Here is a 72,089-nt window from a genome sequence, read left to right on the forward strand (position 1 = left end):
TTCAGAAGACAAGACTGCCCCAAGCAACAGCTGAAATCCATAAGTGCGTAATATCCGAGGATGCATTCTTTTCTACAGTTTTCCTGCCCATACAATGTCGAAGGAAAGATATGCCATTTAAAGACATGTACTTGGAAACTAGTCAATAATAATAACAAGTAAACAGGCTATGGCCATTTCAGAAGTGACCATAACAATTCAATCCCAGCTTTTACCTTCTGCATTCTTATTCTTTGGTCTCATTGGTTCCATTTTCCTTCTTTCAGCTGTGAAGACTTGAAAGGTTCAAACCAACAATTATGGAAGCCAGAAATACATTTTAAAGGACTGAATAATATCCTGATAAAAACACATGCACATGCAGACAGAGGAAAGGTTTAACGTAAATAATAGTAAACTTATTTGTTGTAACTACAAATAAGCACTTTATTCCAAGTAGAATAATAGCAATTGAGTGCCCTTTAATACCTTAAGTGAATGGAAATAATTTTTCATATCTGAATTGTGCATTTCAATAACTTTTTACATGTTCTACGCTTTTACTTTTCAAAATGAAACATTCTGTTATAAGAAGATAATTAAGTGCAAAGCTTGCTTGTGGAAGTACATAACAGAAGGAGTATGATGGAATTATTGTGTTTCTTCTTCTTAAATAGATACTTGAGAAGTTTCTCCAAATTTAGAGGCAATTAGTTTTCCATAGATGGATTGAACTGTGGAACAAAAAAATGTAAGGATGCTCAAAAAAATCTGTAGAAATTATTCATGTATGTTAAATCCTATCGGAGTAACCCATAAGGGTTCAATAAGTCAAGATCATTATTTAGAGCCTGGATTTGCATATGCAAATGGGTTAATTGTGCATGTATCTGACAGTATCATCTCTTTGAGCAACAAGTAATTTAGATGGCCTAAGGGTATAATCCTCAGATTAATGTTCCTGGTAAAGATATAAATAGAGATATGCCTTTAGAAGACTGTTTGTCCCCAGGGATGAGAGAAGGGCTACAGAACACATCAGGTTTCTACATCTAGGTCACAGATAAGCCCATTTAGATATCATGTCAAAGCTATTAGCATTCAAGCACTGCTCAATCATTTATTTGTTTATAACTCATCTGTGACTTTAAATTTATGCTGAAAATGTAATTCATAAAATTAATAGAGATTAGAACCAGAAGTCCAATGTTCAAGCTTCCCAAAGGAAGGCTCATGTCTGCACAGATTCATCTTTGTGAGTCCTCAATCCTCACACAGCCTTGCAGCTACTTTTTTAAGTGCTCTGTGACTTACTGGCCCATCTGTAAGTTAGCTCTCAGAGTAATAGTACTGAGGGGTAGGATGAGTTTCCTTTTTTGTGAGGAAAAATGAAAGTGCAAGGCTACATGAAAGAAAAGTTTCTCTTTAAAAGCAACAAAAAAAACATAGATGCAGAAAGAAGGAGCATGCAAAGGTCTTCATTATGCTGCTTTGTAATCTGAGCTTTAGTATGTACTTTGGTTTCTCAAAAGATAAATTTTGCTGACTTTCCTCCTTCTGCAAAGCCAACATGCATGCATATCACTACCAAGCCTTCCCCCTTCTCTGAATTTCTGGGCAAATTTGGACAACTCTCATAATCTTTCTCTGCCTCAGTATTCATATATACACAAGGCAATAGTGGTACCACTTTATAAAACTCTTTATTAAAGAGCTTGAGCTCTCTGTGTAAATGGTCCTTTAGTACGGAAGCATTAAGTATTATTAATGAACAGAGATTGTTTTCAATCATTTAAAAAAGAAAACAAAAACAAAACCAACAGCAACAAAAAAAATTATCCACTTTCTATTGGAAGACCTTACTGCACTGTGACAACTTTTCTTGATGTTGTTGTTGAAATTGGAGGGCTAATTCAATCATATTGCCATCTTCCATAAACCACAGGCTCTACATCTCCCTGTGGACACAGACTTAAAGAAATAGAACAAAGCAGCAAAGTTTAAAAAGAATTTAGTATAGATTTTTTTCTTGTCTAAACATAAAAGGTCCTCTGTAACCAGCTCCTTAAAAAAGAAAATAAAAAAGGAAAAGCTGTTGCTATTATTTTTGGCAGTCTGTTAGCACACAGCACCATGCTGGCAGCACTGTCTTTCAGTCACACGTGCTTCTCTCCCCTTTCCAAACTCTGCCTGGGGAACTTATTTTTATTTGGGAGCAAGATCCTGTTTTGCCTGGATTACCTGCTGAAAGCTGAATAACAAATGTCTGGGGCAACAGAGGTATTATTTATTTCATATGACAAAGACAGATATACCTAACAAATACTTCTCAAAACTTTTCTGAAATTTATTATGAAGACAACAAAAAGAAATAGTGCAGTTTCTCTTCAGCTAAAAATTAGCTTAGACAGGAGCTAGTACTTACCAAAAAGACCACAAATGAGGTTGACCACTTAAAAAATAAGTTAATAAAGATTAAGGATAAATATCTAAAATAAGCATTATTTTATACTACTTGGGACACATAAAAATTGCTGTCTAATTTTTCTCTTAGTACTTCTTGACTGGATATTATATCAGTATCCATGACAAAAAATTCTCGTTCATTATTCTGGATATTTGTAACAGATGTCTTACCTCTCACTGTTGAAATCAAGCCTTTATCCTTTTTTTACAGGTAACGTTAACCTGAAATCAATGTTCGGGGAATTTAGCTTTCATAATCATAGCAATGGGGATGATTTTCCTTAATTTTCACTGTCTGAATGCTGAATTCTGGGCAGGGATCATTGTCTACCTTGTCTCTGTAGTTAGTGGAGAGAGGTGGAAATGGGTCACCTCTCTGAAGTACCGTATCAGGACGAATCACCCTCTGGAGGTATCTAACTCCCTTCATCGATTGCAGAAAGCCTTGACATGTAGTTTAGACAGGAGACTAAAATTTTAGGCAACCAGTGTTATGGGAGATGACTCCAACATTAAGCTCTAAGTGAAATATTAAGAATCAGGTTTTAATGCCTAGATTTTTAAAGCTATTTCAGCCTAAGCATCATAAGACCCAATTCATTTAAATAGCTAAGATCCATTTTCAGAAGTAGCTTAAACACTTATATAGCTATTAACATGCATAAAGAGGCAAATAGACATCAAATGAGTATTCCAACTGTTCACATATGCCTAATTCCCATCAAAATCAATGCATAGATGGTTTTGAAAATCTCACTAGGCACATATCTATCTAAATACCTGAATACTCTGAAGAATCTAAACCTTGGTCTTTCACCACGGAAAGAGAAACTAAAGTGAGGCTTACTAACACCTTTTCATCTGGGTAAAAATTTGTATTTTACTTGCACAGCTCAAAACCTTTTATCTTTACAGTGCAACAGAAAGGTAATTTGCTACATCTTTGTCCCTGAAATAATCTCTCTGTGTATGCAAACAGAAGTGAATCTGTTGTTTTTCTGTCTGCTCTGAGTATTGCATCCCATTGCAAACTGGCATCCATTCTGCTAAACAATGTTACTTCTATTATTTTATTTTCCTTTTACAGCCCTACTTTCCAAGTGTTTCTCTCTTTCTCCTCCAGTGCATACCTATTCTCCAGGTGCTTTTCAACCTACACTACAGCTTTGACTTGTGGATTGTTCTTTTAACACCATGCCTCATATATCCTTTCACATTACTCTTCTCACTTCACTCGGCTTTGCAACACCTCCCAATTTAGTTGCATCCATTAATTTAATAACTGTGCTATTGACTCTCATTTACAGATCATTAGTGAAGATAAAGCTGGACCCAGTACTAGTCCTTAAGGCACGTCATTAGACTCTTTCCCACAACTCAATACACCACTATTTATCATCACCTTTAATTTAAAGTCCTGTAGCGACTTCTTTGTGTGAATCCATAGGCATCTGAATTCAAATGAATCACAATGCTCAGACTTTGTGAAACATATCCATTGTGCAAAGTCCAGCTGCAGGATACCATAAAACCAACAGAATCGGTTGTGATGGACAAGCACTACACTGCTGGTAAGCATCCTCCAGCCTATGGGTGTGCAGACTTATAGCCAGAAGCAATGAGGTTTGATCCATGCTAATATATATGATTTGATAGGTAGGAACCTGCCAAGTCTATGAAGATCAAGTTTTACATATAACATGACACGTCAGTTAATGCATTACGCAGAATTTCTCTGTTGATGTTAGACTGGCTACTCCCTCCCACTTTTTATTCATAAAGGCTTCATTTTCCTGGTTCTTATTCCCCTTCTCTGATAAAAGAACAGAAGGAAATACTGAGATGCTGATCAGAAATGTCAAATTCCAATCATTTTTCTACCCAGAACTGCAATATTTTTAATGTTACCACATTATCACCAGTGTAGCCTTTCAGTGCTGCTTCCTCTATAGGTTTCAGAGTGCAAGCAAAATGCTGTATGCTCTTTTTATTGCTCATCACCCCAGGAAATTTTTTTCTCCTTTGCACAAAATTTCCTTACAAGAAAAATGATGGGGGACTAAAATGTTACCCCACTCAACACACCAAATAATAATGAAAAAAGTAAATGTGGATTGAAAGCTCACCCCTCTTTGTCATACGTAAACCTGGGAAAGACCTGTCTGTTTCATGGATTCAGCTGAGAATGTGGAAGCATACCATAAGACTGATGAAAATAAGACATTTTTCCCTTTATACTCACTTGTCTTGCTTATTTTATTGTGCTGGTTTTGGAGGGATAGAGTTAATTTTCTCCATAATAGCTGATGGGACTATGTTTTGGATTAGTGCTGAAAACAGTGTTGATAATACAGGGGTGTTATAGTCATTGCTGGGCAGTGCACCCCACCAGCGAGCAAGCAGGGGGAACACAGTAAGCTGGGAGGGGACACAACCTGACCCCCACTGACCAAAGGGATGTCCCTTACCACTGAATGTCACGCTCTGCATGTAAAGCTGGGGGAAGAAGGAGCTGGGGGAAACATTCAGAGTGACAGCATTTGTCTTCCCAAATAACCATTACGTGTGATGGAGCCCAGCTTTCCTGGAGGTGGCTGAGCACCTGCCTACCCATGGGGAGCGGTGAATGAATTCCTTGGTTTGCTTTGCTTGTGTGCACAGTTTTTTACTTTACCTGGTTTTATCTCAGACTATGAGCTATTTCACTTTTACTCTTCTCTATCCCACACCCCAAAGCAGAAGGGAGTGAGTGGGCAGCTGTGTGGGGCTAAATTGATGGCTAAGACAAGCCACAAGACATCCTTTTGTCTGACTTCCATTACCAGAGAATCTGAACTTATTAAAAAAAAAAAAAAAAAAGAGAGAGGGAGAGAGAAAAAAAGAGAGAAAACCAGAATACTTATGCTATACTTATACTCTCAGCAGGGGGGGGGGTGGGGGGGTGGGGGGTGTTGAGATATAATTAAGATTACTCCCATTTTACAGTTGGAATATTGAAGAACTAAGAGATTACATAACTTGGAAAATGCTGAAGAAGTTAGTGGTATCAATTAAACAAAGAAACTGGATTTTTTGAGTTTCAGCATAGTTTCTCAAGACCTGGGTCAGTTGTCCTGTTATAGTTGATGGATGATTACTAAAGCTGTTAAATGTGGCTTTGAAGCTTAATTCCCTCAAGATTCTGGTGAGAACTGAGTTTTCATATCTCAGTAGATAACATGGTAATCCTTCCCCCTGTGTTCTTGGGTGGAACTTGAGACTTGTTTCAGTATCACCTGTAGCATAGTACCAGATAAATTATTTTTTCATTTTATACTGTAGTCAGGTGATTCAGTTTTCTTTTGATACTGTGAAAATGATTACGGTCACATTTATCCTTCCTCCTTTCTGAAATAAGAGGGGGGAAATGGTAGTAAAATTCAACCACCACTCAGTGGATGAGAAAATGTTACAGTATTCTACTGAATGGTTTCCTTACTAGACTCTTGCTACCCAAAGGCATTAGTGCAAGATACCCTGACTGAATTAGCATTAAGTTCCTATACTTCCCACAGAGTATTACAATGCCAAGCAGAGGGGAAGAAGTAAGAATAAATTAGGCAGGCATGTCCTGAGTGTTTTCAAACTGAAAAGCAAGACAGTCCACTCAAAGGAAGCCAAGTGGTCCATCAGTGCCATTCTTTACCCACGGAAGAAATTAAACTGTGAAATTCTATCAGTTTATGTGTTTAGATCTTTAGCAAAACTTACAGTGTCTTATTTTGTTTTGTTTTTCTCCACGTGGAAGACCATAGTACTGACAAATCTGAGAGTGTCTCTGTTCTTACCAGCAACAAGAAGGATTCTTCTTTAAAAAACAGACCCTTTTTTTCCTTTGCATGACATTCTTGTGAGTAGTAACTAAATTATTGTATAAATAAGCAGAAAAATAATGTAAAAACAATTGGTCTGTGGTTAAAAATCTGTACCAGTATTTTGATTTGCCCAACTTACCCCCTAGTTTTTAAATAATCATTTAAAAAATAGAGCTTACATACATTGAAATGGCAACACAACACCTCAGAGATATTTTGGCTGGTGACTTATATTGCCATTCCTCATCACAGCTGTGGTTCTATGAATGGTTTACAGCTCCCACAATGTAAAAAAGTAACATATCCATTTAATTAACAAAGTGAGGAGAAACAAAATGCTGTTACTTGAGTTCCATTTGTGATGAAAAGGGAAGACGAACCTCCAGGATCATTCCCAGGCTACCCTGATGACAAATTCTAAGAAGAGCTCCTACAGCTTCCTTTCACTCTTGAAATCCAGCTCACAACAGTTTGCCCCTCTTCCTGCTGAAGAACTACTTTGTCCTGACAGATGCCAACCACATGGGAGGTTTCAATTAAAATTCAGGTATCAGTGTCAATGAATGACAAATGAGAGAATCCAACCCATGTTTAAATTCTTTTAATGGTACAGTTTCACTCCACCTCCCATTTTCTTTAACATAATCACTGATATAGTCTTTTCAGCTTTTACTCATTTTAATTGTGCATGATTTATTTCCTTGTTACATCAGCTCCATCTATCAGAGAAAAATGAGAGCTATGAAAAGGAATCTGAAGGCTGCCAAATACTGACTTTTTTATTAATTTTTTTTCTGTGTATATGATTAATTTCTTCCTAGAACACTGGAGTGACAGCTACATGCACTCTGACTTATATTATAAATATTGAAATGATGGCAGTATTTAAAACAATATATACATTTATTATAAACCTCCCTTTCTTCATAAAGTTTATATACTGAGCAGTGAAATGGTTAGACCTATAGACCCATTTTACTCGGCAAACCTTAATCATTATGTTCTTTTACAAAGATACTGGTTTTTAAAGAATATTACTTTAGAATAAAGGTTTCACTTTTCCTAAGCATTAAGACTTTTTTTTTTTTTTTTTTTTTAAGTCAAAGAAAAGAAGAAAAACATTTAACTTTCACATTTCACTTATAGCCATTTTAATTATCTGGATGGTTTCCTTTAAATGCTAGATGTAGGCAGTGAAAATTTGTACTTACAGAAGGAGAAACTACTTCCAGGAGTTCCTAATTTTCATGTATTGTGAATTTTAATACCTGATGTGGGTCAAGTTTTCACAGGCTTAGAAAAGGGAATGCATTGACCTTAAACTATTTTACAGTTGTGACAGTGTATTTAGTCTCTATTGGTTATTTGCAGGCAGGAGATCTAGTTTGTTTGTGCTTCTTTTTCCCTCTGCTTTCTTTCCACAGCAGCAGAAAGAAAAATAAAAACCAAACCAGAGAACAAAATATTCCTTTTCTTTTTCTTTCCCCCACCTCCTAACTTTTAAAAAAGACAAATACAAAGAACTATGAATCCACTAGTCCACAGGGTCAGGAAGTTTTCACCCACTCCTGTCAGTTTGGACTGCTATTTTTGAGATAATGAATCCCTGAACTCCCCTCTTGCAGTATCTCCCATTAATGAACCTGATTTTTTATAAAGCCTTCTTTCCTCCCATCTCACATCCCTTCCTCTCGCCCCCCCCCCCCCCCCCCCCATCCCACCACCCCACCCCACCCCACCCCCCGCCAATTTCTTTCTGCTTCTTACATTTTTAGGGATGTATGCTACTACTGACCTGTGGGGAGGATTTGGAAATAATTTGATTTACTCTTAATCTGGTGTTATTTTTATTTCTATTTCTTTCTCACACTTGCCCACCATTTCCTACTTTTGTGTTTGGTTGACAAGTATAAACAGCAGGAGCAACTCTAGGAAATATAACCAGAACACTGCAATATCTGAAATCTCATCACCCCAAAACATGGAAACATGATTCTTCTGTAAGTTATAACGATGTCCTTCCTTGAGGCTCAGACAGGAAAAAAACCCCCAATGTTCGGAGTGTGATCCTGGTTTGAATTACATCACTGACAATATGGTACTTTTCCCTTGAATAAGGAGCTATAGCCACTCTGGCAAACTGTTGTACCTAAAGTTAATTATCACACGTAACTACAGACAAGTAGGGGTTTATTCTTATCTTTTTATACCACTAAGTCAAAGGGAATGGGACCTAATGCATTTATTTTTGGAAAAGGCTGGGCAGAAAAGGTTGTTTTTGTAATGAAAGCGTAAGAGCTGGGGGCTGGTGGGTAGCTGCTTTGTCTGAAATGCAAGTTTCCATCTTAGAACTCTGAAATGGAGACTCCACATGGGAGTCTGCTGAGACAGAGAAATTTGTCCTTCCTATGATTTGCCTAACTGACTTTTTATATTTTCAGCTTTTCAGAGCAGTAAGCCCTGTAACAAATCTGGCATGGTGGGACATTGATCTCATCTGCTGCTCAGAAACTCATGAAATATAAATAATAATACATTTCAGTCTGTCTGGTGAAGATCCACAAGTACAAGGTAGCTTTCCAGGCCACAAGTTGCCAGAAATTTATGATGTTTTTGGTGCTTGTGATCCTAGTTCAACAAATTAAGTTTAGCATTTTTTTGGACAGCTTATGATTTTCCTTTCAATTTTAAGTTTTCTGCAGCATACTCTGCTTCACTTTTGGCGCATGACTAATCCTTTTGACTGCAGTGACTATACTCACATTTTTAATGTTATAAGCAAGAGCTGAAGTTCTTTTACAAATCAGAAACACACATTCCCCAAACTGAACAAGCATCAGTCCTTCACACACCAGCCAATTTGCAGTTTTAAAGATTTAGGAAAATATGGTTTCAAGATTGATGAAAAAACCCACAAAGATTAAATTTGGAAACAAATCTGTTCTGCCATATTTTTTTTTCCAAGTACATTAAAGGCTGATGACTGTTTTTTTGTTATTTCTTTATTGTTCTCATCATGTAAATTCTATACAATACCGATTAAAAAAAAAAAAAAAAAATTGGGATGGGGGCAAGTTTTACAGTTACAAAACTTGGAGCTTCACTGCTTTATACTGACTCTGAATCACATATGGTGCATGGAGCATACAATAGGTGAGAGTTGAACACAAAGATGAGCAATGAACTAAATGGAGCTAAGTACTTAATGAGTTTGTGAGTTAGCAATCTAATGAGCTGAGCTTCTCTGCTGCAAGCAGGTACCATGTGGTTTCCAGGTTGTGGCTTACCTTTTGCTACATGTTTCTAACTGTAGCTATACTTTTCCCAAAATGTGCTACTTCAGAGTAACTTCTTGTCACCCATGTGAAAACTAGTATAAGAACCCTTCCCATATCCATCCACCGTAACAGAGACCATGGGGAAATATTTTGGTAGAGAAGAGGTTAGCCAAAAAGTGAAGCAAATTTTGTTTAACCTGGACTATTTTTCTTATCCTGCAATTCTCATGACATGGTAGGAATACAATAAGTAGAGCTAGAACTTAAACAGCACCCTTACACAAACTGCAATGAGGCATAAGAAAACATCAGTAGACCCACCTGTGAAGTAAATTATTTCCCATGCTGTGCAGTTTCATAACAGCCTTTTACTTTCCTCATCCCCATAAAACCTCATACTATGAAACAGAATATAACCACGCCATTTAAAAAAGTTTTAAAGCAAAATGTCCATTTGGTTATTTCCATGACACTGTTTAACATGTCTGCAATTAGGTCTGACAAAAAAAAAAAAAAAAAAAAAAGAAAAAAAAAAAAAAGAAACAAATAATGGACAAATAGCTTCCTAATTTTTTTTTAATTATCCACAGTCTTTTCCAGTGTCAGGTCATACGCATTTCACATGTTCTTTATCCTCATATTCATGAAGCTGTCCTTTCAGGTAAGCTAGGTTCCTTCATATTTTATTTTATGTTGGTTTGTTTTATTTATTTTGTTATTTATTTCTTTATGCTTTGAAAGAGGTTTTCAACATTACAAGACTGAGTGAAAAATACTACGTGAACAAGTTTGTTCCTGTTTTTCCCCAGCTGCCCTGATGTCCCATCCCTTAATATCTCCTTAGCTATTTCTGATCAGGTGTGCCAAAGGGCTAGGAGATCTGAGGGGCTCATGTGAAAAGTATGTATATATAAAAAACAAAAAAAAAAAAAACAAAAAAAAAAAACCAAAAACCCCAAACCAACATATTAAAGATAACCACGGTGTGAGCTCAATTTTTATCACAAGGGTGATGAATTCCTTAGCAGAGGGGAACAAAACCTGTGGATTTCTCATCTTATAAGAAATAAAAAAAATTAGATGTGACATGCAGAGCTGTAAGAAAAAAATACATTATTCATTTCCTCTGCTAATAGAAGAATTGATCTTGATAGTCCAGTAAAAGTTGGGCCTCTGGTCAGAGCTTGTCCCCACTGTAGTCAACAGAGAAAGTCTATTATCTCAAAAGGCATCTCAAAACTTCTGAAGATAAATCTCTAAGCCTGGTGAGATTATTAGCACTCTGGAGCTATCCATCTTTGCCATTTGAAGGATGTCTAGGCTCCTAGAAAGAGCCAAAGTGATGTTTAAAAAGTGAAGGCTTAACTTTCAGACAGCTGAAGCTGGATGAAATGTTAAAGCACAACACGACTCCAGCTCAGGAAGCTGAGCAGCCTGCCTGACACGGGAGGTGCATCTGGCGTGCAAGTGTCTCTGTGTCACGTAATAGTCCACAAAGGGACCTGAGCATGAAAGGAACAGTGGAGATCAGCAGAGGTCTAGAAAACATGACTTATGAGGAAAAAGTAAAAGAACAGGAGATATTTGTGCTCAAGCAAGGAGGGGCCTGTGGGACACTGCCTCTTGTAGGATAATCAACTCATTTCTGTGTTCAGAGTGGAATCTGCAAGTTGTGGAGGACCTGAGATAATAGGAAAAACCTTTGAAGAGTTGGGATTTAAAGAACTAAAGAGATGGTCAGAGGATGCCACAAAGTTGACTGAGACCAGAGGATCCTGGAGATGTGACTGATCCCATTTTGCAGCAGGGAAATTTGCTATTTTCTCAGGATAATTTATTGCCTTGCTTTCCGTGATTCTGGTAGGACAGCATCAGCACACATACTTCAAGTGTGAACAGTGGCAAACTGGAATTGATTTCAAAGGCAGAATCAGACCCTTGGTTTCCTAGCTTCTTAAACATGATACAATGGAACCCAAATACTTTTTAAATTGCCATGTTTTTTATCATAATTTTAAGTGGAACAACACAGGTCTTGTTAGCAAAAAAAAAAAAAAAAAAAAGGCAAAAAGCAAAAAGAGAAAAAAATATGATATGTTATCCAGGATATGAGAGATTCACTGAGATGTCCCTGTCCTTAATGAGAAATCACAAGGAAGATTACTGCCACTGCTTGCCTATACGCTCTGACATATCAGTTGGTCTGGGAGTTTAGGCTCCTGCGATATTGAATGAAGATTATAAGCCAGATGGGCCACAAATTCTGTCAAGCCTTCTTGGCAGCTGCTCTCATTACAAAAGCCAGCCAGCCTTTTCCAAAAATAAGAATGTGAAGCAAATTGGGCTTATAGACCCTTATAATGCAATTGCACGCAGAGATGGGGACCTGAGCGGGCAGGCAGAAATATTATTGATGGCTGCTGAAAACAGGGAATAAGATGTTATTAAGCCAAGTCAGAGATAGATATCGATAGCTAATATAAAGCCTTTATTGGTTTACAGGCTCCAGGAAAGAGAGTTCAGAGCTTCGACCCTTTGCTTTGCTTTTAATTTCACTGGAGATGCAGGGTTTATGAATAAAACATCTTCACGCATGATTCTGATATTAGTCACTACTTTCTGTGTTCCTCATTCTCTCAGAGCAAGCACATGCACTAACTACAGAAACTTTGAAAGCTCTATTTTACAGAGGTGGGGATGGATACAAACTGACAGAGAGTGGTTTGGGAGGAAAGAAAGAAAAGGAAAATAAGGCAAAAAGCAAGAAAGTGAATGATACGTCAGAAACAGGAGAAATAACATGGAAAAGAGAGGAATAAAAAGGAACTTATGGGAGACATAACAAGATGAAAAGGGATCAAAGAAAATGGCTGGAAGAGTTCACATTGCCTTCCTCCTCTGTCAAGGTGCAATGGCAGAGTTTTTCTGCTCCTGATCTCCATCTGGTACTCTCTGTCTGGATTAAGAGTAAACAAAAGATTCCCTGTGAGAAACATGTGGGATTCCTAAAGCCATGTAGTATATACCCTGGCTCTACATCTATTTACCTCAGTGTATCCATAAGCATACATACAATTATGAACAATGACGGTTAAAGGGGTTTTTATCCTTTCATAGACTTCTCAGACATTGTCCTGAAAAATCTACAAAATGTCCCTGGAGCAAAGAATATTTCAGAATGCTAGAAAGGACTGGGAGAGAAGATATGTGCAAGAGAACTAATAAAAATAATTTATGATAACTTTTTCAATTAATTAACAGCCCAGGTCAGTGGGTATGTCTCAACTGGCCTGGGGTGTGCAGCAGAACAAGATCCTGTGCTCTAAAGTAGACTAGCATAAGATTTGGTTGTAAATACTGTCAGTGTTGTTAGATTTGTTCATACAGGGTTTGGGGTTTGTTTTTTAAATTTGTTTATTTGGAAACAAATACACATGATAAAGGCATAGTTTCTCCTGATAAAGCTTTAGACCATGGCTGGATTTATACGTTAGACTCAAAAAGTCAAAATGCTCCAAGATCCCCCAATTTAGATACAATGTAGCTTCAGTTCCTGTGTCTCATTTAGTCTCATCCAGGACAGGCCTACTTAGATGTATGAAAAAAAAAATTAAGCTCTTTTTCTCACAATTTAAACTGTCCAGACACCTGTGTGGTTTCCATAGAGTCATACTAACATAGCAATATATTTGTCCTCTAAATGTGATGGGTGAAGAAGGGTATGGCGTTGACCTATTGTTCAAAACAAACAGAAGCCCCACCCACCCCCCCAAAAAAATAATAATAATTAAAAAAATGTTGAGATTAGATTTGGATAAAATACTGACAGTGGATATAAATAAAGAGCTTATCAGAAGAGAAGCAGAACTTCTGAAATACAGATTTTTTTGGCCACAGAAAATCTCTATGAAGTAATTATTTAATACAAAATTAATAATTTAAGCTAATCTGCATACTCTCCAGTACCATGTCAGCCATGAATTTCACCCCTGTGAAGCTAATGATGTTCTTTTGGGTGTGGGAAAATATTTCAGAGAGCACCCAGCTCGAACTGCAGGACTGCACCAGGAACTTGAGAGGAGTAGAGATGATGGAAATGTCTAACTGTTTGACAAATGGCACAGAGAATAACTACATGATGGTATTAATGATCTTAAGAGATATTCCAATGATCTAGCAAGGGAAGAAATAGCTTGGAACACTTATAGGAGAGAATTTATGTTGGGGTTCTGCCCTCTTTTGAGTGGATGGGTGCAAAATAAGACATCCATAATTCCCTTCAAACCTGAAGTATTGAATATTTTTTTGACTCTGTGATCTTCTAGCCCTGTTGTGACAGTTATGTCCCACATTGTAGAGAAGTAAGAAAGAACCACTTCAGACTTCAGGCTGCTCATTTGCAAAGTGCACAGGGTAAAAGCAACTGTGTCATTCAGCCTCTGCTTCACAAATGAAAATAATAGCTGCAATGTATGCCAAATTGACTAAACTAATCAACCACCCTTTTGATGGGGCTATTATGCAATCACTAGACTTTCTTCCAGAACATTTATGAAATCACAGATGATGCCATCCAGTTTTATAAGTATTAGTTCAGAAAATAGACTTTAATTCCACCATCCCTCTCCCTCCCTTTCTAGTGTGTTTTAATTAATAATAAGCCTCAATGCTGTTTTGCTTTTCACAGCTTTAAAGTCAGAACTGAGTCTGCTCGTCTGTCTTCAGTTCGCTTCATCAATTTTATGGAAAGACAACTCAGGTATTAAGATAATCACTTGGATTTCAGGTCTACTTCCTTGTTCTTTAGCCTTTCCATTTCTGTGAAATAGGGATGATAACACCTTACCTTTTTCATTTTTGAGGCATTTTATTGTATGCATCCTTCAGAGCAAGCTATGACTAGTTATCCAAATAGAATAACTGATCCTGTGAGTTGCATCTGTTTTTGTCCTACTATGAAACAACAGGTGGTGAGACAATGGGACAGGCTGCCCAGAGAAGTTGTGAATGCCCCATCATTGGAATCATTCAAGTTAAGGCTGGAAGTGTCTGAGCAATCCAATCTAGTGAAAGATGTCCCTGCCCATGGCAGGGGAGTTGGACCACACAATCCTTAAAGGTCCCTTCCAATCATTCTATGAATGTATGGTTCTATGACAGTAACATTGCAATGCAAGCAATAGTAATAATGAACATCACAGAAGGTCCCAGTGAATGTTAGAAAGCTTTAGCTGAAACAAGAGATTTTACCTGTTTTAACCTTATGCTGTGTATAACGCACCCTCTCTGTTCTGGCTGTTATAATTGTTAAAATATGTTTAAAGGCTGCTTGTATGTATTTCTATGGAAAATGCTGTCTTTTTTTTTATAGTCTATAATAGAGATTTTGTACACATTATCATTTACCTGTGGCCATTCATCACACATTTCCAAGTGTATCATTAGAAACAGCCTACATGGAAAAGTACTGGTTTGACCACTACAATATATAGAGCAGAATTTGCTTGAAAAACGAAAATTAGTCATATGAGTGAACCATACCGCTCCAAGATCTAACACTAACTCTGAACATAAGGTGATCCAGATATGAGGCTTTACAGCACTATTGCAAAGTAACCCAGTAGCACAACTGGTAAGACAAGAATTTAGCCTAAGAACAAATTGTGGCATCTGCCCTTTAGTATAAACAAGCAATAAAGGCAGCTGGCAAGACTTGGCCAATAGCATGACCTGGGTTGTGTTTTGTGCTTGTATTCAATTATTTTAAATGAAATGCAAATGAATTAGGGGGAAAAAAATATTAAGAAATGAGTACCTTCCAGTCCCACAGAAACCCATCTGCTGCAAAGCTTCCCAGCATGTGGCACTGTATGCCCTCAATGCCGATAGCTCTTCTTTTTCCAGCAGCAGTGACTAAATGTTTCACTACCACAGCTGTTTTTTGGCTCAGCTGCTGCTCGCTGGTTGTACTTCAATTTCTCTTTTCATTTTAGATTTCAGTGGCCCCTTTTCCCATTATACTGAGTAATATATGAGTCTGAATGATGTGTGTAATGGGAAACTGATGTTATGTGTGTACTTTATTGACACAACTGACAAGAAAAGCCTTAGCCTACATCTCTAAGTAGTGAAATTTATTGTTCACTATCCCCTACTCACCCACATATAATAGTAAATGAGAGAAAAAGAAAGAAGTATTGTAATATTACTCTTTCCCCAAATACTTACAAACAAACAAAAAATAATTAAACCTGAAAGAAGTGTTTCCTGCCTCTTACACTGCATGACTAGAGAATAATGCCTGAATTTTTTCCCGTATTCAGAGAGGTGAATGAAGCCCCACTTTTTTCATTACTTGATCTAAGTCTTGAAATGATTATCTGTTCAGAGATGAATGTCAGCTGTTTCACTGGAGTTTTTCTCTCCTCCACAGATACCGTACTTACCCAAAGAATATAGTTTTAAAACAGAATGAAATTCCATTAAATCCAATAAATGGAATTAAATGCAGTGGCAAATTCACTGACAGCATTGGCAGATGATCATTAACATGGTTTTAACAAGTCAGTCAAGCTGTAATAATCAACAATACAGTTCATCCTAGTTCTTTATATCTCCCTAAGATACCTTTCTATATAAGATCATTAATGATAAATTTATTATATTTAAAACAAAATATCTTCTGTAGGCAGAATATTGATGACATGAAAAAAAACTAGTGACACAGTCTGGACTCCCTGCGTTCTAGACACCCCCACAATGAGTAACTATAATGGTTCAAGTAAGCCATTTTACTTTTCATTTGTAGCAGGCTAGAAACATGTATAGGTTCCATTAGTGCAGCTCAGTTGATGAGTGGTGACTTTTGAGATATGGTAAATTATTTGTACATTATTTTTTCTTCCCTTATAACCCACTGGGATGAGAAATCTTGCTTTAACAAACATAAGGCAACATCAGGCTGTGGATTTGTATCTTGTGAGTTGTATTCTGTGTCCTGCAATGGTTCATTAACCACTTCCCAAGTGCAGTGTCCAGGATGGCAGCAGTCATTGTTGGCCTCTGGTTACAGTACATCTTCAATGATTTTGCATAGTGAAACAAGTTTTCGGTAGGGTTAAATCAGATCATCAATTGCTGTGGCAGGTAAGATATAAACTACATTAATGCAGCGACTTCTTACAAAAATAATCTACACAGCTCTGAGGTTCCAAATTAAGATCATCTCCAAGGTGTGATATGTGTGTATGCATATACATAAGAAAATCAGAATATGTTTTGCATTTTTCCTTTCCAAGCCATTTTTATTATTTCATATTTCCTTTGGGAATTCAGAAAACTGCTGGATTACGTCTCTTCTGCTTTACCTCCCTTCTCACCTATGTGCTTTTCCACCTTTATATATGATTATTAGATTCATTGGGTTTACAACCACAAAAGGACCTTGTGGATAAGTAATCTGACCTGCATGAGTCACAGCATAGGCTTTCACTGTTCCTATACCTAATCCTAAAACCTGTCATTGAACTAGAACACATATTGGTGAAAGGCACTTAGTTTTGATAAAGATTTCAAGATTTCAGCAGTGAAGAATCCATTCATTATAAGGGGTGAGTAGAGACACTGTGCAAAGATGTCTGGGGATTTGCATTTAAAATAGGAGTAAAATCTCTTTTTTACAGCTGAAAGATTGAATTTGCTCTCCTGCTTTGGCATAATAACATTCAAACTGAATTTTCTATGTTCTTTGATTAGTAAAAGAATCCGTAGCTTCTGCATAGAAAACAGAAAGAATGTTTCCTTTGTGAAATTATTCTGCTTTCCTCAGGTTTCTTTGGGCTTCTTTTAAAATACAGCTAGTTAGAAGACTGGAATATTTCCCATGTTTCCCCATTTCAAGATGCTCTTTTCAAGTTATTCTACTTTTCCAGAATGAAACTAGGAAAAGGTGGTGCTTTTCCTTCCTCCTCAGTTTCTTCACACTTACAAACTTTCTCACATGTCTGGAAAGCCATTAGAAAAGATAAGAACAAATGTGAAGTATTGAAACTGTTGCTTTATGAAGTTTTTTATACTCCAAATGCTTTAAGACTGAGTACTAAAAAGCATAAAACCACTTAAAAATAAAATTTTAATGAGAAAGTAAGTTGCCAGTGTTGGATTAAAAAAACTTACAGAAATATAATACCCGTATTATTTACAATATATGTTGCTCAAAATTCAGCTGGACAATCCTTCCAAAGGAAAGTAAGTTCGGGGAACTGAAATACTGGAGTTCTTTCCTTAATTTTTATAAATCAATAGGGAATGTCAACAGAGAAATGTAGTTAATATCCACAGTGATGCAGTCTCTCCTTGACCAGTCTTTACTGGCCTGTTTTCCCAGGACTTCACAGTATTAGTACCCACTCTTGTGACATGAAAAGATCAGTGCCATGACAGACAAAACAGGCCCTCATAAATCTCATGGATTCAAAATTCCACCATTTAATAATTTCAAGCCAAAAAAAAGAGAGGAACTTTCCTTATCATAGAGGGCTTACATTGTCCTGAAGAACCACAGGCATTTGTTCCGTCCTGGCGATGAAAAAAGGCATCTTAAAGCCCCTCAGGCATGTCATGCTCAAATCCGTTCAAAGGAAAACACAGCTCTGCCATTCTGATCTCTAAGATAGATACCTTTATTTAAAAATCACATACCCTAACTCATTCGTTGAGCTTAACAATAAGTGTTCTGAGTTTAGCAAAACAATTGTACAAACTGTTACGTGCCTTCCACTGGCACTGGTGCATTCCCGCAGCATGGCACAGAACATCTGTCAGGAGGAACGATCAGAAGGGAAGGGAGGATCTGGGGCAGGGATTTGGAAAGGACAGTTGGGAAATGTTTTGCTGTAGCTCGGCCCCACATCTACAGATGGAAAGGACAATGCACCATACATGATGCAGGCAGGTTAAGGTCAGGGTTTAGGAAAAGAACAGGAAAGAACTGGAACCGCAACTGCTGAGACACTGTGGTGACTCACACAGCTTTAGTTAGGGTGGAAATGAAATAACTTGTGACCATGTATTTCCATATGCAGACATAAAGCACGTATAATCATGTTGCTTACATAACCTTGATTCTGACATTTCTAAATTCTGAGCTTATTTTTGAGCAAATTTTCTATTTCACAATTATTATTTTTTTTCATACAGATAGAGATGCATAAACATGCAATTTTGGGATAAAGAATCATTCATGGCATATAAGGAGTTAAAGATATGTAGAAAGATATTGAGCATACAGTGGTTTCCATATAAATAGTTTTAAGGGAATATATGATTATAATGAGGCTAAAGTAGATATAGGTGAAATAAAACACACCACAAGGACACTCTAGTGATCACAAATCAGTTCCGCTAGAAACTAAATAAGGTAAAAAGAAGGGTTTTTTCTTATAATTTTCATTTCATTCTTGACACTCGTAGTTTTCCAATTTCAGATTCTCTCACTATAAGTTTTTCACTCTGCCTACTTATAAGAATTCTTTTAGATATTGTTATTCTTACTATTAAAGGAGAAGCACTTCTTAGTATTGAATTATTTGATGTTATTTCATTTTATTTCTCTCAGATGCCACAAAAAATAAAATATATAGGTGTGAAATGAGGTTGAAAACACTGGGTATGGTATAGGGAAGAATTTAACCTTGTGACAATGTAACGTGAACCATTTCACTTACATGTAAATGTTTCCTAAAAATCTTGCTGCACTGTCTTAATTTAGAAATTACAAATTACTGAACATAAAGCTTTCATATGTATTTTAATTAATAAGTCCTTGCAAAATGAGAAAGCATCTCTGCCTGAAAACTCCATGGTCCACTGCAGTCTGACCCAAGTAAACCAACATTTTCCAGACCAAAAACTAGTGGTTTGTTTGGGTTTAAACCCCTTGACAAGGGAATATCTTAAAATGAATCATTTAAATAATTTTCTATGAAATTAGAACCAAAATAACTACAAAGCAAGCTAACTCATACACATAAAATTTGTGATTTCCATAAAATAAAATATTGAATGTTTGGGATCAAGAAATGTTTTACTAAAATCAAAATATATCATTCTGACTTCATTTTTCTGTTATTTTAATGCCATTTTTATATGAAATCATTCTGATATGGAAATTCAAATTCTGAAACTTTTAACAATTAAAAAAATCTGGAAATATTGATTTTATTTACCTTTTTTTGTTTCCTCTTCTAATAATTTTTCTGGAAAAAAACCAGATCTTTTTGTTTCACTTTTTAAAACTACTTCGCAAAACTGTTCTGCCAGGTTTTGCACTCCAGAAGGTATCAGAGCAGCTCAAAGTCATGATAAATCTGGATGTCTCGTGATAAGCAGAACAGGGAGTATATGTGGGACTAAGAGCTATAGCTCCTGCAGGGTGCAATGCTAGATCAAGAAACAGGAAAAATCAAGTTGGCCCACACCAAGAAACATGCCTGCTCATGTCCTGAATGGGTGTGCTCTTCACTGGGTAAAAGCTGGCTGGCTGGTCGAGCCCAAAGAGTGGTGGGGAATGGAGTTACATCCAGCTGGTGGCTGGTCACAGGTGGTGTTCCCCAGGGCTCGGTGCTGGGGCCAGTGCTGTTTAATGTCGTTGTTGACAATCTGGAGAAGGGTGTCGAGGGCACCCTCAGTCAGTTTGCTGGCAACCCCAAGCTGACGGGGAGTGTTGGTCTCCTTGGGGTCAGGAGGCTCTGCAGAGGACTCTGGGCAGCCTGGACTGATGGGCTGAGGACATTTGTATGATGTTCAACCAGGCTCAGTGCCGGGTCCTGCCCTTGGGTCACACCAGCCTCACACAGCACTACGGGCTGGAGGCAGGGGGCTGGGAACTGCCTGGGGGGAAAGGATGTCCAAGTGTTGGTCGACAGCTGACTGAAGATGAGCCATCAGTGTGCCCATGTAGACAACAAGGCCAACAGCATCATGACTTGTATCAGAAATAGCATGGCCAGCAGGACAGGGGAAGTGATCATCCCCTTGTGCTCAGCACTGGTGAGGCTGCGCCTTGAATCTTGTGTTCAGGTTTGGGCCCCTCACTTCAGGAGGGACATAGAGGTGCTGTAGCATGCCTAGAGAAGGGCAACAAAGCTGCTGAAAGGGCTGGAGCACAAGTCTTATGAGAAGCAGCTGAGGGAACAGGGGTTCTTTAGTTTGAAGAGGAGGAGGCTCAGGGAGGACCTTACTGCTTTGACAACTTCCTGGAAAGAGGATGTAGGCAGATGAGCGTGGGTCTCTTCTGCCAAGTAGCAAGTGACAGCTCAAGAGGAAACAGCCTCAAGTTGTGCCAGGGGAGGTTTAGATTGGATGTTAGGAAAAATTTCTTCACTGGAAAGGTTGTCAAGCATTGGAACGGGCTGCCCAGGGAGGTGGTTGAGTAGCTGTCCCCGGAGATACATAAAAGACATGCAGATGTGGCACTTATGAATATGGTTTAGTGGTGGACTTGGCAATGTGAGTTTAATGGTTGGACTTGATCTTAAAGGTCTTTTCCAACCTAAATGATTCTGTGATACTATATATTTCTTCAAAAGATAAAGCGTTTCATTTCTGACCGGTTAATGCAGAAACACATGGGAACTATTCTTTGTTTCCCTTCTCTTTTCATCACAACAGTGGTTTCTTTGTCAGGGTAATGGGGACAGATATTTTACAACTCATAGTCTCTTACCCACATCATTTAATGATGTGACTATCTTGTCTCTTTTCAGATGTCTTTTAAAAGTTTATACTGGGCTTCATCTTGAGCCTTTAGCTGCTACAATCTAATGTATATATAGCCTTTACTAAACAGAGAGCTTAGAGTTTAACACATTGCATTCCTCTTAATCTTTGCATTCAAGTCTCAGATGATGTCTTGCTGTTATGTGTGTGTCTTCAGGAGGATCACTCTGTGTTTGTTTGCTTATTTTTGGTTGGTGGTTTTGTTTTGGGTTTTTTTTGACATTGATCTTTTTTGTCATCACAAGCCTTTCAATTCAATGCTTTGTCACTCAGGACAATCTTATGCCCTTGCAAGCAGTCCACATCATTCACAGTGCAATAATGGCCGTCATCTTTCAAAACACTCATAGGATCAGCCTACAAGGGGGTGTGGGGTTTCTTATGGCTCATTTTTTTCAGGTGAAGTGAACCTGGTAGCTGTCTCTTTGTGGTAAGTGGTGTAGCTATTTTCCTTATTTTCACATAGGTGTTGAACCTATAACACACCCATGAATTTCTTTGAATTCAGAGCTAGGTCTGCTACTTCCATACTGTTTTGTGTCCTGGTGAACCAACTGAAGACTTTGTCCTGCTGCTCATTCTCTTCAAAGGACTTCTTGTCACAATGACTTTTAAATGGGAGCCTCACGCAGGAGGAGGAGGTGAAAAGATGTGACATGAACTTGTGTGTGCTGTTCTGTGTTTTTGCCCAAGGAAAAAAAAATATTTCAGAGATGACTAAGCCCTTTTCTGACATTACAATTGTGCAGTGAGACCTCTGTGGCAAGATTCTGTGACACTAGTGACTACATCTATTCTCATAATGAAAAGCACCTGGGATCCTTCTCGGGCAGAGAAAGTAGTGGAAAGACCCTGACCTGTATTGGCTTAACTTGCTTATCCTCTGAAACAATGTAATTGCATGTGAACTACTCATTAGAAATCATCTCTGGATTAAGCTAACTCCTTGTCCATGTCTGTGAATTGATTCAAAGAGTTCTAGATGGCTTAGGTCAAAACTATGTCACAGTCAGGTCTAAGTATATAACACTGTAGCTGATCAGGTTCCTTGCCCGGATATATTCCCTGGCACTAAACAAGTTCAATTTATTTGTACCAATATTGCTACAAGATCGTTGATAAAAATATAGATTTACTATTATAGTGTGATATACAGATGCTTCATGCTACCATATGTCTTTCACCCTAGGTACTTCTGAAGTCATTTACCAAGCAAGAATAAAACACTGTTCCTGTGGTAGAATTCCCTTTAAGTCCTGGCAAATTCTGTAGATACATTAGGAGGAGAATTTAATCTATTGGAGCCGAGGATAAAGAGATTGCTCCAATGCAGTCATATCTGAGGTAAGACATGGGCAGCTCCTGAAAGAAAAAATGGAATGTGCAGCCAGTATTCTGGCCAAACTCTTTTTCCATGGCCTGATTCTGTTTCTGTCTCATTGTATTAATGTCATCTCAGCTCCAGATAGTGTCAGTGTCCATTACATTCCCTTCAGTGAGTCACAAAAAGCACCTACAGCATTTTGTGCACTCAACCTGGAGGCAATCTGCTAACACTCAAGTGCTCATTGAATGGAAAACGATGCAACAGTTGGCTAGCTGGAAACATTATACTATGCAATAAACAACATGCTTTTCTGTTGTCTCCTCTCTGACCCATCACAGGCAGCCATCCCTCCATGGAGCTCATTTGTGGGAGACTAGAGGGTTAAAAGTCAGGTAAGGTAACAGAGAATAAAAACTGCTGAGGATGAACATAACCAGCTGAATAGGTCTTCCTCAAGTTTGAAAGCACCTGTTGTCCCAGAGATTGTGACTCTGCTCAGAGAGAGAACAAAACTGACTATTTTAAACTCTTCTTTTTCAAATTACCAACATATTTGAGATGTTTCTTTTAACATTTTGAGGTTTTATTAATAGATTGAGAAGTATATTGCTTTGTTTTTCTTAAAAAGGAAAATAAAGACAAAAATAATTTTTTCTAAATTTTCTCCAGATTATTCTTTTACAAGCCTTCTCCCCTATAAAAATCTTTCCTATCCTATTTTGGAGTGCTCCAATTACAAAAACAGAACTACAACAAAGCCAACCAACCAAACATTTTTTAATGCGAATATAGTATTTTACATCAACCTTTTTTTTTTTTTTTTTTTTTTTAATAGAATACAGTCTTTCAATATCAAGAGAAGATTCGTGTTACTCAGGATACTGATAATCATGTCAGTCATTGTCTTACTATTTCCTTATGATTCCATGTTTGGTGTGAAAAAGATTGAGCTTTGCCACTGTCCCGGTTTCAGCAGGGATAGAGTTAATTTTCTTACTAGCAGCTGGTGCAGGGCTGTGTGTTGGATTTAGTATGAGAATAATGTTGATAACACACAGATGTTTTTAGTTGCTGCTAAATAGTGTTTATACTGTCAAGGACTTTTCAGCTTCTCATGCCCTGCCAGCAAGAAGGCTGAAGGAGCACGGGAAGTTGGGAGGGGACAGCTGACCGAAAGTAGCCAAAGGGATATTCCAGACCATATGACATCAAGCTGAGTATATAAACTGGGGAGAGTCAGGGTGGGAATTGCTACTTAGGGACAGGCTGGGCATCAGTCTGTGTGTGGTGAGCAATTGCATTGTGCATCTCTTGGTTCTTTGTTTTGTTTTGTGGTTTGTTTTTTTTTTTTTTTCTTTTCCTTAAGTTTTATTTCTCTCTCTTTTTGTTATTGCCCTTTAAATTTTGATGATGATGATTATGATTATTAGTAGTATATTTTATTTTCTTTCAAATATTAAACTGTTCTTACCTTCCTCCATGGCTTTCACATTTTTTCCAATTCTCCTCCCCATCCCACTGCAGGAAGCAGGGGTGGGGAGTGAGCAAGTGGCTGTGTGGTACTTAGTTGGCAGCTGGGGTTAAACCATGACAGTCACTTTTTGTAAGAAAATCAAGCCAACAATGCTGCCTTCTGGCATGCTCTACTTTTGCAGATATTAATAATTGTCTTGATGTAGCAAGTTCAGTTTTCAAGTACAGTTATGAGTCCTACCATTATGACAAAAAAAAGGTCACAGCTATTGCAGCAAGTGGCTGAAAAATGAGAGAGCACATAAGGGCTAGCCAGGAGACCTAAGACAATAAAAAGTAATTTTTGCTTGTATAGTCCAGTAACTCCTTATTTCCTTATCTAGACATATTCCCTTCAGAGGTGCAGCTATGAGTTGCCCTTGCTCAGGTGTCATGGAACAGTGAAGCCCTATGTTCTGAGCTTTGACACATTCCTTTCTCTGTTTCCTCTCTCTTTTGCATTCAACAGAAATATGGTTCAAGTCTTTATGCTAGGTCTTGCTCAGGTGACAAGTACAGTGGATTGTACAATGTAGTAAACACTGCTGCTGTTGAGCTTTGCAAATAGCAATCAGATGTTCCTGCCCCATATGGTTTGAAAACACCTGCCCCAGAACAGATGGTTTAATCAGCATCTGATGTGCAATTTCACTTCTCTGACTGCCACAGAAAGGTGACACAGTGTGGATTACTCATGTGGAGACAGGCTTTGAAGCTGAAGGCCAGCCTACAATGCAAAGGAGCCCATGGCATATCAGAGACCCACAGCTGAATGCAAGTGTTGTCTCACAAAAGTGAAGTCAGTTCAGGGTTGCTCTCTGTCTGGAATATTCTGGAGACAGGTCTTGAAACAGATGCCTGGCTGAATATTTGAACAGTGGCCTTGCAACCCTACAGAATGGAGCGAAGTTTTGACCTTGGAAAGTAAACTACAAGTTTTCATGCACAGAATTTTGTGACTTCAATATGGAATCATCTATGTTATATGCACAGTGGAAGTGTGGGATTCCTACAACCGGGAGTTCACGCAATGAGTGGTATTGGCAAAAAGCCATTTTCCATGAAGCAAAAATGCCGATAAAGTCCTATGTCTCTATTAAAGAGCTGACAAACTGCTGGCCAATAAGGCATTTGGGGGTAGAGCGCAGGGTTAAAGCTTCAGCCTTTAAGCCTCTCAGAATCACGGAGGCTGGCACTGTGACAGCTGCAACTACCCAGTCCAGGCTCTCACCTCATGTCATTTTAATGCACCTAGATAGCCAAACAGAAAGACTAAACTGGAGGTCCTTTCCAGCTGAAATCTATTCCCTGCCCTTGCCTTGCCTTGCCGTGCCTTGCCTTGCCTTGCCTTGCCTTGCCTTGCCTTGCCTTGCCTTGCCTTGCCTTGCCTTGCCTGCCCTGCCCTGCCCATGCTAATTTTTCTGAAAACTGAGAGAATTGGTGAGGTCTGAAGGGTTTTCAAACCCTGGATGAACTGTATCTTTCCTTGGAGGTGGCTGTAAAGACAAAGGGTGCTATAATCCCAGCTTGAGTGCATGTGCTGTGTACCAAAAATTCAGGTGGAATTTATCCAGGCCTTCATACAAGGTTAATATACAAGTGTCCCTTCTATATTAAGTCTTGTACAGGTTGTTGATGTAATTCTTTAATTACTAGTCCAGTACTTCTCCATGTTATTTAAGCATAGGCTCTGTGCAATGAATGTGAAGTTCTTGGCTGCTCTGTAGTTTAGTGTGAGATGTATTGAAACCATCCACAGTTGGCATGTGCTGACCAAGACCACTTAAAGTCATGAGACTAAAGACCCTGCAAAACTACGGATGAACAATCAATGAATAATTAACAGTACTGCAGATCATGAGACAGACAAGACAGATCCACATATTTCATCATAACAAAAACCAGCAGGCACACACACTGCCATACAATGAGCATGGGCCTTAAAATAATGCTGCATTTGCTACAATATATTGCTGCAGAACTCTGCCAACAGTAAGATTTGTACTACCGCAGCAACATATTTTAACTAGTAGACAAGTTCAATAAACAATATTCTGTGTGTGACAGAGTTTTGAGACTAAAAACCTAGATAGTGTTAAAATGTTGGATCATTATAATTTTTCATACATTTAATTGGATTGAGGTTCTGCTCAATTGAAATTCCCACATTTTTAGTTGAGTAAGTGCTGGCACAAGGCTGTGTACCTCAAATGGTATGTAGATGACTAAAACAGATAGGGGAAACCTTCCTGGGATTTACTTGTTACTTGGGTGCTGTATAGCAGTTTAAAAGAAGCTAAGTTTTGTCATATGTAATTTCTTATTGGAAAGAAAATAGAATGTGTAAAACCTGTAGTATAAACCCTTTTCACCCTTAAAAATGGAAAACTAATTTGCATTTTATGAATATTCATCATGAACTAAAATGCTACCCAGTTGTAAGTAGTGGGAAACAGTGACTAAACTAGCAGAGCTATTTTAAAGAGAAACAAAGTAAGTGAACAAACTAGCTGCTCAGGTATACCTGTCTGATTAATAAAGAATCTGTAAGTGATATTTTCTTTCCACATTCATGGCTCACAGTCGTAAACCCAGTCCTGCTTTGTTTTTTAGGCATTGATGAGAAAATTGACTCTAGCTACCTTCCATTTTTATTATATTCTACTAACAGTTCTCTATTCAAACCACGGGCAGCTCACATTTGGGACAGTTCAGTTTCTGTACCCTAAGGGGTGCCCAAATGAAGTGATGGCAGTAGCGATCTATACTTTGCTCCCATGCCTATAGAGCTATGCTTGGTAAAATAAATCTTGGTAAATCACGTTCTCAGAGGTGCTCCACACCCTGTCCTCACTGTCTTCCTCCTCCTGCTGGTGTCTCTTCCAGTCTTCAGCTCAAAGCAACATTTGCCACATTTCAGCTTTTTTATGGAGGAGCTCAGTAGCAGACAAGATCCCAGCTGCATGCTCACCATAATCAGATTGCTAGGCAAAGATTATTTAATTTGATCCTTGCTTTGCCCAGATCTTTTGACCTCACTGCTGAAGGCAAAGCTGGCCTCTTACTAAAAAAGCATTGAAATCTCTTGTCCCAGATACTGCACTGCAGAAATACAAATGCTTTTGAGTCTGTTTAGTTATATCCTTTTTTCCTTTTTTTTTCCCTTGAAAACCTCATTTCCTCTAAAATTTGTCAGTAGACTCTATTAGAACCTGTGATACAACTATACCTGTGTTTTTTCTGTACTCCTAACCAAGCTGGAAATAAGACTCAAGTGACTAGTTCCATATAACACAGCTATAAACTCTACAAAGGTCCAGGGGAAAAAAATATTTTCCAGGGGAAAAAAAAAAAAAACAAACACCAAAAAAATGCACAGTGAGTAGAGGTTGAAAACAGCTTGACATCTCTTAACATTTTCATTTTTGTTCAACAAAATAACTTATCCATTCATAGTGTTTCACCAGCACCTTTCTACAGATCTAGAATTATGTATGTGTGTGTGTATATAAAATTATAACATGTTGGATTACATTTAATAGATTCAGGATAGAATCAATGATCTGGAAGAACACAGCAGAGTAATGTTTCCCAGAAGTTGATTACATCATAAAAAGATGGCTTTCATGCAATTGGATATTGGTCCAGAGTTGTTTCCTTTCTTTTTAGTGATTTGAAAATGTAAGACCAGATGATCTCCATAAATGCTCCAATCTGTCTCCCTGATTTAATTAGCACCATTTTCTCCATAAATAATGGGTGCATTTTGATGACTTAGGAGTAGTTGTTCTTAAACACTGACATTATTCCCTGAACTGTACACAACACAAAATGAACAATACCAGAACGACCAGACTGGATCAGAAAACCTTCCTGTTCAGTCCAGAACTCTACATTAAAAAAAAAGCAGTACTGGTGGTTTCAGAGAAGAAAAATATGCAGTAAGCAGTTCTAAAAAGTTTAATAGGTAGATCCTGGCTTCTGCTCAGAAGAAATGGGGTTTATACTGGGACTGGTTGGACAATCAGATTTCTAGCAAGGACAGCAGAGAAAAAATGTGTAAATTGGAGATAAAACGTACTTCTTGGTATTGAATGCATTTTAGCAGGCCCCCACGAGGTATGTAAATGCATTTATCTCTGTTTTACAGATAGAAGCTAAGGAACAAAGAGAAGTGACTTAGTCAAGGTCACATAAGATCCTTACAGAAATGGCGAATTCAGTCTTTGGTGCCAGATTCCCCTGAAGAAGGGCTACCATTTGACTGAATTTCCCAGACATATTTCCAAGGAGGGAAAAAGAAACAAACAAGCAAACAAACAAACAAACAAATGAAGACTTTGTTCTGACAGAATAATTGTTTGCAACAGGCTATTGGGTACCTGGAGCGCTGGCCAAAACATCACTGTGGACACCCTAATCAATTTTATGGAGCTTGCACAACACAGATGTGCCTTGAAGGCACCTATCTTCAGTGCACAAACACTGTAAGGTTGTGCGTACATGTGCTGTAAGTTCAAAGGCTTTCCAGATGTGCCACGCTTTCTGTCAATCCATTTATCAGCCATGCTGCACATACACAGGAAATGTGATGTATCCTGGAAGCTCTTGATTCTTTGTACACTCCTTGCACTGTCAGCTTCTGCATGTGCCTTACAGCCAACATATCCCAATTGCTTATAGAAGTACAGTCCCATGGCATACATACAGTAGGCTGGACCCCTCAAACTTCTTACACAATCGCTGGTTAATGCATAAACCTCAGATGAAAATATGGGACCCATTCCCATTATCATAGGGATATTCCCCTCCTTGACACAAAATATTCCTAGAGAAAACAATGGAAGAAAAAAGCAGTACTGAAATCTAAATGATTCCCACATAACAGAGACATTATTTCTTTCTTTCAAGTGTATGATTATGATGAAGTCCCCAAACACAAATTGTGCAATCCCTGTTTACAGGCATACCCCTTGCCTGTGAACCTACATAACAGGTGCTGTAAGAGCCCAGGAATTTCTGCAGAGTTTATAAAAAGTTCTCATGATTTAGCTCCTGGTCTCCCCACCTCTAAACATTAAATACTATTTTACATTCATTATCTCAGAACTGCTTATAATAATCTTTTGTTGTTCATAAATCTCACAGAGTCATTGTGTTTCTGGTCCCTCATTTCTGAGTTTGGTTTCATCAATTAACCTTGTGGAAATGATGCCTGTATGACCAATAAGAATAAGATGGAAGTAGAAGCTATGAAGCACAATTACTGCTCTGTGAACAATTTGTTAGCTGTGGCCTAAAATATATGCTGATCTGAGTACAAACACAGAGGCTACTTGATTAGAGCAAAAAGCTAATTCATATTTTGAAGGCGAATAAATACATAAATCAGCATAACCATCTGTGTATATCAGACAGATCTGAGGAGATACTTCCTCAAAGCTCTTCAGGATCATTCAGCTTCCAGACCTGTAACATTCAGTCTGTCACGAACAAAGAAAACCATAGATAGATTCATAAAAATTGGTAAAGAGATGGGGCATTGTGCCAATATGAAATAGTTCTGAGACTGGAGGTACACAGTGCTAAATGAGTTTCAAGACCTATTGCCAATGAGAAATCTGCCCACAGGACTACCATACTCTGTGAGCAACGTCTCCCTGGGGTGTCACTTTTCTTTTTGTCCTTTCATCTGCAAGACACCTCCTTCATTCAGTTTACTGTAAAATGTTGCACCTACAGAAATCCTTCAAAGTAATAATTATTATTGTAATGTGATTTCCATGCTAAGGGTTTCCTAAGGACTGTAAGTCTGTACAACTCCACTAGAGATGGATTAGGTGCTATCTCAGAGATAAACACCAGAGAATAAGCATGAGAGCAGCAGCTCTTGGACCCCAATGTGAAATACCTCACTGGCACAGGGTGCAGTCGCTGCTTGCTGTGGGAAACCAGAAACTAACTCCAATTATAGAATGTATTTACCCCTACTCTGTAACACTAGTCAAGTACAGATTTTAAAAATACAACTAAACAAAAAAAGTCTACTGAACAGAAAATCACTACCTGAAACTTCTGGTTATCCTTGAAAGAATTTCAGCTCAGGACTATTCTTAGCATTGCTCAGTAATTGTGATTAGGAATCTTTTGGTACAACAGTTCGGGGTTTGAGGCTTTCTGCTTCCATTTCCTTACTCATATACAATATGCTTACTTTTCAAAATCAAAACTTTTCTTTATCAAATGTATAGGCTCTCCTATATATATTCTCCTATATATATAATTTTAAAAATCAACATTTTTTTTAAGTAGACATAAAAAGTAGAGGTACTTTGCTTCTTTTGAGGAAATAATTTTGTACAGAATACAAAGTAACAGGAATTTGAGTTAAAAATATTGATACTGCTAGGAAAGGCTTTAGAATACCTGACTGACACAAAATGATTAATTTTACTAGTTTTATTGTAGCTGTAGTAAAGGCAGTACATTTTCAGGGGCATTTTTGAGATTATGACTTTTTTAATTTTGTCAGTTACTTTGAACAGAAAAAAAAATTATGAAACCTTGAAAATCCCTGTGGGAAGAAAAACCTGATTTCCTGCAAGCCTGTTATTGAACTGGATGCACCGTTGTTGTGGTTTAACCCCAGCCAGCAACCAAGCCCCAGCAGCTGCTCGCTCGCTCCCCCCTCAGCGGTATGTGGCAGAAGAACGGAAGAGTGAGAGTGAGAAAACTCATGGGCTGAGACAAAGACAGTTTAATAGGCAAAGCAAAAACCACACATAAGCAAAGCAAAACAAGGAATTCATTCACCACTTCCCATCAGTAGGCAGGTGTTTGGCCATCCCCAGGAGAGCCGGGCTCCATCAGATGTAATGGTTACTTGGGAAGATGAACTCCATAATGCCAAATGTCCCCCCCTCTTTCTTCTTCCCCCAGCTTATACAGTCAGCATGACATTCTGTGGTATGGCATGTCCCTGTGGCTAGTTTGGGTCACCTGCCCTGGCTGTGTCCCCTCCCAGTTCCCTGCGCCCCTCCAGCCCTCTTGATGGCAGGGCCCAAGAAACTGAAAATTCCTTGACTTAGTGTAAACATCACCCAGAAACAAGTAGAAAACAACAGTGTGCTATCAACATTGTTCTCACACCAAATCCAAAACCACCACTAAGAAGAAAATTAACTCTTAGCTGAAACCAGGACAATCACGCAAAAGAATCTCTCAGTAAAAGGTATGTAGATGATACAAGCTAGGCAAAATTTCCTTATTTTTATTATTATGACTAGAAGATTGTGAAAATTTTTCATTGCACATGTGATGTACAGTTTGTAAATTCTTTGCCAGTTTTAGGGCACTATTCCCTTGACCCACTGAGGTGAATTATGGCTCAGTGGCAACCTAAGCTGCATACTTATGACCTGAGTGTACTAAAGATGCAAGGACGTTCTGCTGTGAGGAATATATTAATACTTCACCATTTAATTCAAAACCACAATTCATTTCCTCTTATAAGTTGTATGAATATTTCTTAATTGCATTACCTTTTTTTAAAACATTCACCAGCAGTGACAATAGAAAGGTCTGCTAGTCATCCAAACTTTCTGCAGCATTGCTCTGAACCATCTGAAGACCATTAATGTGCTAATCACAAAAGGAAGGAGAAAATTTGCAGAACTTTATGAGCACTTAATGCAAAGTTAGAACCCAGGCTGTCACTTTTAAATAGGAACAAAAAATGCCTAATATGCATAACTTCTCGTATCATACAGGGAAAATAGCATGACTGACCAGACTGGCCACCAGCCAGGAGCACAAAAGTATTACCCTTGGCAGGTGGATCCACTCATGCTGCATATGTGACACATCTTACTGATGGATTGTAGAAAACTACTGATACGATGTCGGAGGTGACTTGTTTCATCTCTGCTAAGGTCAAGGTTGGTTCAAGCTCCATATGGCTCAGGATCTGGACCAAAGCCCAGCAAAGTTAATGTGACCATTTCCATTGACTTTGATAGGTTTTGAATCAGACACTGTAGATAGGAGTAGTTGCTGGAATTCAATCAGGGGAGAAAATGGGAGTGGAAAAATGAAGTAGTGTGTGAAAATCTCTCACAGGTTTCAGCTGTGGTCAAGTTTGCCGCTTTATTGAATGTAATACCTTCATGGTAAATGTCTCAGTTTTGGATTAGCAGCAAATGGTTAAAACATTCTGTAAATGGAGATTGTTATCAACAATCTATTTTTACCAGAATTTGGTTTTTTTTTTGTCCTTTCTATGATTTCACAAAAGAAAATTACTATCATATTGTGAGAAATAAAACCAAATGCTGACAAGACATGATGACACATCCTCCATCAAGCCCAGAAATGCCCATGTGTTCTCAGGCTTACTCAACGTTGAACTCCCTTTAATTGTTCATTTCAAAGCAGCAGGAAAAAGAAAGCTCATTCACAGTAGGTATTTAGAGAAGAGTGAGAGGCTGAATGCGGACTACTCTATTAAAATTTCCTGGAGTTTAAGCGCCATTGCTTCACAGACAAAGGTGCCGTACTTGTGCGTGGATAACTGCATATTCTGTCAATAATGAGAAAGGCTGAGAAATAAAGAAGACATCCTTAAGCAGCTGAGTGAGCCAAGGAATCAAAGAGACAATTATTTGGCTTCATTCTCTCACAAGGTATTTAACTGGTTGATAAATGAGGAATTTAAACAGGGAAAAGAGGTACTCCACTAGAAGGGAAGAAAATAGAATTGAAAGGCAATGACTTTCATGTTATATCATGTTATTGGTATTATCTGGAAAAGTTTGCCAAAACCAAACAAAAACCCAAGCAAAACTCTATTATGTGTCTAAGAAAAAAGAGATATGGAGGTAAAAGTGAATGGTTCCCTCACAGCATGTGAGGGTGTGTCCTGAGAGGATGTGGGATGCATCAGTGGCATTATTATGAACAGAGAAGCACATCTCTGGAGTAGGCTTATTCTGTTTTATTTCACCCAAACAAATGCATGCACATGAGTAAGAAATGGTACAGGAGTACTCATATGGATGTGACCTGGAAAATCATACCAGATATCTAGAGGTACTTTACAGAGATACATCACTTTAGGTATGTGTGGAAAGAACCACTTAGATAATTGCATTCTCTTCCTGGTTAGATTTTGGTAGAGAAATCAGAAAACAGACTAAATAAACATGAAAGTTCCCTCCCTTCCCCTAATACCTTCTCAGGTCATGTATTAAAATAATACAATCACTCCCGGAAGGACTTGTACAGTATGCTTTTAAAAAACTTCAGAGAGAGAAATTCCCACAGTATTTCAAGAAAAATCCAGCTCAAAACCCACCTGAGACTTTCTCAACACTGAGTATGTCTGAAGATTTTTGTGTGTGTCCTTAAAAATATTCCTGTTTCTACATTATTTTGTCCCTTCAGCATGAACTGCTGCCTGAATAGTCATTCCCATGCCTGTGGCTATATGGCTGGTTGATTGCCAAGCATGAAACTGCACTGGAAAATTCTCTGTTTTCATTTAGGTTTTTAATGGAAACATGAAGTAGTTTTTGATCTAGGTTGTTTCATAGTGTCATATGAAATATCCAAAGCCTTACTTAAATCAAGATTCTTAGCTTTATCAGTCCAGAATAGTTTAGGCAATGAAAGACTGGGAAACACCACTGAACTTTCTTCTGGTGCTTTGCATAAGAATGCACTCATCCAGAGCAGATGCTGTGGTAGAGGACGAATATTGTAATTATATTTTCCTAGAGGTGCAGGAAACTTGACAGGTCTTGTGATATATTCTTTCGCTTCCACAAAACCAACAAACCAACCAGCCTAAACCAAACCCAAACCAAAAACATCAAAAAACAAGCTAGAAAGCAAAGACTCATAAAGATGTCCCAGAGACAACAGGCTTTTCCTTAGTGTTGTGGTGGCTCTTAATTTTTCTGTATTTGCTCAAAATTAGTTATAGGTTAGCTTATAAATGAGTGTTTTAATTTTTTACTACCTGTGAATGACCATTCATTTTCAGCTCTGTGGTTACCACTATGGGGAAGGGGGGTGGGGGGTGGGGGGGGGGTGGGGGGAAGAATGAAAAAAAAAAAAAAAAAAGGAAAGAAAAAGAAACACCCCCTGTATTTTCAAATGATGCCAAAATGTTTTCAAGAAAGTTAAGATTGCCTAGGTTCTGATAGGTGAGCTTTCCAAAACTGAAGCACTCCCTGCAGGTGCAATAACTACCCTGCTTCCTTCCTGCTTGGAGGAATAGGGAAGTATGTTAATTCACATCAATAGCAGAAGCAAGTAATAACTCTTCTTGTTCAATATGTAGAGCAGGTGGAGAGAATAAAATATTTTTCCCAGATTCAATCCAACTGGTAACATACCTGTGCCAAAATCTAAATTCAAGGAGCTCATAAGAGACCACAGTGTGCCCCTATAGTGCAAATAATACTGCCCAAATTAGTCTGGCCCTTCTTAGTTAAGGCACCCTCTGCTATTGAAAAGAGGTACTATTTGAGTGTGTCAGAAACATAATAACCAAAGGAAGTGTTAATGTAATACTAAGTATTTTCATGCTATTAAAGTGCTAGTCAAGTGGGAAAAGTAAACTGTGGTGCACTGAATGATTAAGGAAACTTTTCTGGAGAAGATTATGCACTCCTGACAGCCCCAATGTGATAAGTATATCAAGATTTAGTGTCCATTTATTAGTTTCTCAGCACAGGAGAACCCTGTGGCTGCCAGACCTGAATCATTACCCTCATTTTTCATGATATAATCAGTATGAAAATGGTGACTACCTGGATATTTTCCTGGACATGAGGTGTTCTAACTAAGTACAGTTAGATCACCATTATTGCATCATTGACTGATTATCATTCTGATTAATGTCTCTTCTTTATTTTCATTCCCTGTACTGAAACAATGCATATGTCACTAAGTAATTATGTCTACTGCCTGCTTCTGAATTATATGCTCTTGACAAGCATGTACCTTTGTCACTGTTACTCTAACTTTTCCCCGTTCTTTGAACCCTTTCTGTCAAAAACAAATAAATTAACATCTGATGATGTTTAACAGAGCTCAAAAATAGAGAATATGCCCCTTATTCTCTGCTACATGCAAGTCCCTTGCTATTAGTATTTTCTTTGACCGTTACATTCTTCCTCCAAAGAACCTGTCCAAGAGGCATACTTACTGAGTCGTATTTGGATGTATTCAAAACATGTTTCTTTCAAATTGAATGATGGGAGTGTTGATGTGAAAGTTTTCCACATACTTTGAAGCTGACTAAACAGGCAATTTAGATGATCAGCCTCTGCTCATGGATGTGCCAGCATTTTGAACGTCTGAAGTCACCTTTTTCCCACAGCAGCATTCCCATTTGCTACATCTAAATGAATACATATACAAGGCACAAAGGACTTGATTTTCATTTGAATGTGAAACTAAACCATTCCTGCAAATTTTAATATTAAAGAGCATCCAAAACCATTATTAAGAATGCACATCTGCAGTTTAATGAAGCAACCATTTTAACAGCACAGTGTTAACCCCCTGTAACACCTTCCCTCCATTGGTGTCATTTTCCAATATCTCCCCTGATTATGCCTGCATATATCTGCTGTCAAGCTGACCAACTATTCTGTAATAAATCAGCAGAGTAGAGGAAATTAGCAAAATCCTTTGCTAGGAAGTGTGAAATACATAAATACGGCTCCCATTATAGAATACCTTGCTGAGAAACATCCAAGTTGACAGAATGACTCAGGAAATTGTGAAGTTCTCAAATGTCATTCCACCCTAATCGTGACAAATTCCTTTTGATGCAAAATCATACCATTTCTACTCATTATATTGAAAAGATGACATTTTACTGTTCAGTTAAGTAACTCCAACAGAATTTCATCTCCAGTTCAAATATTTGGGCTTCAGAAATGCTGGTCATAAATGTGACCTTCCTGGCAAAGTAACAAAAAACTAAGATGAGTCTTATCTCTAAGACGCTACATTTCATCTACCATTTATATTCAAAGATATCTTTCCCTTGGGTTACATTTTAAAAGGAGGATAATGTTGCAGTAAGCAATTTATGGACACTAGTCAGTAGTTGGAAGTTAGTCTCCAACATCTGGAGGGTTACAGGCACAGGAAGGAAATAGCAAGTCTCCTTACTTAGCATATGTAAAATAACAACAGAGTTGCTTCCTCCACCCTAGTCCCCAAATTCATCCATCTCTAATGAACATTTTGTTTCAGACTTCAGTACCAGCTATTGCTTTATTCGCACTCTTAACAAGCTGTGCATTCCTTCACCTAACATCCTTTTTCCTTTCACAAGGAAGGTGTAGTCACCCAAAAGTACTTTCCTATGTATTGCTGTACACCTGTTTTAATATATGGATTAAAAAGAGGAGACTGACAAGATCAAGCGGGTGGCCTGGTGAAGTCAAGTTAAAACCTTTACTGAAATGAATGCCACCTGAAGTTACCTCATAGGGAAATTACAAGTAAACAGGCTTGGCATATATACTCCTGATGGCAAGGTAGTGGGACATCATTTAGTGAGGTGTTAACCAAGCACATCTACCTTTTTATTTTGCAAACTCTTTTCTACAAAAAGAAAAATATCGAGTTTCAAAATAAGGAAAAGAAAGAAAAAGATATTGACAGAGATAGTCAATGTAAGTAGTAATCTGAGATTTTCATCCTATTTATATATATATATATATATATATAAAAATCCCAAAATTGTAAGCATATTTAAACTAGGAAAAGACCTTCAAAGAGATCAAATTCCTTACTGGAGTTTACATGAAGCGATTATCCCTTGCTAAACCAGAAACCCAGTTCTTCTGGGATTAATATACTTTCTTGGATGTTACAACAAAGAAGATAACAGACATTTTGTCTAGGTTTAAGGGATGGAAGGGTTTCTAAACCCCTCATGTTGTATTCTTTATATATGGGTAGTGATAGTGGCTCCTAGCTGCCATTTTGCTGATAAGTCCATGGTTTACACCTGTATTGCGTTTGCATGGCGAGGTTTTGGTAGCGGGGTGCTGCAGGGGCGGCTCCTGTGAGCAGCTGCCCGAAGGTTCCCCGTGTCCGGCGGAGCCGAGGCCCGCGGCTGCGAGAGGGACCCCCCGCTGGCCAAGGCCGAGCCCCTCAGCGACGGTGGTGGCGCCGCGGGGGGGACGCGTTTCGTCAGGGGGGAAAGTTGCTGCCCAGCAGCGCCTGCAGCGGGAGAGAGGAGCGGGGTGTGTGAGAGCAGCAGCCCCGCAGCCCCCGGGCCGGGGCAGGGGGAGGCCGGGGGGCTCCAGGCGCCGCAGCAGCGGCTCCCCCAGCCCGCGGGGCGGCCCCCGGCGGGGCGGGCCGTGCCCCCAGCCCGCGGAGCCCCCGGGGGAGCAGCTCCCCCCCCGCAGCCCGGGCAGGGCCCCCCCCGGGGCAGGGGGTGCCCGCAGGGGGCTGTGACCCGCGGGCGGCGGCGCTGGAGCAGCTCCGGGCAGGGCCCGCGGCCCCGCGGGGAGAGGAGCCCGGGCCGGGCCGGGCTGGGGCAGGGCCGGTGCCCCCGCGGGGGGCCGGGCCGGGCCGGGCTGGGCCCGAGGGGCTGCGCCCGCGGGGGGCCGGGCCGGGCCGGGCAGGGGGTGAGGAGCCCCGGGCCTGAGGGGCAGCAGCGGCGGGGACAGCGCGTGCGGGGGAAGGGAAGGGAAGGGGAGCGGGGGGTTACGGTCTACTTGTTATTTTCCTTACCCTATTCTGATCTGATTGGTAATAAATGGAGCTAATTTCCCGAAGTCGAGCCCGCTTTGCCGGTGAGGGTGATGGCTGAGTGATCCCTCCCTGCCCAGGATCCCCTCATCACACCCCCTCCCCCGGCCCAGCTGAGGAGGGCAGCGGCAGAGCGGCTGGGTGGGCACCTGGCGTCCAGCCGCGGTCAGCCCCACACACATCCTCTGTCTGTGGCTCATTTAGACCAGCCTGAAATGATTTCATGGGTTTGCATAGAGTTAGAAACCTCTTCCAGAGTTTGGTGCCTCAGCCTGGGGTATCTGGGTAGAGTTCAAAAAACAGCGTGACAGGTAAGCACAGCTCAAGGAGCAGGCTCCACCATGGCCATGAGCTTTCCTCTCCATCAGGACAGTGCTTTGGCTCCCACAAAAGAAAACATGCATTGCAAATACATGCCGTAAGAAATATTGAAACTAATAGTGAATGCACTTCTGGAAACTTGGATATTTTCATCACATGCCATCTACGCTAATACACTGCGCTGTTTACAGTCCTCCACTACAATATATTTTGAAACTATTACCTTGCTTTGAGTCATTTGTGTCATAATGCTCTCCATAGGTGCCCATAAAATGAAAATGTAAGCCTCTTTTATTGGTGGCATTGCATCTTAATTGAAAAAATTAAAGGCTATTGCTTTCCTACAGGGTTTTTCTTCCCGTCTTTTTTTTTTTTTTTTTTTCCTCTCCCTTCTCCCTCTCTGTTTAATTGGCTAATCATATGATTTTTTAAATGGAATAATCATGAAAGAAAATATAAAGCTAATTTAAATTCAAACTGGATTTGGTGATATTTAAGTGATTATCCCAAAGTAACAGAGGGTGTACGAGGCAATAAACATCTGCTATGTTCATGACCATTGGCCTCACTGTTTATGGGCTTTGGAGGTATTTATTTCCAAGAGACATGCTTCTCTTTGGGTTACAGTGTATTCCCCCCCCCCCCTTGTTTCAGAGTTATATTCCCCCTTGTAAAATTTTAAAGCAGGGGGGGTTTATCCTTTCCTCCCCTCTGGCCCCATCTCCTTTCATATCAACAGCAGAGTAAAACTCAGGCAAATGAAAAGCATTTTCTGAGAAATCTTTCAGCCAGTAGGAATGGGTGGCTTACCTGTTTCTCCACTTATGAACTGTGTAGACTACTCCAGGTTTATGGGCTGAAAAAGTTAATAGGAGTTCTGTATTGTAGATGGTTCATTGTCCAGCTGCCATTCAATTGTATTTGTTGTATGTAATTGCCGAATTAGGCTGTAACCTTTTCCTTTTCTCTCTCCCTCATGTGCAATAAGGACTAAGAGAGAAGTTGGAGAGCAAGCTGTAATTGAAAGTTACAGGCAGCTTTCTGTTTTTCTCCTTTTAGTGAAGGAAATAGAAGAGCAAAATAAAGCAGGCTGCATTTTGAGATGTTTGAAGAATTTGGCTAAGGAGACAAGAAGACAGCTGAGGATTGAAATGACCTTCAGCAGAGGCAAAGCAGTGTTTGTAAGCAGAGGCAATATCTATTATTTGAGCAACTTGTGTACTACATGTTATTTTGGACCTACAAATACTTCTCAGATCTGAAACAGAATAAGACAATTTCAAAGTCAATATCCATAGAAATGTGAAAGTTTGCTTTAGTCTTGGATAGTCTTCGTTTGAATGAAGTCTATATTACTTTTATAATCCATTTTCTATAAGTGTGTTTTAGGGAAGTTCATCCCCGGGGTTGCAACAATTTCCTTGAATCACCTATTGAGAGTAAATATCTACAGTTCTATAATTATAAATGTAAAGCATCTGGATAAACAATGGGTTTAGTCTTCTAGTTTCTGCATATAAAGACCACAGAGGAAGCTGTGGCTCCTTTCTGCCAAACTCCCTATTAGCCAGCTATTATTTAGTTACCTTTGCATATAATCTCAGTCAAGAATCAATAATGTTTCCATGATTTTTCTCTTTTTACATTTGTATGAAATTTATAGTCAGGGTGCATGCTGTATTAAATATACACAATCCAGATTTCTTAAGTTTTCATCCCTGGGAAGGTATTTCAGCCACCTATACTGCAGAGTAAATTTGTCAAGCAAAGAAAGAACCTTAAAGTGCCAGGAAAGAAGTCAATTTTATTTGTTCTGGAAGCAAGAAAATGAAATTAGGCAGTTCTGTTTTGCCTTATGGTAAATTTAACTAAGTATGGATCCTATAGAAAACATTATGAAGTTCCAGCACTCGGAACTAACTTGCTGAGCATTTCTGGGTCAAGGTCCAGAGCTGATAGAAGAGTTATTACTGAGATCACACAGCTGAAATCTTAGGCCACTGTAGAGAGCTTTTTAAACTAAGACATCTGCATGAATCAAAAATTTCTGAAGCAATGATATGTGTGAGAGTCAAGTTTCCAGTTTCAGATAACTGGGGAAAAAAAGTAATCATACTTATTATTTTAAAATCTTGGTAGTTAACATTGTATTTTTGCCTTTTTTTTTTTTTTTTTCCCCCTTTATAAATCAGCATAAGCATAGGGAACAAGCAATAATTCTTTACCTTTTCAAACACTGAAATTCAAATAAGTGAATTTATTCATTTATTTAGGATTGGTTAAACTGAAAAATATTCTTAACGTGACATTGCAATACTCTACGACAATTTTTCTGCTTCTGTACTCAAATTATATGAAGTCTGAAAAGCTGAAAAGCTGCTTAGTGCTGTAAATGGGAAAATCTAGAAGTGAGAGTTTCATTTATTGACAGTTACTGTAGATGGACTGAGTAACAAGGAGAGGGACAGGTCACAACGTGCTTGGTATTTTGTGTGGCAATTGTATGGTCTAATTCCCACTTCTAAAAAACATTAAAATATATATAATTACTCCACGTGAAGGAAGTGTTATTTTTTGTAATTTACAGACTGGGAAAAGAAAGGGGGAGATCACATCCTTTAAAGCGAGAGGAGGTACTGGGGGATCCTGACTTAAGTGACCTGAAAACAGTAAAAAGTGATTTGAACTGTTCACTCCAGATTTTACTGCAAGAATGAGCTGTTTAATTTTTCCTCTCCAAAAGTGATTTTGGAGTATGTAATTAATGTAATTTAATTTTACAAAGAGTGACAAATTCAAATTATGAAATCCACCTCCAGATTAGTTTTGGAATGTGAATTTTCTAGCGCATGAGGAGATTAGGAAGCCAAAGTGCTAATATTCCTTCCCTTCTTTTCCAGAGTTTCTGCTGCTTTCTGTCTCTTTAGTGTGACACTTATCCAAAAGATTGTCAGTACTAATAAAATGTCATTATATAATATCACCATAGATTTGATAAACACCCACACGTCCTAGAACACTGAGCCACAGGTTAACATTATGAGGCGGATTTTGTTGGAAACTTGTTTATTTTGATTTTTCTTCAGTTGTTTATTTTTTTATTTGTCTGTTAATACTTTTAGGAGGACAAAACTTCTCAGGGCAGAATATCTTTGCATATAAACTGAAGAACAATTCCTTTGCCCCAGAAATTTCCAACAGACTGAAATGGAAGGTACATTCACAAAAGGGAAGGAAAAAAAGAAAAAGACACATTTTACCTCCACTTACATGTAGCTCATGCAAACCTGAACTGCAGCTCCAGGGCACAACTCAAGATTCGATATTAAAGTATTTCATTTGCAAACAATTATGTTCAGGATTAGATTCCGCTGCTGCCTCGCTTAACAGTACAGTACCTTGATTTCAAACAACCTGATATATGTTGCTTGGTTGTTTTTCTCCCCCCCCTCCTCTCTTTTTCTCCCCTTTTCCTGTCCCTTAGAACCATCTCCGCCTTCATCAAAACAATTTCATTTGTACTTATGAAAGCATTACAGCCGGTAAGCGGAGAGTACAGAATAAGCTTAACCACTGTAGCCTTTTTCCCATCTGAATATCACGAATCTTGTATCTCACCATGGTGTAAGGTCTCTGATTACATCAACCTCTCCAAATTATGCTGAAATGGAGGCCATTCAATTTGCTACAATCAGTAACTTTCGAAAGAGCCCTGCATAATTGATTTCACAGTAATATAGGCATAGGTGAATGAGTTCCTCAGCCTCGTTTATACAATGTTTTCTTTCATTCCAAAGTGCACTATTCAATAGAAATCATATTTTTTTTTTTTTTCTCCAACAGTTGGCAGGTAAGGCTTTTGGCATATACAAAGTTGTGAGAGAGCAAGAGAGAGCAGGGGTGGGGGGAATACTGTAGAAACATGAAAATTGAAATTAATGCCCTGAGTGAAATACTAAATGCAGACAAGCCTTGGGTGAAATGACTATTCTTTTCTATGTGTCAGATCAGGATGGGGAACAAAGGATTCTTAAAAGATACAAAAACCCGTTGAAAGTTAAATGCAGTCCCTGAGTGCAATTTGTCAGGGGGGAGGTGTGGATTTCAAAGCTGATCATTCATCATGAATAATTAAAATGGGCAACTCCCTTAACATTAGCACATTACACCATCTCTGCCAGTTTCTCCCCTTGAAGAGAGCCAGTCACATTGCTATGGACCAACTTCTTTAGCTCCAAAGATCCTATTACTACTTTATAAACCTATAGTTGAAACCTCATGAATGATGCATCACAGTGCATGTCAGATTGCATGAGTGTTTCCTGCTGGGAAAGAAATAAGGGCAACACTGAAAAATAAACAAATAAATAAAAGGATAGATAAATAAATAGATAAACCCAGGTAGCAGATGTGAAGCATTAAAGTATTGGGGCATGGCCAACAGTTTAAGCTATCAAGGGGAGGGGGGGGGGGGGGGGGGGAAGGTTCTGGTGGATATTTGCAGTACAAAGAAAAACAGGAAAATTAGAGAGGAGTTTGGAAATGGAGGGGGAAAAAAAAAAAAGTCCTTTAAGTTGACAGAAAAAGAAAGATGACATCTCTATAAAGCAAACAATCCCATCTACTACAGAGCTTATTTTAGATGGGCCAAATTACTGTTTTGAGCTGTCTGTCTCTCTGCACTGATTCCAGAAGAAACCTAGCTAATCTTGTCAGACCAAGCGCTGAGTGTTATATATCTAAATTTAAGCAAGAGGGATCCTGTTCATGAGGTTGATGTGCACTATACAGAAGGAAATATATCCTTATGGGAGCAATAATATCAAAGGCAAACCACTGGCTTAGATCACCTCTCACCTTACAGTTGCATCTGTTATATTCTCCTTGTTCTCCCAGAGTTCAGAGATCAACTGCAGGTTCAATATTTCTCATAAGAAATGTCTGTGTAGCTGTATATAGCTTTGTGTGTTTGTATGTGTACAAATTCCCTGCAAAAACAAAAAAGTTACCTGTGAGCGGTCCCTGTTTAGGAAGAACACGGCTCTCTGTATATTAGTACTCCCTCACCTGAAGAATGGGTAGGTTTATGTGCTTTTTGCCACAGTTTGATTATAAACCACTAATGAAACATGTTCATTCCATTCAAATCTAAGAACTAAAGTTTATGCTGCTTAAATCACTTCTGAATCTGAACTATTTGGTTCTCTGAATTTTATGATAATATTAACAGAGCTTCTGGTGAATCCCATTAATTTTTTTTTTTGTATTGTTTAATTTTACATGAGTAAATATAATTACTCCTTTTGTCAGAAGTTCTAATACCAATTTATAATTCATGGAGTTAATTATGTTAACGAGGAGGCAATCATTTCTCAGCTCTCTCCCCTGTAATTTTAAAGGATTTTGATTTTTCCTTCCCTCTTTCTCTCTCTCTCTCTCTCTCATTCTCTCCTCTCCTTTTACAATTTCTCTTCCAGCCCTGAAGTGGGAGCATACACAATTCATCTGTGATATAATTATTTACCATGGCAACAGTTTGTGAATGGGATTGTGAAGTTGCAAATAACTAAAAAGAAGCTTAAGTAGAATAGTCTGAAAAAAAAATATCCCTTTCAAGACAAGTGAAGAGTTCTTTGAGGTCAGGAAAGCTTTTGTCTCCCCAGTGTGTTAAAACGGGAAGATGTGAAAAGAATGATGTTTTGTGCTTGTTTTTCCTCCTTTGCTAAAATCTGATCAGCAGATGAAGGTAAGTACTTTGTATGTGTTTGTGTATGTGCAAATTGGTTTTCATGTGTGTGTATGTAAAAATGACTGACAAAGATCATTTAAACAGACTTGAAATGACACAGTCTGAATCTGACAGTGCCCAGCAAGAATGAGGAAGCTTGAGAAGATCAAATATTGAAAAACTATTGAAAAGAGAGTCATACTTGCCGTGGTTGATTTTTCTTATTATATTCCTAAGATAAACAGATGGCTCAAATTCACACTTGTATACAAGACCCCCAAAGTTTAGTCTTAGAGGCAGATAGAGGAAATCTATGGAAATCTACTGCTATAATCTTTGTATTTTGCTTGAGGCTGCTACTGACAAACCATTCCATACAGCCCATCTTATTCAATCACCTATTGAGTATTTTAGCACTGCTGGTCCAGAATCAAAGAAATCTATTGATGTTCTTCAAAGACTAACTGAGATGTATATGAAAAGAACAACAAAAACAAGAAAACCTCTTCCAGATATGCCATGGTTTACAGTTTACCCAACTGGGAGTAAAGTCAGGTGCCATATTTACCCTGACTCACAGCCATAATGATGTCAGAATATTTTTTTTTTTTCAGAGGCATAGATTAAAAGCCATCAGTGCAATTCATTGAATGCTAATTAATTGAAGAACACTTTAGAAAAATCTCCTGCCCACTTGGTAGCATGAAGGGGGATTTTTTTAAGATGTCTGTCCAACTTCTTTTAAAGGTCAGAGATGCCTCTACCCTTGAGAAAGATCCCCCTTTCCTTGACAGATAAGCTGAATCCCACATAATAAAGGTCTTTTCAATGAGACCAGTGGAGTTAGGATCATGGCCAATGAACAAATATGGAAAGCAGGTTTATAGAAAAACATTTATGGCACATATTTGCTCTGGCAGTCATAAAAGGTGACTTGTTTGCCAAGTAAGTATGTTTTCTTAAATGATATTACTCAAAAGGACACTTACAGAACTATCTTGAGGTACATCACAGGAGCAAAGGACAAAGCACATTGATTCTAACTGCTCTGTTGCCTGTGAAACATCTGATGACAATCCTGAACAACCTCAAACAGATGAAAGTGTATCAACCCCTGATGATGAAGTATATGATGTTTGGTTTCCTATAGCTTTGTGACATGCTGTTGGACTTTCTAACAAGAGGTGAGCTCCCACTGGAGATTTTCCTGAATGCAGGATGTTCATAAAATTTGGACCTCAACATTGATTTTCTCATGTCTCATAAGAGGTGAGTTTGCATGGCTGCTTCTCCCTCAAAGGGTTAAATAATGTGTTCTCACTGTTGTTATCGAACTATTTTATAAAAGCTAAGAATTGAATATTTTGTCATCACTACATCAGGCAGTTCAAAAATGGTTATGAAGAGGTGGATGAACAGACAGATTTGCATTTACAGAAAAGATCATCACTCATCACTTAACCTAGAAGAAAATATCTTGCTGCAATTGTCTTTATTTCTTCTATTTTTCCTATGTCACCACCCCCCACCCCACCCCCATCTCACCCCCCCACCCCCCACAGAATTCCTCATTTTCTTGTAAAATGTCGCTCAAGTCTGACATACAAGCTGGGATCTTTTTAATCTGTATCAGTAACAGGTTTAGGGAACTGTGTTTCCCTCCGCTTCATGAATTGGAATAGAAATAATCATTCAATAGAAAAGGCAGTTTTCCAGATTCCTGGAAGAAGTAGGTCTTAACGGTCAGTTTTAAACCTGCATTTAGGTTCCAAAGGTGCAGGAAGGCACCTAATAGGAATTACAGACGTAACTACTTTTGGAAAGCAAATGGAATTAGGATCCTAAGTCTTCTAACTGCATTTCTAGATCAACTTCAGGTGTTTATTTTCATGACTGAATACAGTTTAAAAGGCCACCTTCTGTTCCCATCAGTGGAATATTCTGGGAGCGCAAGCAATAATTTTGAGCATGATGGACTACTTTGGTTTTGTGTAGGAAGAGCCTTTTGCACGAACCCAGAAGGGATGTGTGTACTGTTGGGCGTATAAGTTTACAAGCGTGTCCTGATATTCACATATACTCATAGAACAAACAGTAAAGAAGGAATCAGTTACTTCTTAGAAGTTTTCATGTAAAAAAAACCCTGGTGAGGTAGAAGAAAATTTCCTGCTAACATTGCTTTGTGCTTCAGATTATGTTGATTTTGGTAACTCACTGTTCTGTGAGTGGGAAAACTTGCTTCATTACAAAAGAAGGATGTGCATGTGTGTCTGTTTCTTGCAGGCTGGGTCAAAAAATATTAGAAAGTTTACAGGGCTTTCCACAGTTTGCTGCAAAACTATCCACAGGAGGAAGTGCCAGCACAGTTCCAGCTGAGGAAAAGTGATACAGCATTTCAAATGTCAGCGTCAATACTAATTTAACTGCTGTATGTATATGAAAAAAAGAATAAGCTTCTACTGACAGAACAATGACAACTTTCCTTGGAAAGACCACCTCAGTGGCATTTTTCAAAAAATTAGGAAGAATTTTTTCCAATTACTTAGGATCCCTTTGCAGACACTGGTATATCAGACATACTTTTCAGACACCTGAAAAGTGGGGGTTTTGGTTTTTTTCATTTCTGTTTCTAAACATATCAGATTTATCTTGCAAAACAATGCAGATTTTAAGATGGGAAGAAAAGGGGAGGTTGATTCTTTATTCTGAAGTTAAAAAATAATAAGAAAACACATTACTGCAAGGACACAACATACAGGGGAAGATCTTCAGAATCACGTATAAGAAGACAACTGAAGTTCTGAGCTTCATCTTTTGTTCATGGACCACAGGAAGAGGAAAGGAGGGAGTTTTGGTACTCATGGTCTTCAAGAGCCATTTAGAGACTTCATGGTTCTTCACACAAATTTGAGCTGCCTTATTTTTTCATTCCTTTGATTCTTAAAACCTTGAGGCAGAGAAAAAAAGCTGAATGACAGTCTTTTGACATCATCTTCCTTCTTCCTTATTTATATGGAACTTCCATATACTGAGGATAAGGCTGTTACAAGCCTTTTCAGGATGTTTTCTACTAAAATTGGAGTTCCTTACGTGGTGGCTTCTTTAATGAGACATTTCTTCTTCCTTTATTTCTCCTTTAATTCACTTGAGTGGTATAAAGGGATCAAATTCACCTTTGTGGATGCCTCTAGGACTTCAGGCTGTTCTTTAAACTCAGCATTTCCTGCTTTTTAATGAATATTGCCCATCATCACAAGCTTTGGAACACACACCACTGGAGCATTGCCTTTACTAGTGTATTTGGAAAGCTGTAGTCAAGAGACAGCATTCATTATCCACCACTTAAACAAATGTGGATTTCACGTTCATAGGCATTAAGTTTAAGGTCTACTACTAGGTCAAATATGGGCTGACAAGTAATACCAAGGCTTATCAGTTTCTGTCATCCTTTTAATGCAGTTTTAATATAATTCTGCATCACTTAGTCCCCCTGTGTCACTAACATTTTAAGATTTAGATGCTCAGATCCGTAACCATTTGAACAAACTTGTATTGTGATGAAAAAAACCTGATGGAAAGCTCCTTATTTGTCCCAATAATTAATACAAGTGGCTTGGACCAAAGATCTTGTTTTTTCAAATGATACAAATTCACAGCTGCAAAGATGTGGCACCTAAGGAGTTAATCAGACCTGTCTTCCTTTTGACAGGTTTTCCTTTATACTGTATAAATATGGTATGTGTATATATATATATATATATATATAACCAACCACCAAATGGCAATAACCTATAATGCAATAACACACCAGGGCTTAATGTAAAGTTTGAATTAATTTCTTTGCCTTGACTGTTTGCTTACGTGAATTTGACCTTCCCTCCCTCCTGTCCAAAATCTTCCTGTTACTTATGTTGTTATACAGTGTGGCATCTGTATAGCCTTTTCTTTTTCCTTATATTGGGGGAACAAGCAAGTTAACAAGTGATGGGTAAGCAAGAAATGCCTTTTCTTCAGTTGCAGCAGATTCTTGAAGTGTGTTGAAATGAAATATCTCCCTGCCCACCTTTTCTTAAAAAAAAAACCCAACCCCCAAAAACAAACCCACAGATTTTATTAACCATTGAAGAAGAAGAAAAAAGGTTTACCTTCCTTTAATCTGCAACCAGTGATGAGCTAGAAATCCAACTAGCCCTTCTCTTCCCTGGGAAAAAGAAATCCAAATACAGTAGCATCCAAAAAATTATCAGGATTCTGGCTGTGCTGGCAGGGTGCAACATACAAGATTCAATTTTAAGTAGAGATTACAGAACAGTAACCTGAATGTCAAACAGTCATGTCACCTTCTCTCATCAGGGAGCATGTCAGGGCTCATACAGGCTGGGTGACTTTTTGCCAGAGCTAATGTATCTTGTATTCAGAAAAGCTAGAGAAAAAATGTCAGATGTTCTCTGGCCCACTCCTCCCCTTCCTTTTTCAAGTTAAAACAGGCAGAGCCACTTCTCAGTATGATATCCCCTGTTGAAATCCTTCTCCAGGGCACCAAATTCACATAGCACTGTGACAAGTGGGCTCCACTCCACCTTGTAGCAGGACATGATGCATTAAACATACTAGGGGACATTTTATGGTACTTGAATCTCATGGATCACATTCCCTTGTCCTTGAGCAGCACAATGCAAAAGCAATTAAGTGCTGACTTTACTGTCAGAATGGGTTGGGCTCCTACCCCCAGCTGCTTTGGACTTGCAGTTGGTACGTGTGTGTCTGTGTGCTGCTGCTTGTGCACATTGCTGTTTGTGGCTCACTCGTGTAGGAGATGCCTGCATCCCCCCAGGCAGCAGGATTCTTGTGCAAAGCAGGAGGGCTGCATTTGGACTGTGGATGCACCCGAGTAAACACAACACGCCTTCTCATAAATAAAGCTTTTCGCAGTTCAGACCTGTGCTGCTTGGACCAAAATGGGGCCTGCAGACCAAGAAAGAAGCCAGGCAAGACAGATAAAGATTGTTTCTGAATACTAAAAGCCTAGTTCCCATGATGTTTATATTTATACTCTTCAAAGTTTTGGAAATCCAACAGTGAGCTTTTCTTATCATACAGAAAAACTTTTATATTTACAAAAATAAATAAGAAACAACTAAAAAAAACAACCAAACAATAAAAGACCTGATCATATCTTGGCCTATTTACTCATTATTATCTCACAATTTGGGGTGTGGTATAGTTCACAGAGGTGGTATTTACCTATTATTTTTTTATGTTCACTCATTTAGCAGCGGTTCTGGTTCAATCTCTTACAAGAAACTGTCAGTGTGATATTCCCCAGCACCAACCTGTGGGCTCCTGCATCCCAGTGCAAGGTTTGTTGCATGGCAGTGAGGGAAAAGCCTAGGCTTCTGCTGCTTGTGGTTGAACTGCTGCTCTGCATGAAAGGAGGGATTTCACTCTTTAGGGCTGTCCATCAGCTACCATCCTCTGGTGTAAGGCCAGACAGAAGAGAAAGAGGAGAGGAGAGGGAGAGGGAGAGGGAGAGGGAGACAGAGACGGAGACGGAGACGGAGAGGGAGAGGGAGAAAAGAAAAGAAAGAAAAGAAAAGAAAAGAATAGAATAGAATAGAAAAGAAAACAAAATGAAAAGAAAAGAAAAGAAAAAAGATACAAGAAAAGAAAAGAAAAGAGAAAAGAAAAGAAGAAAAGAAAAGAAAAGAAAAGAAAAAAGATACAAGAGATAAGAAAAGAGAAAAGAAAAGAAAAGAAGAAAAGAAAAGAAAAGAAAAAAGATACAAGAGAAAAGAAAAGAGAAAAGAAAAGAAAAGAAGAAAAGAAAAGAAAAATGATACAAGAGAAAAGAAAAGAAGAAAAGAAAAGAAAAAAGATACAAGAAAAAAGAAAAGAGAAAAGAAAAGAAAAGAAGAAAAGAAAAGAAAAATTATACAAGAGAAAAGAAAAGAAAAGAAAAAAGATACAAGAAAAGAAAAGAAAAGAAAAAAGATACAAGAATAAAGAAAAGTGAAAAGATACAAGAAAAGAACAGAAAAGAAAAAAGATATAAGAGAAGAAAAGAAAAAAGATACAAGAAAAGAAAAGAAAAAAGATACAAGAAAAGAAAAGAGAAGAAAAAAGATACAAGAAAAGAAAAGAAAAAAGATACAAGAAAAGAAAAGAAAAAAAGAAAAGAAAAAAGAAAAGAAAAGAAAAAAGATACAATTAAAGAAAAGAGAAAAGATACAAGAAAAGAAAAAAGATACAAGAAAAGAAAAAAGATACAAGAAAAGAAAAGAGATACAAGAAAAGAAGAAAAGAGAAGAAAAAAGATACAAGAAAAGAAAAAAGATACAAGAAAAGAAAAGAAAAGAAAAAAGATATAAGAAAAGAAAAGAAAAAAGATATAAGAAAAGAAAAGATACAAGAAAAGAAAAGAGAAAAGATACAAGAAAAGAAAAGAAAAGAAAAAAGATACAAGAAAAGAAAAAAGATACAAGAAAAGATACAAGAAAAGAAAAGAGAAAAGAAAAGAGAAGAAAAGAGAAGAAAAGAAAAGAAAAGAGAAGAAAAGAGAAGAAAAGAAAAGAAAAGAAAAGAAAAGAAAAGAAAAGAAAAGAAAAGAAAAGAAAAGAAAAGAAAAGAAAAGAAAAGAAAAGAAAAGAAAAGAAGTGAGGGTTTCTATGGAATCTATGTTCATCCTTAATTGTCATCATGATGGGAAGCAGCTAATTGTTTTACATCTTAAGATATTGCTCTTCCCAGAGCTAGTTCACCGTATGCAACTATTTAAAGCATTTGAATATGCTTTCTGTGTGCATGGTTTTCCGCTTCAGTGTCCTCCCTTGGCTGCCTTTTCCTAGCCTCATTCTTTAATGCAAAGGACATTTGCAATGAAAATGGGATTTTTTTCTACTTAACAGTTCATCTGCTCCTGCTGCTCATTTCCCCACCTGAAGTCACAATCCTCCACTTGTGACCTCACTGCAGGTTGCCGTGGTGAGAGGATTATGATGTTGCAAATAGAGGTTTATAACTTCAGGAAGAGAATGAGCAGCCCGAGCAGATGGACTCCTCTGAAATGAAGATCCTGTCCTCATGCAAATGCTGTGAATGATAAAAGGACAAGAGGGAAAAATGGCAGAAATTACACAAGCAGGATTGTTTCTAAATACTGAGTACAATTATTAGTTGTCCCATTCCACGTCTGGAGCAGGGTTAATAGGACAAACCCTGCAAGTTCTGGGGTACATTTGCACAAATGTTAAAGTAACCTTCAGACAGCTCTGATACGTCCCTTAGTACTGCTGGTGCCTGCCTGCTATTTTGGGTGATACTAGATTTAAATCAGGATGGTCTATTGAAAGGAAAATAGTGCAAGTCTTTATAGCTTGAAATAAGAACCAATTACCACAATCAGGAACTGTAACTAACTCACATACTTTGTGGTTCAGGCTCACAGAGGGATGCTTAGCAGTGAGTGACGCTGGCAGTGAGGACCATTCCAGGAGAGCTGTAGGGCAAGTTTCTCATAACTGGGTAGATTTTCTGGTAAAACAGTATTCTAAGACATGCTTCTGTTGTGCTATGGGGAGGTGATGTAAAGGCATGCAGCCTTACTCAGCTTGGTGCAGGTGCCTGGTACAGTGCAACTCATCCTATTTTGGTGGTGTCCTAGAAGTTGCATTAGCAAAACACTGAACCTGAGTTATAAATTTCTGTTTTTCAGTAGCTGAGGCACAAAGGATTGCTTTAAGTTACAGTCAGCTTTGACAGCTGAATTTGAACCCTCCATGCCATGTTCCTAGTGTGAATCTGCCTACAGGCACACCTTTTACCCAGTGTTCTGCTGCAATATGCATTTGAGAATAAATGGCCTTAATCTGTATAACAAACCAGCAGACCCAGGACATCCCTTAGCCTTGTAGGTAACAGTGATCATCAAACTCAGGGACTGCTTGTTACTACAGTCCTGCAACTGTTAATCCTCCCAAACATTTTAAGGCACACAAAAACACTCTTATTGAGACATTCTAGGAACAAAAATCTCAGCTTTACTTCCTAGCATGTGACATCTAGCAGGTTATCAGTGAAGAAGCGTAAGACTGTTTTGCGGTCAGGGACCAGGCAAAACAGATTTCTTTTTTTGTTTGGACACAGATCCGCAAGCTTTCCCTGTGACCCATGGCTTCACAGAAGCCACAGCTCAGTGGCAGGTTGCCTGGTTGCGTTGACACATGGGAGCATGGAGCTTGCACTGAGAACCTGTGAAGTACTGTCCCCATTGCTGTGGCATGTGAGACAGGAGCTGGACACTTGAGTCTTCCTTGTTACATGTCTGCCTGAGCATCTCTTGGTTTTCAGCTGGTTCAACCCCACAAGAGTGAGGTGCTAGTAAGTCTTGAAGCTGTAGAAATATAGAACTATCTGCTCCACAGCTACATAAGAAATCAATTGAGGATCAGTCAGAACAGAACTCCAGTTTAGCCAATCGCTGCTTTACTGTCCCTTTTCCTCTTGGCTATTGCTTTTAGGTCTGATTATCTGTAGCAAGTTGATCCAAAAAATATGAAATACTCATTGATAAAACAAAAACAATAGTAAGACAGGATTCCTTGTTTACAGAATCTCCCGATACAATGCTAATTTGACAAAGAGATAACTGTCATGTATACATCAGACATATGTAATCATTTTATATGTGTGTTCAAATCCCATTCTTATGAGAATTTCAATTTTTTTGAGAAAGATATTACTTGATTTCACCTCTTAGCCTGAGGCATTTAAGCAACTTATATTACCTGGGAAATTTTGCAGGTCCTGAAATAGAACAGGGGAAAAATGCTTCTTTGATTTCTAGAGAAGCTCTAAACCAAGCACATTGTTTATAATAGGCCCTGACTGTTCAACATCTTTAAATTTAGTCGCTAAACATCTGTCTTTCCTCACCTTATGAGTCAGTTGCTTGGACAGGGATGGACTTCTGGGAGGGAGCCAAGCCATGATTGAGCTATGAGTGAGCCGCAAGAGCCCTTTCCCATCTGTCCATGGCATGTAAACATGACATCAAACTAAAAAAACCCCACCACCAACAACAACAACAAAGAAAAGACAAAAAATACCCATCCATCCTACAAATCCCTACTAAATGCAGCCCTGATGGGAAAAATTGAAAGCAAAAAATGTAAAAACACCACTGGGAGGGAGAATGTCAAAAAGCTTTGGACAAAACTATAAGACAGACATAGCTTCCACTGCTCAAGTGGTATGATGTGTCAGTATGCATGACACTATCATTGGCTACATCAAAGAGTGCATTAGAAACATGCTTCCTACAAAGGGAAACACTGGTTGTGCATCCCTTAAAAGCAATGGCATTGACACAAAAGGTCTTGTCAAAGATAGTAAAGGGAAATTCCAACAACAGTTTTGTGAATATAATGGTTCCATCAGTACATTGGAGAGACAAGCAATAAAAATGATCAGGGTAGTGCTGGTCACATCACTTTATGTAGATAATATTGGCTATGAATTTAGCCTCTTTTATTCCTTAAAATGCCTTCGCAAAGTGGCATGGATTGTTAGGAAACAGTCATTATCCATTGAGCTGATGGCTGGGAAGGTCCATTAGGTCAACCAATCTGACCTCAAAAGAGTAATGGATTACTGTAACAGTATCTAGTGGCCTTATCCAAGTTCAGAGGCTTGTTGGATACTCTATATATGGATAAATAGTAGTTGGGTCAACACATTTATAATCAAACTGGATAAAAAGATGGGAGATTAAATAGAATCATGGTGTCAGAGTAGATCATTAACAGTCTAGCCAAGAAGTTAGGTTTTCTCTCTTGAAGGTTAGTATGTAAGACTGTGAAATCTATTACTTCTTGTCTTCAATATTTGCAGACACCCATCAGTGGGTATTGACATAGCCAATCCCCTGCTTTTTGAAGAGATATTAAACAGATGTTTGCTTTTGGTTTGGAGTTTTTTTGTTGCCTTTTTTATTGTGGGGTTGTTTGGGGATTTTTTGGTGGTTTTGGTTTTTTGTTTGTTTGTTTTGGTTGCTTTTTGTGGCCTTGTTTTTTTGTTTGGTTTGCTTAGTTTTTTGTTTGTTTGGGTTTTGGTTTGTTTGCTGGTTGTTTGGGGGGGGGGGGTTGTGGGGTGGGTATTTTTCTGGATGACTGAAATAAGATTTTGAAAGGTGAGTTTGTTCTAGGAGTTGCTTAGGAACAAAGAAGTAGAACTCTTTCCAAAAATGTATCCCTGCTTCTTAAAATGGAGCTTTCAATTCTAAGCTCCACTGTCAAATGAGAAAAGAAAAATAATAAAATATTGAATTTTTGCACTAAAGATGACTCAGTGAAAAGTAAGGATTGCTTCCCAGTACATTGCCTCAAACCATTCTTCCTTCTCAGGATCTGTTTATAGATTAGATGACAATTTTAAAGAGTTTGAATTAAAAGAAAATAGCTGTTGTGTAATTTAGACTATCTTAATACAGCTGTGTGCATACCTAATTAATAGTTAAGTGTCCTTTAGTAATAAAAGATAAGTATTTAAAAAATATATTTCTGATCAGGATTTGTGTGTATCCAGTTTTGCCAATATCACTGGAAGGAATGACTGTAAAGAAATATTTGCACTATTTCTCAAAAGCTACTGAATTTCACAAATAGTCTACACCTCTATTAAACCAATCATAAGTCATTTCAGTGGGATTTAAAAAAGAAAACTTAGCCCCATTATCAGAGGTTGAGTGAACATTTGCCAATATGAGCACTAACCAGATATTTTTAATATCTGAATTTTCTAAACACCAAAGGGAGGAGCCATAATTAGAACAATGAGCAGATGGTCTGACAACCAGTAAGTCATCATAACAAAGAAATGGAAAATTGTACTGGGATGTTGGGAGGAACATCCTCATCAGATGGGCTTATTAGGCTTGAAATATTCTCTCAGGGAGATTGTGAAAATCCCCAGACCTGATATGCTTGGTGAGAACACAGTCTATGATTTAAAGCAATATTACATAACGTACTGTGACATCTATTAGAGTCATGGAAGCACTTTAAGAGAAAGGAAGTTGTGAGGTCTCATGTGAGATGTGATCTGCACAGAAGCCAAACATATACAGGAAATGGGAGAATGAAGCAAGAAAATTAACATAATCATGAAAAGTAAGAAGTGTTCCCAGTTGGTAAATAAAAAAAAAAATATTTTACAAATGTACCTGTATAACTAATTTTCAGACTCGAAAATATTTTATATCCATGTTCCTTTCCTTCTTCAACTTACATGGTGTAGATATTTTTTTCAAAGATCGAGAAGACTTTTCAGTTATCACACAGTGGTCCAATAGCTTAAAACATGTTTACTTTTTTGTGTAGATAAATTGGGGTGATGTTTATGCGTATACAAATAACTACAAAACTCCTATAAAAAAACAGTAGAACTTTTTTACACTATTAAATCAGGACTTCCCTGCTTTAAAAGAACCCCAAAAGCTGAAAAGAACCTGATAAAAACTGGGAAATAATGATCTATTTTCTACGTAAGGCAGCATGTTTACATTTTCTGTACTGGGCCATTCCAATCAGGAACCTAGTTAAGTGAAACTGCCTATTAAATAACAGAGAATTCAGGCAGTTAGTAACTCTCAGCAATCTGCACCTAAACTTAAAAGATCTATACAAAGTAAATAACCTCCATTACTACTATAGCTATATATTTATTTATTTTGTCTTCATACTCAGTTGCAATTCCATTGGAAAAAACATAAAAGCTTTAACAACTGTGTGCCATAACCAAAGCCCGTGGAAGAGGGCTAGGAAAGTCACACATATGCTCAAATCTGGAGTGCTTTTTCATTCACTAAATTTTGCTCCACATGTACACAGGATCAGAAAAATAACCTAAACCACACAAGGAGGGGGGAAGAAGTTGAGAATTAGGTTAGAGTCCTGGAAACAGCAGACTCTGTAATCTTTGGTTTTACAAGAATGACAGTGCTGTCCTCCCTTCAAGTTATTATGCCTCAGCCTTTACAAATCTGAACATCAAAAGCAGAGATCTGTCTTTGTGACTGCTTGGTGAGCACAGGGGGAGGCCCAAAGAATAATTGAGAGTATTACATGGATATATATATTCCCTAATGGAGTGAGCTTTTTACTGTTGGAGAACAGGAAGAATGAGCAAGGTGTGATTTATTTTTGAGACACAGAATAAGTTTTAGAAAAGAAAATACAGGTCAGTTTTGATTGAGAGAGGAGGAATAGGCTATGTGCACTTTCAAAGATAACCTGGAGGCTGGTGTGAGGCCATCAGAAAGGCTATGAGAGAGCTGAGACTGTGTGGGAAGCACCATGAGGTTCTGAGCTGAGTTGGCCCTGGTTGGATTGAAGCTCTGAGGACAACCAACCTAGCTCAGGGCTGACTCTGGAGAGGGCCTCCTTACACAGAGCTTGAACTGCAGGCACTGCAGCTTGCAGACCCTCCTCAATAAAAAGCATTGCTGAACCAGAGGTGGATCTGGTCTTACCCAGAGCCCTGTGCATGTAACCATGGAGGGAAGATCATGGTGGTTAGAAGCTGCCCCATCATTTCCTTACAACGATACACTGAGGATGATGGTTAATATTAAAAAGACACTACCGGGCTTGAATTCTTATCTAAATCAGTAATAAACTGCCAGCAAGCCTAAACTTTTTCCATCTCCCTCCAAGCGTTGCCACAGTACCATTGGACAAAAAGTTTGATAAGCAGTGAAATGTTACCCATCACAAGTAGCAGGATGATACATTTTAATATCAAAAGGTTCTACATTTGCACTTGAAGAGACATTAAGTTTTGTTTCAGAAATGACCCCTGCCAAGAAGGTTATAGGAATAACAGACTAGATGATACTCCATTTTTATGGGGACTGAGAGGAAGCTGTCAGTCTGGGTGCTCATCAAACATTTTATACATAGGAAATTATTATTTTTTATGTGGACATCTCTGTCAAATAGAGGTTAGATTAAAACTATGTTTTTGTCTTACTGAATGAAGTTGAAATTCTACCACGGATACCCATGGAGATTAGCTATTCATAGGTAAACAATTTAAATCCTGAAAATAAAATAGATAGCTCTTTTGGAGATAAAGTTACTTGTGATTTTTACACTATTTTGATGTAAAAATTACTTTAAAATAATTTTATTTTAGTTAGTATAATACGGGGCTTTTATTTTCACATTTGGTAGGTACCTGAAAATGGTGCAGAAGAGAGACCGAGTCAAATGACTACATATACACGTAATCTAGACTCATTTAATTTTAAAATAGGCCTGCTGAGTTGTGCCTGGAATGATGCAGACATATGTGGAACAAAAACTAAAGAAACCATGTAGCAAAACAGAAAATATTTGGGGTATGTAGCAATCTCTGGTAGATGCTGGAATATTTTTCAAATAATATTTCATTTTTTTTTGGCACCTGACTTTCATATTTGGTTGGGGTTTTTTTGTCGTTTTGTTTTGGTGGTTTTGGGTTTTTTGTGTTTGGTTTAGCTTTTTTTTTTTTTTTTTTTTTTTTTTTTTTTAAACAAAAAAAAATATTGTATTACTTACCCACTCAGCCTCCTGAGACTTCCCAGGTTTCTTTTCAAGACCAGATTCAACAGAGGAATCTACGTACTGCACCTATATTCTGTCAAACTCAATGTCACTGAAACTCTTTTCTCAACAGGCATTAGTTTCTTCAGTGAATCAAAACAGATAGCACTCAATTTCTGCTAACTTTTGGTATTTTTTCCCAAAGATTGAATTCCTTCCTCTTCTGTGCCCAGCTAGAACTGCTTGATCCATAGTTATCTCCTTCCTAGATATCCATTAAGCAAGGCCCTCTGTCCTGTAACCCACTGATGCCATGCTAGCAGCAAATTTGGCTCCTTTACTTTTCCATTTCTGTTTCTTAAGGGAAACATCAAGACACAGGCAATACGTTCACTCCATTGTAAAATGGGTTGTTCTTACTGAAGTAACTGGAGTTCAGTACTGAGATTTTCTATCTGTGCCCTTTAGCTCTAGGGATTTAAGAAGGGTCCCTTACATCGATGGCAAGAAAACCAAGTTCATTGCCATGATGTTTGATTTCTTGACACTGGGAACTATAGTTCCCCTGGAAAAAGTTTTAAAGGCCAGCAAATAGAACAGATTGTTGAAAACTAATGCTCGGATACCAGCTGTAATGACTGAAGTGAGCTTCAGATTGTACTGGCGCAAAGCCGGGCTCTGAGGGAAAGGTATGGTGTTTGAACTGAAGAGCTTCATTTCCCATCTGTAAAATATGGAATAAAGTCCCATTCTGATCTTCCTCTCATCCCCTAAATCTGCAAAACATTCCAATGTTGAAAAACATCACCACAGAAGAAAAAAAATCCCACCTCATTTTCTGTTGGAGATGACACTTCAGACCATTTCTGCCCAACCTGGATTCAATTCTATTTTTAAGCGCAGTAGAAAATGAAGCCAGATGGGGATGATAAAACTGTCTATACATTCATTCTATACTTCACTCAAAGCTGCAAGCTGTACTGAAAAGAATGCATAATTCTTTGTGCTATGAGACATAATGTAGGTAGGAAAAAACCCACAAAACAATGTGTGGCAATGTAATATTGTCCAGGTACTGCACAAGACTAAGTAATCTAATATGTGTGTGTACGAGTGTGTGTATGTGTGGGAGGGAGGGCATAAGGAAAGAAAAATTAAGGACTTTCTTATTGCTGCTATGATGGGAGTTTTGTTTGGAAGAAATGTCGTAAAATGTTGGGTGAAAAAAGATTCAGCTTAAGTTATTTTTTTTCCCTCCTTGTTGACTATTTCCCTGGTTTCGGACTTAGCTGAACTTTACCTATCATTGACACATGATTTGAGGAGCTCATTTGTGCCTTCCTAGAGCTGCCCTCCCTCCTCCCTTCTGAGGGACACTGCACAAACTCAGTTCAAGGCACCTGCCTCCAGTCACCCTTGAAAGATAAGGCAGGGAAAGGACTACTTATTTAGCGTTTAAAAAAAAAAAAAAAAACAAACAATGGCTATGCTTACCTCTTAAGCAAAAACTAATTCATCACCAATAGTGAGTAAACATTGCTTAGCCACACCACACAGACCTTGAGGGATTTACGAGCAGCTACCAGCTCACCTCTTGACTTCAGTTGGAAGCTGGGCTGCTTGTCTGAGTAGCAGACTCTGACCGGTAATGTCCTGTGCAAATGAATTTAGAGATTTTCTCAGCTTGTATTCATATTCTACAAAAGGTAAATATCCCCCAATTGCACCTACTTGGAGCTGAATTATCGACTTCAGCTTTGAAGTGCAAATGAGCTGAATGAAAACATACCTAGACTGCAACATAGGAGCTATTCCTACTAGCTGATTTAACTGGTGCATTAACTGTCTAGTAAGGAAAGCCTTCTATTGCTATAGATTTGTAATCCCCTGGTCCAATTATCCTGAAGATGAAGGCAAAATGCCATCCACTGTATGAGGCGATCAATAGTGGTCATTTCTTAAAATTCTTTACTTCCCCTTCTTTCCAGCAATCCAGGTTACAGGATCTTCCATAAATTGCTCTTTCATGGTTTATCAGCCCTGCTGTTTCTAAAAGCCAGACTTATGGACTACAGTTATGAAAATAAACTGCTATAAACAACCTTTCAGTAGGTTAAAACTGTCAGTATTTACGGTGAATGGAAACTCCTTTAGAAACTTCTAATCACCATCATCTCTCTATATAAAAGTAATCTCTGACTAAATAAATATGTCAGGAAGGAAAAACAAAACAACAAACCAAAAGAAAACCCAAGAACATTTATGTGTTTTAAAAAAACCCCAAACTAACAAACCAAAAAAACCCCACAAACCCCACCATGCCTAATTACTAAAGACCCATATATTTTAATAATCTTTTATTAAATAAATAAATATAAACATGACGTCACACCATATGAAAAATTCAAGCCTTGAGTCTCCTGTTACTTTTTGCTAAAGGGCATTATGTCTTCAGGTTATACCCTTCCCAAATTGTCATCTGAAAGAGAAGAGGTGCCCTCTTCTCTGCCAAAGCATTACATACGCTTGGTTGGTTTTCTATCTTCAGGCATTTATTTTCCTCTGTAGAAAACTTTCTTCTCACTCTCACCAGTTTTGTATCACAATATAATCTCTTTTGGATGCTTCTCAGAACTTCCAACATGCACACGGACCTAATATTATTTGAAAAATACTGTTCATCCTGAGAAAATACTGGATTTGGCATATTCAGTTTGTTGCATTTATGTGCGAGTGTTTCTACCTATTTATATCTGATAAAGCAAGATATTTCTCTCACTTTAGAGACAGCTAAAAAAAGACACAATTAGGGTTCATGCCATAGGTGTAGAGATGCTTGAAAGGTGAGTGCCTTCATCAGAGGAAGTAGCCCTCAGCATTTATAACAAATGGAGATCTAGTTATCACAGTCATTGCAGTCCAGGATGAGATCCTTCTCATCCTCAAGTGCATGTATAAAATATTCTAAATATATATGCTATGACCTCTCTAGATTACTAGTTTAAGAATAAAGACAATGAGGAATGGCTGCCTGTAATGGTGGTATCTAGCTTGTAATTGTCTGAAATAAGGTGAAAAATAGTCCTAGCCCTAGCATCAAAAGGAAGAGAGCAACAAACCAGTCGCAGTGAGCACTAAGACATTATTCAGAATCAATACCATCATCATGGCAGGACAATGAGCTTCCAGGAGGTCTCAGATGCTTGAAAGCCTCTCTGTTTCCTAGAGTGATTTGATATCATAAAATTGTCATAAAATTCATTACTTTAATTCAAACAAGTAACTTTATTGTGGTATCTGTAAAGAGAAATGTTGTACAAAACTTTGGGCCACAACTTAAGTTTCCACAATTTTTTCCAGTAAGGTAAATGACCTCTGCTTGGTGGAATCTGCATAAATCAGTGTCCAACATCATATTAAATTCTGTCTGTCCGTCTTAGTTTCATATGGGATTCTTTAAAGACATTGCAGACTATGAAGGAAGGAGGAGGATGTCCTGAGTGACTGAATAACTTTTTCCATCATTAGGTTTTTGCTGTTTTAGCGATCAAGGTACATGCATACTTCTCTCCGCAATACAGAAGTTTCTCAAGTTTATTCATAAATTTTATTCACAAAATTAATTTATGACCTAAGGAAGGATCTAGTTTATAAATTAAAAACTATGCCTCAGAATAACTGCAGCTATTTATCCAAGGTCATACAGGAGATCTGGATGTGCTTCTGGCATCACGTTCTACTTTCCCGAGCCCCTTTTCAGACTCCTGCTCATTGAAACTGGTTTCACATTTAAAGTGTTGCCTGAGAATCACAGTGCTACGTGAAATTCAATTTTTTTATAAGTGATCCTTGCATTTTCTTGGGAAATACACCATTCTGTTTGGGCTCAGTCCAGAACAAATTATGTAGGTACAATGGAAACATGGCTATCCCATTTCCAGGAGAATTTTTTTATCTGTGCTGCTCTATAAAGCTTTTGCCTAACTTCAAAGTTCAGATGTTACTTTGTAAAGGCAGAATTAATTTTCTTGATTGCTAATCCATCACCACTAAGTATGATGCATATGGTATCAAACATAGGTATTTCTGCTATCATTAATTGTGGCACATTGTCACAACTGATAAGGAAATGCAATATGAGAACAAGAAAACAGTCGTTGGATTTGGCAGCTTACCCTTGTTTTTCTAGTCACCATGGCAGGTACCAACCGAAACCCTTAACTCAGGAGGGTGGCTGTGGGAATAAACGAGGAAAAGAAACTCAGGACCTCAAGAGCATCAATCATTCAGCTGTGTTGTCTCACACACAGTTTGCAGTGCTGTTGTTCGGTGAAAGATAAAGAGGGATAGGTCTGAAGTGAGGAGGGGAAGTTCCGTAAAATATCCTAATGCTCGAGAGCGAAGGTATAACTTTTGGCCCTGAGAATTTTGCTAGAGAAAAGCGGCGCCATGGCACAGAGCAAAAGAGAAGGAAATTAACATGTGCTTGATAAAAGAAAAATCAAATAAAGGGCTGTGGTTTAAATGGCAGGTAAGGTACGGCTAAAGTGATAAGTATCATATGAGAGGCAGGAAAGGAAATTAACTAAACATAAGTTAGCAGGGTAGAAAATAGCTGGGTCCAAGCCCAACAGCACATAGAAATACTCAGGTCAGGAGGAAGAGAATGAAGTGTTTTTTGAGAAAGAAAATCCTAATGTAAAGTTCTAAGGAGGGCTATGGGAAAAAAAACAAACAAACAAACCACAAACTTTTCTGTTTCAGTTTGCTTTATGGTGAGAGAATAGAATCACTGAAATAGCTGTGAATTACAGATTAAATCATTTTATTATTAAATAAAAAAGTCAATGAAGATAGATCCTTTTGAGATTGTATAGATGTTCCCCAGAGTATCCCCATAATATGGCAAGCTTATATAAGCAGAGAGATAAGCCGGTGAGTCCTGTATTTTAGAACTAGTAGAAGCTATTATGATTATCTTTGCTGACCTCCAGTGTAATGCAGACCTAGAACAGCACAATTGTTTCTGAATTAGATGAAGAACTACTGTTTAAGTTACTGGACAGTGCTGCAGCCCATATTGCAGCATAGGGAGAGTCCCATTAATTCATCTGTGCATCTCAACATAATGTCAAAATCTTGTCCATCCCCTGGCTTGACCTAGTGGTTGGGAGAAAACTCTGCTCATCTGTTGCTAAACTGTGAGTTGAATGTTGCGTCCCTCAGTAGCACAACATAGATTTGTACCAGTATTGCATTGCTTACTATTCCCTTTATTATTAAAGGAAACTTAATCTGATGAAACAGGCTGGTTTAGTTTACTTTCTCCTCTCTTGAGTTTACAAGTTGATAGGCCTCCAGAGGATACACAGGGATGTAGAACTGAGACAAGGGATTGGCCTGACTCTTCTAGCTTACTGTTCATTTAGGTCTTTTCCTCTATTTAGCTTTTATTAATTTATTTCTAAATGTGGACTTCTTATTAAATAAATTCCTGACTTTTCAGTAAAAATCAGAAATAGCAAAATACTTCTTCCCATTCCACACTGAACTCCGTTCTGCCGTCCTGCTTTTCTCAGCTCTATATATCGAAGGGGCAAATTGCAGGTCTCTGCACTGGTGACTTCCAGAGTGTATTTCCCACTTGCCTCATAGGACCTCTGTTTCTTATTTCTCTGTTGGTTAATGCTAAACTATTTTGCTATCACAAATCATTCATGCTCATCCTTCTGTAACTTTATGAATCTTCAGCTGCTTCATATATCTTCATTTAAGTGACCTAAAAATAGCTCTTTTGCAACCAGGAAGTAAAATAGATGCTACAACAATGGAATAATAATAATAATGATGATAATTAAAATAATAATTATTGTTGTTATCATTGTTATTATTATTATTACTATTAACAACCATGGAAACTACACAATAGATGTACTACATTGTATTATAAACATATGATACATTATATGATGTGTTGCATACCTTTCCTGACATATATTATTAATTCAATAATTTTTTGATTATACACCTATGTTTAAATGAATACATATGTCTGCATGTATGTGTACATATATATATATAAATATAAACACATACACACACCTTAACTCATCTAGACCTACTCTACAGAAACAAACCCACACATTTAAATAGCACTAAATTTATCTGAGTCACCTTTTAAAATCCAGCCATATTTTCTGGATCTCTCACACACATTCAGAAGCAGATTAATATCTTTACATCCTTTAGTAAGACCATAACACACATTCTGTTTCCTTGTGACGCCTCCTGATCCACAGAGTTTATCACTGAAGGTAACAGTGCAATATGTCCTTCAACTGGTTTGAAACAGGAATGGCTCGCAAAGTCCAGTATCAACAGCAATACTGAAGGTAATTCAGCAAATCCCAGACAAAGTGTGTTTTCTGTGACACGATGGTTTGCCTAAAGTTAGAGCAGAGAGATGACCATAAAGAAGGAGAAGGAGCCGGAAAACAGTTTCTGTGCTGCCTCGTGCAGCCAAATTGATGTTGCTGTACAGAGCATGATGTAAGGGTACTTCCACAGTCATGTAAACGGAGAGAGCAAAGGGGCTGCAGTGTCTTTAATCTGAATAAATTGTCAAGTGTGTGAAGGACTTGGCAAAGTGATAAACTCGGAACAAGACAGGGAAGCCACTTCTGGGGTGAAATCACCAACAGCAAATTGAGGGCCTAGTCCTTTTTGAAATAGATGTGAGTCTTTTCATTGACTTCTGCAGGTTTGGATCAAGCTAGCAGCAGGGAAGCATAATTTAGTCAGCTGAACACGCAGAAGAAATTCAGAGGGAAGGAATGCACTGAGCCTTACTGGCACATCGCCATGGGCTCTGGAGGTGACCTGTCCCCCCGTCCCCGTCGCCCCCCCTCCCCCAGCTCTCACAAAAAGATGGATAGGAATGATCACAGGAGGCCAAGGCCACAATTTTCGAATGACCCTGTAAAGCAACCCTTCTACCGGCCTCATGTGTCATGTACATGCAGCAGCTGAAACAATGCAAATACACACCAAAACAAGCCTTTGTGTAAATTCAATATTATTACAGTATACCAAAAAGGTAATACGGAGCAAAGTACCATTTTTAAAGCATACTAATTAAAGTGGGAAATTACCAAACATGAATTCACTTACCACTTCATTTACCATTATAGATCTGGTAACCTTTATATTCAATAATAAAATCCGTGACTAATTCCTAAAATAAACTCTAAAAACAAAACAGTTCTTTTCTGAAACCTAGCATATGCCAGAGAAGCAATTTAACATAAAGAGTTTCCAAATGATTTTGGAACATATTAAAATCTGTGGGCCTGATCCACTGCTGGTATAAATTGGCATATTTCCTGTGACTTCACGTGAATTAATACAACTAGGTGGGTTTTTTTTCTTTTTCTTTTTCTTTTTTTTTTTTTTTTTTTTTTTCAGGCAGAACACGGCTTGAAACCAAACATATCTGTCTCTCAGAAAATCCATTGCATAGCTGAATGTTAAGTTATCAAAACAGAGATTTTCTGGTCTTTTCTTGTATGTTATATGCATGGAAGAGCAAGGGCCTGTACCAGTTTCTTAATTCCGTGAAAGACCATGCTAGATTATTGTCAAAGGTATGAGTGGAAGAAGAGGGATTTTATAATTCTACTTCATCTTCTGAGTGAACTGAATTTTTCCCCTCCCTGTTGTATGAGGATTAAACTTCTTTTAAGTATTAAATGCTTTCCCCTTACTGCAACTGAAGAGCAAGGGGGAATATTTTGATTCTACCCAACTTGTTGTCTCACTTCTCTCACCTCTGCTGTGCTCAGAAGTCTCTTCCTTTCCCTTTGGGGTACCCATCAAAACTGTCCCACTCCACCAGCAATACATTTATTGAATTTCAAATAAATTCCAAGTGTGTTTGGCATAGGGTAGAAGGCACAAAGAAAATGACAAAATAAGATAAATTGTAAACAAATGTGACAAGCTGAATAGAAAATGAGAAAAACAGGTGCAAAGCTAGCATGGCCTTGCATGAATATTACTCACAGCAGAGCTGAGAAAATTTCTGATGCCCTCCTTCCCTGCCCCCTCATGTTTTTTCTTTCTTTTTCCTACTAGACCTGAAAGCTGTCTAGCTCACTTTTCAGCTAAGGTTGTGTCCAGCGTTTATATGCTGTATAGACTTTGTCCAGGAGAAAACTAGGTTTTTAGATCTCATACATCAGCATGGCTGAGCAAAGGTCTACTGAAAAAAAAAGCTTTGCAGTGTTCTCTCAGCATAGCTTCTGAAGTACATGAAGTTTCCTTAGCCTCCAAAGACCAAATAGACCTATTTTCAGCCTGCTGAGGTACTCCTGAACAGCCCCAGGAGAAGGAGAGCACAGGAAACTTAAAAGTATGGCTGAATTGTCTCCTCCTTCATTTGGGAAAAATGTTCCTGGACTGTTCTAGGTTCTAACTCATCTCCTTTGTAGTTAAATTTGAGGATGTGCTAATGTTTTCCATTTTAGGGGGATTTTTTCCCCTTATGCCTGAATATTAAATGTACAGTTACTGCTGGTGGTAACATTTACATATATATTTAATTCTTCTACCTTCCCTTCATACAATATTTTATGATCTTCCACTGCAATGTATTAGTCTCGTGTTTTCATTGCCTATCTCAATAATGCAATTACCTGCTTTTAATTTGCACTAATAATAATTTCAGAAGTTTAGTACAGTTGAAAAGGGAAGATGGAAAAGCAAGAGATGAAGTAAGTTTTTGGCTGATTGACTTAATATCTGAGGGTTCTCTTCAGTCATTACTGATTTGCACATAGATGGAAAAGGGCAAAGAATGAGATTTGGAACTAAACAGTTCTGTAGAAACTAAATGAAAACATTTTGTAGACAAATTGCTATTCAAACTTTCTCCTTGCAGATTCTCCAAGTACTTTGGAAAGTTGTGGCCTTTTGAATGTGTCCTTCATGTGCATCGTTAAGAGACCCTAGAGAGAAAGACTTCCACTACCATTCTGTACAGAATACACCTGGCAGCAGCACTGTGCATGGAAACAAATATTGTTCACTAAAAATATTCACATGTCAATGGCCATTTTGAATATGTGTATCATTTCATGCTATGCTCATACAGTGCATTGCACAGTGACCACGACTTGTAATGGCGGCATTGCTACTATTAAATATTTTTTTCTGACAACTTTCACACATTCGTATTCTGTTACCAGTATTTCTTGTACCGAATGTTCCTAATTGCATCAACGTTTTTACACAGACTAATCCTGGGAGTTAATGTATCTCATTTCTGAAGTCCAACAAATACTGTAGAAAATCCTGTGTGAATTTCTACATGAATTAATTTCTCTGATACCCACTTTTCTATGAACATTCCAGACACTGAGGTTTCCTGCCAGAAATGTGTTTATCAAACACTTATTACTATTGGCAGTAGTACTTTTAAAGATGCAAATAGTTTCAGTGAGATGTGCTTGCTTTTTTATCCAGTCAAGGAGATTGCACCAAGATTATGAAATTTCTCTATCCAATTGCGAATAAGCACCCTGTTTAAACACCAGAAAAACAATCACAGTATCCCCACAGACTTAATAATAAATAATTCTTTTAAAAAACAGACAGAAAAGTCTGTCAAATCATTTCAGATAGCAAATAAATCTGAGAAAGCTGTGAACTGCTGGGAAGTAGAAGGAAGCTAATTTGTCAGATAAACGATTTGTTGTGAATTGTTCTGTTATCAGTGTTCAAGGGGAATGAGTCTTGATTCTGGAAGGTGCTGAGCCAGTCTTGCCAGTTTCTAAAGAGTCACAAGTCCCATTGTGGAAGAATATCCATTTCTGTCACATAAGGGGTGATTTTGATAAGATGTAGCACAATGTCCAGGCCAGAGGAAAAGGAATCTGCTTTCTGTTCCAACCTCCACCATGGGTCTTCTGCATGACCTTGGGAAAATCACTTATCCTCTCTGGACAGCAGCTCCTCCATCTGAAAATTGGGCATGATACTATATTTTTAAAGCTCTTTTGGACCTGGGATGAAAAATTGCTAGATCTTGTTGTTGTTGTTGTTGCTATTTTCATTGCTGACATCTATTACTGAATATGTATTTCAAAATCACAGCTATCACAGTATGTATATTTCTATAATGACAACTATCACAGCACGTGTATTTTTGGGATGACAATTACGTATTAGAGTGTGTATATTTTTTGAATTAAAGCTATAACAGCATGCATTGTTCTAAAACTATAGTACTAATTGTCATATACTTTTCACAAATGTACACTGTGCTACTGTATGTCATCAAATTGTACTTCTTGTTTCATTTTAGATACATGTAATATATGTATGCATAAAGTGTACTATATATTCCATGTTGTTTGACATCCATCAAATTGCCCTATCCTAATAAAGCACTCTTGTACAAAGCAATCTCTAGTAATAATGTGTAGAAATGCATGTAATATGAAAGACTTTTAATGGCTAACAATTCAGCATGGCAGTATCAATGAAATCTTTCACAGCATATATTAGACAGTTAAACATTGCAATCTGCTTTTCGCACTGATATCCAATAAGTAAAGGAAATGCCAAGATCAGTTAAAAGCTAAGAAGGCTTTTTCTTCCTTGTTTTCTTGCCAAATTTTATATATAATTTTAAAATAGTATTTATTATTTAGTCAGAGGGAGAAATTACATCCTTGCAAAATAAAAAAGGAATTGTTCCTCCTAGCAGTGCAGTTCATGTTAGGATTATATCCAACTGACTGCTTGATAGCAGAATGCTTGCCTATTTTTCAAATTAAATATCATTTATAAGCTTTTATGTACTTTGAATTATTTTAAATAAATAAAAAATGAATGTTTACCTATTTAAAATTCTTAAAATTATAAGATACATATTTCAGTATTGGTTAGTAAGTTAATTCACTTGATAGCAGATAAATTTCATGTTTAAGAAAGACTAAACTGTCCCACAGGAGAATGTCCTCATGTCATGGAAAAACTCAGATTGGGAGTTCATTTCCGAGCCATGTTTGTAGTTGAACACCTACAATGTCCAAACTCCAGGCGGAAAATCTTTCCAGTTTAACTAGAAATATTTTGTAAATTGAAGCTGAAGTTCCAGGTTTCCTGAGTCCCTAAAATTAGATTAATCAGGCAGGTAAAACCAAAAATACAGTAAAATACAAAACTTGTTCCTTTTTACTTTGAAATTTGTTAGTTGTCTAAAAGCATGAAAAAATATGTATTTGTTTAAAGCCTAATTTCATTCACTTAGGTTTAAAACACTGATTCTTTGGCCTTCAAATTTTGCAAAACAAACTAGTTTAATGTCAAGGACTTTCAAAAGGGAACTTCTTCCAGCCACTCAAGCAGCTACTGTCAGTTGCTTTAGCCTTAATAGGTCCAAATTCTTGTAAACTATGATACCAACTCCTAGCTACCCACAAGTTATTTTTCCCAAAGACCTCCACTTTCTGAGATACCAATACTACTATGCAACTTAAGCTCATGTCCAAGCAAGTCTGTGGCAGGATGGAGGACTGACAGTCTGTCTCCTGAAAAAGTCTGCACACAGCTATGGTCACCTTTCTGCAAACCTGCAAAGTAGCTTGTTACCTCTATTAAGCAGCTTGTCTCATATCTTTTACAGTGGTGTGGGACTTTGCTGTGTGTTCACACTTCTGCCTGCTGATAGCCTTTTGGTTACATGACAGCAATACCACTTGGAGTTGTGTCTACATGGGTGCCGCACCAGTGTTCCCAATGATATGCTCCCAAAACTGCCTCTTAAATATTGAAACCAATATAATTAATCAAACGACTGCCTTCTGCTCACAGATGTGAAAAAAACCTGGCTGAATTGTGAAGAAAAGTATTACCCTTCGTTGTACCCATAAGAAAAATCATGTTTCACCCAAGGCACAGCCTTGTACTTATTAGTATTAGTTCCAGAACCACTGCTAAGTCAAGTATTTTGAGATGCTAGTCCATGAATAATAATGCCAGAGAAGTACAATAATTAATAGAACATGAGGATATTCCCTAAAGAGCATGAGCAGCATTGCGAGAGGTATGCATGCCTCTCCTTTGAAATTTGTCTGCTACGGCCTCTTGAACTTTGATTTTGAAAGGTGGGGAAGAGGTAAAATGAATTACACTTCATTAGCAATGTCGAGGAAGATGGAGCCCTCTCTCCTCTGGAGAAACAGCCTTTAATTGTTAATTCCCAGGATTCCCCAGTGCACATCAAGCTGGATTCACTCTCGTGCTCTGGCTGAGCGCAGGTGATGGTTTTCATTAGCCATTCTTTCTCTTGACCCTGATGTCATCATTGTTATTGTTATTTATTAATTTAAAGTGCCTCATTCTCCCCTGGATTGCAGGTGTTTCACGCAAAACTCATATCCACTAAGCAAATATTAACATAATGGCAGCAAAACAAACTTTTCAAGAATGTTTGGTATCAATTTATCACTGACGGACCGACATCCCTGGAGGCTCAGGTCTGCTTAGTCTGCTAGCAATTACAACAGAAACAAGCTCCCGTTGCACACACCTCTTACCATTCTGACTCCAACCTTGACCTGGAAAGGGCATTTTCTAGGGGTGAGAGGATGTCTCAACCTATTCATTACTTTTCTTGCCTTTTTGGACAGATAGAGGAAAATCATTCAGTTAGTGATGATCTTAGCAAGCAACAGTATATTAGCTAAAATGAAGAGTAATTCAGCACAAACACCAAAGTCATGAATTTCATGCTCACCTTCACCCACTGGTATACACAGTTTGGAGATGCTCGATTGCTTATCAGATTTAAGATTTTCTTTTTCCCTAGGCTTTTATATCACCTTAAGGGGACAAGGGTGAAATGGGGCTGCATAAGGAGCTTGCTTTGGGTTTTCTGTTTGTTACTTTATTGGTTTGTGTTTGGGTGTTTTGGGGTTGTGTTTTTTATTGGGTTTTTTTTTTGGTTTTTGTTTCTGGTTTTGGTTTTTTTTTTTTTTTTTTTTGTTTGTTTGTTTGTTTTTCCCAGTGGAATTGCTTTGTTTGGTTTGGTTTTGGGTGTTTTTCCAAAAGAACATAACATTTTTAATAGGTCCCCTGCTGAGCCAATTGCCACATTGGGTGGTGCATTGGTGGTGGGTGCATTCCCTTGTCCCTTTTGCTTTCTGTTTATTGTGCTTCTTTGAAGTAGTCCTGAGAAAGTTTCCATACAAAACTGACATAAATGTAAACCACCTAAGGGCAGCTCTAATAAGCATTCATACAAGCTCTTGGAAGGTGGAAGAAATGGAAGGAAGAAGTGTGATATCTCTTTCATTTCTTTCTTTGGTGTATGTTTTGTGAGCTGTATGCCCTAAGATGTGCATGTCCTATTTCTTAGTGTGCAAAGCCTTCTTCCTACAGCTCTGTCAAGGAAACATCTTATGAATAACCTTAAAGTTCTAGAGAAGCTATGACATCTTCTAAAGTTTTGTGCACTATGAAGCAGCACTGCTGCTGCAATTATTCTTAAACTTTTATTCACAATCTACTCTGGAGTCTTCACCATAGTGCAATGGTATGAGAAGCTCTTAAGGATTCCCTTTGAAATATCTCAGTGGAGAATTCACTCTGACTTATCCCTGGCTTTAAAAACTATGCCTGATCTCTTCCAAGGGAATGGTTTGTCTCCAGTGTCACTGCTACTGTGGCTGAGGCTCTGTGGTCAGGGCAAGTTCACTAACCCATCTGAGATGTTGTGTAGGTAGCTGGCTAATTAATTCTTTCTGACCTCTGCTGTACATTCAGTCCAGTTTAAGTTTATCTCCAGTACATTTACATAACCCATCATACGTAGAGATTTTCTGATCCATGAATCTTGGAGTACCTCCCATAACAAAGGAATTCCTACAGAAATCTTTGCAAAGTCAACAAAAGGTACCTAAAAATCTTGGTGTCTAGTCATCTCTAGATGTCAAATTGCCTGCTTGTCCACAGCTAGCTCAGTCCAGGACAATGCTCAGGTTGCTATTGTAAGTTGTTTCAGTTGCTCTGAAACAACACCATTCAGAATCAAGAAGACAGTAAAGAAATTATTCCTACTTTTTTCTGTCAATTTTTTTTTTGCAACACAGATTGATTAAAACTAAAACAAAAGCAAAACATCTTTCTCTCTTATTCATGAGTTTCCTACAGCTTGGTATGGTACTGAGAAATATTGAACAACAAGCTGTACATTTAAAAGAAGCAAAATTTCCATTTTACCCATGTAGGAAGTAGAAAACATTAACATTTGGATTTGAATGTGCCCAGGCCGCTCCAGCAGCTTGGCAACCAGAAATATTATGCTGCCTAGAGAATCGGAGACCATGGAAAATAATTGTAAAGATAAGTACTTGGTGCAAAGAAGGTTTATGTGGAAGCAAGAGTGAAGAAATCTACATTAGGAGACCAGCTGTG

This window comes from Falco punctatus, assembly GCF_963210335.1.
Source record: "Falco punctatus genome assembly, chromosome: Z".
NCBI lineage: Eukaryota > Metazoa > Chordata > Aves > Falconiformes > Falconidae > Falco > Falco punctatus.